Source organism: Crinia signifera, chromosome 8, assembly GCF_055691185.1.
Source record: "Crinia signifera chromosome 8, ASM5569118v1, whole genome shotgun sequence".
In the NCBI taxonomy this organism is placed as follows: Eukaryota; Metazoa; Chordata; class Amphibia; order Anura; family Myobatrachidae; genus Crinia; species Crinia signifera.
Window position 1 is genome coordinate 144,215,704 of NC_139224.1, and position 60,948 is coordinate 144,276,651.

The 60,948-nt window shown below is 43.3% G+C and overlaps 3 protein-coding genes across 7 annotated transcripts; 2 read left to right on the forward strand and 1 right to left on the reverse strand.

Annotated features, from left to right (window-relative positions):
- The first annotated feature begins 1,399 nt into the window (after nt 1–1,399).
- TTC22 (tetratricopeptide repeat domain 22) lies at nt 1,400–28,299 on the forward strand. Its single transcript, XM_083158094.1, has 7 exons — nt 1,400–2,216; nt 10,336–10,391; nt 14,738–14,853; nt 20,510–20,628; nt 22,415–22,576; nt 24,735–24,887; nt 26,823–28,299. Exons 1-7 carry the CDS (start codon nt 1,503–1,505, stop codon nt 27,357–27,359), a joined length of 1,857 nt encoding a protein of 618 aa, XP_083014220.1. The 5' UTR covers nt 1,400–1,502; the 3' UTR covers nt 27,360–28,299.
- An 879-nt stretch (nt 28,300–29,178) lies between these two features.
- Nucleotides 29,179–34,852, reverse strand: PARS2 (prolyl-tRNA synthetase 2, mitochondrial). Of its 2 annotated transcripts, none has more exons than XM_083157311.1 (2): nt 34,700–34,852; nt 29,179–30,887 (listed from the first exon to the last, which is right to left on the reverse strand). In XM_083157311.1, exon 2 carries the CDS (start codon nt 30,873–30,875, stop codon nt 29,487–29,489), a length of 1,389 nt encoding a protein of 462 aa, XP_083013437.1. In that variant the 5' UTR covers nt 30,876–30,887; nt 34,700–34,852; the 3' UTR covers nt 29,179–29,486. The 2 variants fall into 2 exon arrangements, with proteins under 2 accessions (XP_083013437.1, XP_083013438.1); XM_083157312.1 differs by lacking the exon at nt 34,700–34,852 and adding an exon at nt 34,639–34,658.
- Nucleotides 34,403–57,731, forward strand: TTC4 (tetratricopeptide repeat domain 4). Of its 4 annotated transcripts, none has more exons than XM_083157315.1 (11): nt 34,403–34,516; nt 36,700–36,827; nt 38,433–38,550; nt 40,462–40,623; nt 42,102–42,179; nt 45,191–45,315; nt 46,843–46,929; nt 48,013–48,218; nt 48,915–48,999; nt 56,218–56,300; nt 57,210–57,731. In XM_083157315.1, the coding sequence occupies exons 2-11, from the start codon at nt 36,723–36,725 to the stop codon at nt 57,310–57,312; spliced, it is 1,152 nt and encodes a 383-aa protein (XP_083013441.1). In that variant the 5' UTR covers nt 34,403–34,516; nt 36,700–36,722; the 3' UTR covers nt 57,313–57,731. The 4 variants fall into 4 exon arrangements, with proteins under 4 accessions (XP_083013441.1, XP_083013440.1, XP_083013439.1 ...); XM_083157314.1 differs by having other exon boundaries at nt 34,415–34,521; XM_083157313.1 differs by lacking the exon at nt 34,403–34,516 and adding an exon at nt 34,721–34,855.
- Nucleotides 57,732–60,948: the final 3,217 nt, after the last annotated feature.

Here is a 60,948-nt window from a genome sequence, read left to right on the forward strand (position 1 = left end):
GCACAACATCGCGCTGTGGAGCCTGCAGAACAAGCAGGGAGCAGGGTCTCCCTGCCAGCAGCAGTGGCATTCCATCCGCAGGAGGGTGGATGCACGGTGCTGTACTATAACTGCCGCCTCAATTAGACACCAGCCGCCCGCCCATCATTCCCTCACAATGCCGACCACCCTTGCCTCTCAGAGTCAGCGCACAACATTGCGCTGTGGAGCCACGCAGAACAAACAGGGAGCAGCGTCCCTGCCAGCAGCAGTAGCATTCCATCCAGCTGAGCAGTAAGACACGGCCCCCACACCAACAGTAAGCTAACATTTGTTGTAGAGATGTGGTCCTCGCAGTAGTAGCCCTTGGCTGCCTGGGGGAGAGGGTTAAAATCGATGTGTCTATAATGGGTCCCTGAATGGCTGTATATATACATTATATATATATATATATATATATATATATATATATGTGTATATGTATATGCACACACAAGATTTCTAATGCTTCCTGTATGTTTGTTCCATGTTTGTTTGTGGGGGGGGGCGGGGGGGGGGGGGGGGGGGGCGGCTGGCAGAGGTTTTGCCTAGGGTGCCAAAGACCCTTGCACCGGCCCTGTGCTAGCCGCATATGTTAGTACATATGCGCTAGTATCGCGGCAGGGGCGGCGATGTATGTTAATACATCCCGCCCTTAAGCACACCTGCGGTTTCCCTGACAGTTTTGTACAGCATGCCCACCATTTTTGTTGGCACTTCCATGTAACAGCTGAGATCCATTAATCACCATGCGTCCGGCTTGCAAATAGAACTATTTGCAGAAGCCGTTCACAGCCGTGCCTCACTCATGTGCAGTGGCATCAACTCACATACTCAATTTCGATAATCGCCCACCGTAGGAATTCGGAACTGTGCAAGAATCGGCCCCATATTCTGCAGTGCTTTTACAGACAAGAGTCATTCACATCAGTCTCTGTACTCTGAGAATTTGCAATCTATATTTCCTACTACATTTACTTATATACCTAAGCACTAGGGTTCATTTTGAGAGAAGCCAATTAACCTACCTGTATGTTTTTGGACTATGGGAAGGATAAGGAGCTCCCAGAGGAAACCTATGCAAACACATGGAGAACACATAAACTCCACACAGATGGAACCCAGTTGACATTGAACCCAAGACCTCAGTGCTTTCAGGCAGCATGCTAACCATTGCACCATTCTGCTGACTGGTAACATCTTACTTAGCCAATTCCATTTGCCACTGTCACTGACTGTGACTTAATTCCTCATTGAACACATTTGAATTTTTATATTCAAAACTACTGACCATAGAGATTAGCATGTCCTTGTCTGCAGTCTGTACACAAGCTGCAACAATAAAACCATCCACTGACATCCCTGGGGTATAAACTGATGATGTCAGCTTTATGTCTTTAATTACTATATTAATATAATATAATAATCAAGCTATGTGCTACAAAGGAAGAACACAATAGTAATAAGAATTGCAACATCCACACATGAACACTTGGGTGAGGAGGTACAGTAATTCTTTACAGCCAACCGTCCCTCCCAGCCCGAGCTCCTCCCAGGCTACAGGTTACTCAAACCTGATATACAGGTACAAACAGAGAGCAGGAAAGACAAGAGAATCTATTATTCTCCCAGCCATGGATGAGGAACCTGGAGTGGACATTGAAACTCTCATAGATGAGTTTGAATATATCCCTGGCCATTTCCACTTGGAAATGAATCTGAACTTTGAGTCCTGCACCCCTGCGCAGTTTAGGAGGAGAGACATTAAACTCAAGCAAGATGCACTTCAGTCCCAGCTGGAGTTTGACTCTGATCTCCAGCACTCGGAAATCTGGAATCTGCTGGGTGTCTTTTCTTTCTACCTGGACGAGGTGAACGGTGCCAGGGAGATCTTTGAAAACATCACCAAGCAGGATCCCAATAATTTAAATGCCTGGGCTAACTTGGCCTATGTGTATGACAGTCTGAACATGGAGGAAGAGGCTTCGCAGTGCACAGATAAGATATCTCATCTCATGAGTCTGGAGGCCGAGGGTGCGGACAGTAAGGAGCCAAGGCTGGGGGCCGCACGCTGCCTGGCAGAGCAGGGGTACGCTTACGCATTTGATGTGGGACTGCTGAATGAAGATGACAATATGGAGAAACTGATCACTGGCATTAATTTGTACGATAAGGCCCTGGGATACGGAAAACATAAGGTCAGTATAAAAACTTGGTATGTAGATTATACGCACATGTACATGCTGCACACCTGTTATTACAGTACACCTGTACACACATGTGGGTGAGCTGTAGAGACTATGATGTGTCAGGCAGTGATTAGTAGTTATCAGTGAACTGTGTGCAGGAGAACTGCAAGTAACTGGGCAATTGGCATTTTTTTCCCAATCATCACATTACATGGGCAGAACCAATAGTCATGAGAAGAATGCAAATCAGTTGGAAGTAGTGATATCAATGAGTGTGGCTCATGCCTCAGTGACTAGTTCTTAGTGCAGTCACTCAGTGTCTGTAATCAGATGGTGGAGAGGTCTTATTGGTAAGTGACCCATGCTGTGATGCGGTGGAGTCACATGACTATATCCTGGCCACACAAGTGCCAGCTCTGAGCTCATGCTCTCATGTGCTCAGCCAATCATTTTTGCACTTTGGCATAGATGCGCATTTTTAGACGCATTTCAAGTTATGTGATAAAGGCTGAGGTAGAAGCGCTGTAGTAATTGTATATATAGGCAGTTTTCATTTGGTGACGCTTTATTGGAAGTCTAGCTTTTCACTCCTTCAATAAACAAGCTCAAGTCTTACACAAACTTCATTCTTTGAGAAACATATTTAGGGCGTTGGTTACTACAGATAAGCATTTTCGCTGCTTAATAGTTCAGTATTTACTTTATCCTTTCCAGGTCCTGGGGAATAAAATCTCCCCTCCCAACAACATTACTTCGTACATGGACTCCCCCTATCAGTGGAGGGTGAACTAAGAAATGGCATGCCACACAGAGTACAATGGAGTGTTTCAGTTAGCAATTGGGCACACACAGTATTGTGAGTGAGGGCCCTTAGCTAGATCACTGTCTTAAGCTGGATACACAACTAGAGCGATGGCGTTCCGTTCGGACATTGGATTGAATTACCCGGGAACGTAATGTTCACTGTTTCTCCGTTCATTAGCATGCATGGTGTCGCTAGCAGTATCACTTGGTTTGCTGTGCAATACATCAAGGGCCGTATACAGATCTGATCGCAGTACAAATTTGGGTACTTGTGTACTTTCACGGCTCCCATCGCATGCTATCGCATGCCATATGTAGTGGCATGCGATCACATGCGATCTGATGCGATGCGATGTCATTTTTCACAGAAATTATGGACATGAGTTGACATCATGTAAAATGCACCCCAAATGTCATTTTTCACACTGTACCACCCCCACTATCAACGCCAATCCGAAGCGTGGCGAGCGCAGCGAGCCCGCGAGGGGCAGCGGTACGCGTCCTACGACCTTTTCATACCCCCACTATCCACGTCGGCGTGGAGTTGAGAATAGAATAGTGTGGCGAGCTCAGCGAGCCACCGAGCCCGAAGCGTGGCGAGCGGACGCGGATACCTTCACAGGTATCCGTGTCCCCTTGCGGGCTTCACAGGCATCCGTGTCCCCTCGCGGGGATCGCTGCGCTCGCCACGCTTCGGGCTCGGTGGCTCGCTGCGCTCGCCACACTTTCTATTCTCAACTCCACGCCGACGTGGACAGTGGGGGTATGAAAAGGTCGTAGGACGCATACCGCCGCCCCTCGCGGGCTCGCTCCGCTCGCCACGCTTCGGGTTGGCGTTGATAGTGGGGGTGATACAGTGTGAAAAATGACATTTGGGGTGCATTTTACATGATTTCAACTCATGTCCATAATTTCTGTGAAAAATGACATTGCATCAGATCGCATGCGATGCGATGCGATTTTTCCCCGTACGATGCACATCGTGGGAGCCGTGAAAGTACACAAGTACCCAAATTTGTTCTCAAAGTGGGCAAAACCATATGCACTGCAGGTGGGGCAGATGTAACAGGTATAGAGAGAGTTAGATTTGTGTAAGTTATTTTGTTTCTGTGCAGGGTAAATACTGGCTGAATTATATTTATACTGCAATTTAGATTTCAGTTTTAACACGCCCCACCCAAATTTAACTATCTCTGCCCCACCTGCAGTGCACATGGTTTTGCCCATTTTGAGAACAAATTTGTACTGAAATCAGATCTGAATAAGGGCCCAAATCTAGGGTCGCCGCATGCGGCCGAAGGAGCACGTATATTGCCGGTACACACTGAGTGATATAGGTGATATGCCGGTCTGCTCCTTCTTACAGACACAGTGAAATCACTTTACCCCAATTTTGTCAACTCCACCTAGATATCCACCAATTCAAATGGTTTTATGGAGGGAGTTGGTGTCTGCAGAAGACGAGGAGAGGAGATTATAAATCGCTTATTGTCCTTCTTGGCTTGTCAGTGCAGAAGCTTTTCTTATCAGGAGAGCCTAGTCTCTTGCTCCTGAGGGGGCCTGGCTGTTTTGGTCAATGCCAGAAGTGGTTTCTTGTAGTTCGAGGTACCAAAGCCCATGGAAAACAAGGCCTGGGGTGCTTCAAAGTGCATGGTGGGGGCCAGAGGCTGGAACCTGCCCTAGTAGCTAAGTAGGCACAAAAGCACCCACTGCAATTCTGTGTATTTCTGTGTCCCAGCCCTGAGGCTGGACAAGAAACCTTTTTATTCCAGCCAGCCATAAGGTTGTGTCTTGCAGGCACAATTCATTTATGACATAAGGGGCCTTATAGCACTGGAGGATGGGGAAAAATGTGGCACTTCTCTTTGAGGAGATGGTCCATGGAATCAAGACCCCAACACAGTAGGAGCACTGCATTTGGTGACTGATGCTTGGATTGGATGTGGTATGATTCACCCAGAGCCGGCCCTAGCCTAAATGATGCCCTAGGCAAGATTTTGGCTGGTGCCCCCTAGCACCGCCACTAGTTCCGCCTCTGACACTGCTCCCCTTTCCCAGCACCATCAACCCTCATCATAGCAGTCATCATTTTGGTGCTCCTACCTGCAATATTTTAAATAGAAACAGTGCACACATTTGGTGCGCAGCCCAAATAGGGGTGCGTTCTTGCTGGGAAGGGGCATGGCCACACAATTTTACCCCAAATTCAAATTATGCCACACAGTAGTGCAACTTTATTCACATTATATCATGTGAGAGTGTCCCTTATTCATGTTACATCACATTGTAGTACCACTTTACCTTATATACATTACTCATCAAATTATACCCTTAGAAAAAAATCCTGAGAAAATATTGTATTTTAACCACCTCCATGGCCACACTGCAACCCAGCACAAAGCAGTGTGTGCTGGGCAGAGGAGAAGAGCTGCAGCTGCTGCTGTCACTTAAGGGGAGGGGGCCCAGGGCCCCCACTGGGCCCTCCCATCAGGCTTTGGCCTGGGTAATTTGTACCCCCTACCCCTTTCTCTCGGCACCCCTGATAATACCACACAGTAATGCCCCTTACACATGACACACATTATTTATGTCCTTATAACCGTAATGCCCCTTACACATTATGCCAACCTTTATTAATGCCCTTCATACACATGACACACATAATGCCCCTTACACATATGTTTCACATTATTAATGCCCTTATACACATGACACACAAAATGCCCATTACACATGTCGCACATTATTAATGCCCTTATACACATGACACACATAATGCTTGTTACACATATGTCGCACATTATTAATGCATTTATACATGACACACATAATGCCCCTTACACATATGCCGAACACTATTGCACAACCAACCCTCCCGCAGACAGCACTCGCACAGTCGCTAACACTGTGACCTCTGCCTCTGCTTGGATTCAGATGTTTCCTCATACATCTTGTCTCAATAGGCCATGCAGCTCCTGGCCCTTCTGCTAACGTTGGGTGCCTTTTTTGCTGAAAATTCGTCTTATTTGCATTGTTATGACCAGCACACACAAGGAGCTTCCGATGATTAAAATGATATGCGGCACGCCTATATTTTGTGTGCGACTGTGGCTGTACCTGCATACGGAATGCTATGTTACAGTGATTTCCATGTACACTATTTCATATGCAGATACAGCCTCACTCACACAGAATATAGGCATGCTGCATATCATTTTAATCAGCAGAAGCTGCTGATGCCCCTAGGAATTCCAAATGCCCTAGGCAATTGCCTAGTGTGCCTATGCCTAAGGCCGGCCCTGGATTCACCGACAGTCGGGATCCCGACAGTCATTATCCCGACGTCGGGATCCCGACTGCCTGGTCTCAGACAGCGTGGCCAGCGCAACAAATCCCCTTGCGGGCTCGCTGTGCTCGCCACCTATTCTATTCTCCCTCTATGGGGGTCGTGGACCCCCACGAGGGAAAATAGCCGACGGCCGTCGGGAACCCGTCCGTCGGTGTTTTAACAGTCGGAATCCCGATGTCGGGTTAATGACTGTCGGGATCCTGTCCGGCACCCGCTTGGATCTCCAGCTACAAAACAATGAAGGCAATCCTAACAAAGTATGGTGTGTGCTTAGTCTGGAGCATTGCATCTCTCTCTCTCTCTCTTTCTCTCTATCTGTCTATTTATCTATATATCTCTATGTTAAGGCCCCCATACACTATGCGATTTTCAGCCGATTTCATCCGTTTTCGTCCCTTTGGGCCGATAAATCGGGTGAAATCGGCCCAAAATCGCATGTGTTTGACATCTGATCTGATCTGATGCGCGGTCCCGCGCGCATCGGATTGGATCACGGCGTCGGACCTGCAGAACATAAGATATATCGGAATCTGAGCCATCATGGGTGCTTTTTAGCACCCACGATGTCCAGATCCGATATATCTTTATATACAGCCCCCCTGTCTTACTAGCAGCGCCCCCCCCCCCCCCGCATTGACGGCTCCCGGCGGAGGTAGTGCAGGCGTGGACCGCAGGCGTTGCAGAGCAGAGACCGTCAGCGCGGCGGGAGAATAGGAAGAAATACTATTCAAAAGACCGGGCGGACGCTCAGCCAATCAGTCTTTAAGACGTAGCAGAGGGAATGCAGATAATAGGAAATTATAAAAAAATAAAAATGTAATTTAACATTAAGTGGCCCATTTACAGTTTATTGAGGTTTAGGCTGGATAAATAGAATTTCTTTTTGCCGCTATTCCGGCAATAAGAAATGAATTAACGCCAAGAGGCATCGTAAATTTTATTCAGGGACAGGCGCTCTGATAGGAGCCCTTAACCGAAATGTTTAAACTAAAATGATCACATCCGGCATCACTTTACTTTCTGCTTCAGAGCTAATGCACATACAGTAGGTGGTCATTAAACAACAGTGATTGTTACCAGGGAGGGATCCAGACAATCTCTCTCCTGGTAAGATGTGCTATATGTAGCCCATAGATTTCAATAACTAACGACATCACTGCTGCGATCAGAAGTTGGAAAGCGCAGTGAATACTTACATTTTAAGGGTTTCCCAATATTTATGATGACTTAGCACAATGTGTGTATAATAAATATGCCCCAAAAACATAACTGTACCACGTGAGTGACTTAATGTAGACGATGAAGAGACAGGACCCGCTCATAGCTCACGCCATGGCTGAGACTGTGCATGGAAGGTAATGAGACTTTGCAGGGTATATTTTCAGCTGAACCCGATTGGATATGGGGGAAGTCAGTGGGTGCCATGAGGGAAGGAGGTAGGTGGACAAAGGGGAACATGGGAAGAGGCAGATTTTCCACTATGCAACTTAGGCATCTGCCTAGGGCCCAAAAGGTCCGAAGGGGCCCCATAAAGGTATCCTAGCCATCCAAAATATTCATTGATCTACTACCACATGATGTCATGACAACACATAGACCAGCCCACACTCCCAAAGTTTCTTTGATGTTCTTTGATAGGATAAATCCTCTGTATGTGACACAGGTATTGGTCCTACTTCCAGAAGACCTAGAACCTGATTCAGATTTGTATGCAATGCCGATGTTCACGCAGCTGACCAAACTGGTTTCCTGCGTAGGGCCCCATGGGGTCTTAATCTGTCTCTAAAGTTAGAGGGAAGATTCGAGGAACAAATGAAGTGTTGACAGTTAGCAGCTGATTGGGTGGTACTGTATCACTGTTTGGGGAGAGTGATAAACAACCAGCCATTCAGCTCCTACCTGTCATTTTTTCAAACCCATTCTGTAACATGGCAGTTAGGGGCTGATTTTTTTTTTTATCACTCTCCTGTTGAAGTTTGCTACATCTGGCCCTTAATCACTCTCCACATTATGACTTGGTAAGGCTTTGGCCCTGTGTGAGAGGGGGAGGGGCAGAGCACTGTAGGAAAATGCAGTGAGGGCATATTTACTTAGCTGATGAATGCAGCGGTGGCATTAGGGAGCGTAGTCCACTCAGCACATTGTGCAAGAGAGTTAACAAAATCAAACAAAATGGAGGAATATTGAACCCCTGGTAGTCGGCCCTTTTATTTCTGTTTATCGTCGTCTGATATTTATTTTTGATTTAAGAAAATATCTCTTATATAAGTACCTGTCAGACGCCTGTCATTGCCAGTGTGTTCAGAAGGTTAAATAAAGGAGTGTCCTTAGGCAAATAACCCTGTAAGCCAGCTTGTGCGTTATACTGTGCTACACAGGTCCGCATGGAACATGAGCAAAAAGTTTTATTTGTTTATTTCTTAAATAGATTTTTGTTGACGTGTGTTATGGAAACACGGTACAGACATGGGAGCAGCGTTTACCCAATCCTCTGTTTGCAGAGATAACATCGCAGGCAGAGGAACCTGATCGCTGGGCTCCGAAGATTTGAATCAGGACCTAGGTCAGAGGTGGATTTAGACCTCATGGGGCCCTATGCTTGGTTTGGTCCCCCCTCCCTCAAACAATCCATAGCATCATATTTTTTTGCTGATTGCAGATGGCATCGATAAAGTACCTTGGCATGTGCACAGTCTACCGATTAATGCACAGTTGCGTGAACATCGGCATTGCATACAAACCTGAATCAACCTCTAGGTCTTTTAGAAGTGATCCTAATATGTGTCACATTTTTGAAGTAATCTGACTGCCCACATACATTGTTCTGTGCATAAATAGAGGAAACCAATTTGTGTGTCTAAACATTTTTTTATCCAATCAAAGAACAGCAAAGGGACTTTGGGATTTCAGGCAGGTCCCTGTGGTGTCATAATGTCACGCGGTAGTCGTACATTGCTCCTCTGGGAATGTTTTGGATGGCCAGGGTATCTGCATAGGGTCCCTTGGGACCTGATGTGCCTTAGGCAGGCACCTAGGTTGCCTTGTGGAAAATCCATCTTTGGTCTAGGTTAATAGGTCTGGGCATAACCCAGGACCTACTCTGCTGTGCCATAAAAACAGGCTGTTCGAGGCCAGAGCTGACTTCACACACCCTCCCTGAAAACGCCTTGGCATGCGTGCATTTTCCCTGACATTCCCAGAAAATGTGATCCACCTGAGAACATCGGACCATCAGAAAAGATGCTGTATTTTTCTTCATGCGCACTATGATCCATTTGCATGCGCAGTCGATTGATAATCGTCCGTTTTGCAAAATCGCAGGGCTGCGATCAGGTCTGAATTACCCCCAATGTGCTGTATTCCATACCAACCAAGGAGCTATCTGTTTTCAGCAGTTGATGGTAGTCGTTTAGGTGATGACATCACTGCTCATTGCGCTACATCTGTTTATAAGCCCCATGTGCACAAGTTACAGACTAAAATGAATGCGGTTGTTGTGTTTTTAGTATATAAATTGAAATTTTGGGTACTTGTTTCCTAGCATGGCCCCACCGATTTTGATTGTGAGCATCGCGTCGGAAAAAATACACATATTTTACACATATTCAATGTTAAATGGGCCATATTGGCCCATTTAACATTGTCACCTATGTGAAATCGGGTTGATCACATCGCGGGCCATTATAATGGCCCGCAACGGACGCGATCAACCTGATTTTCACTTTAACATTGTTCCCTATGGGGAAATCGTGTTGATCGCGTCGGTCGCATCGCGACCCCTTATTAGAGGCCGCGATGGACGCGATCTTCACTTTTACCGGCAATTGAGCCAGTTAAAGACAGAAAATCGGGTCCATCGCATGCCTTAAGTACCTTAACTTAAGGCATGCGATGTACCACGACGGGCGCCGTGCTAGGAAACAAGTACCAAATTTTGTCTTTACAATGTTTACAATGTTACAATGTTTTTTATAGATCTCAGTGGAAGAGAAAAGAAGCTGGTTTTTCACCATGGCGTCTCTCTGTATGAGGTATGTCATTCCCAACTTTACACTCTCCTACGTTACTAAGGGCCTTATTCTAGTTCACTATTTCTGACAAAATCCTTCTTAGATGGAGAAAACCATGTGCACTGCAGGGGGGCAGATGTAACATGTGCAGAGAGAATTAGATTTGGGTGAGATATTTTGTTTCTGTGCAGGGTAAATACTGACTGCTTTATTTTTACACTGCAATATAGATCTCACTTTGAAGTAAAACCCCACCCAATTCTAATTCTCTGCACAAGTAACATCTGCCCCACCTGCAGTGCACATGTTTTTGTCCATCTAAGAAGGATTTTGTCAGAAAGCGTGAACTAGAATAAGGCCCTAAAACACTCGACATTAATTTTTTGAGCCGACATGCGTCGACGGGCAGTATTTCATACCCTACCATCCACTACGGCGTGGTGGGAGAATACAATAGTGTGACGTGAAAAAGTAATGTCGACCTTTTCACTTTTGACCTTTTGTCGATAAAACTCATATCAATCTTCCCATTGTCGACTTAATGCTTGTGTCGACCTTAGCCATGATGACCTTCAGTGGTCAACCCAATGTATGTCGACCTTCATTGAGTCAACTCTATGACCCATACCCTCCTACTCTACTAAAATATTGCTATGATACCTTCCCTAATAGAGGCCCTTATTCTGATTGATGCGGATATTCCCGAATTCTTACGGTGCGGTCCGCACGCCACGCTGTGCTGCCGCGTGCGGCCATCGTCCGTAGAAACGCCCACGTGTCCTCCGCATTCGGACGGACTCACTCTTTAAGAACAGGGCGTGTTTACGGACGACATACAAACCATGCGTGTGCGGGGGAAACACTCAGATTCTGCACGGTATTACAGAGTATGCACGGGAATACCGCATCCGAACGGATGGCAAGCGGTCCGTCCGCACGGAAGCGGTGTATTTACGCAAAACTACCCACTATTATGTCTATTCTGCAATACATCACATGACCCACTTATTCAATTACCTATCCTCATAAAAAAATGTTTATTTGGAATTGGAATCAATTATATGCCAATATATCCTTACAACCATGCCTAACACATGCATTGCACACATTAACCCTTACAGCAATTGAAGCAGCAATGGTTTCAATTAAAGCACTGACAAGCGTCCTATTAGTGAGTAATGAGTAAAGGAGTCGATTGTATTGGGTTCAGGTGTTAATGCTTGTAGTCATTAGGCGTTCCGTTCGCCTACCGCAAGACCGAGTGGTTTCCGCAAAGCAATACTTGACTTATGGACACCGCACATTTCTATCGGTTTTGTTCGCGTGCATTCGGAGTGCTATCCGAATGCACGCCCCCCAACATAAGTGTACTCCCCCGTGTCCGCCCATGTTTCCTCCCAGTTTTGCCCACTTTGAAACTACGCCCATGTGTCATTCCGCATGACGCCCATAATACGCCCATATTTCCAGACTGATTGCGGTGCACAGTTTTGTACGGGATTTGGCCGAACAGGTACGGAGTCAATGCGTGGCACATGCGCGTTGCGTTCTCCACGCATGCGCAGACGCCGTAAAGACGCTATCCGAAAGTATGCGGAAAAGTACGCATCAATCAGAATAAGGGCCAGAGAGAGAACGAGGATGATTGAGTTAATATAGTATCTTTATTTTGTGTGTTTCCTGGTGTTTGGAAAAGTGGGATAAATTAGGCCATGACATGCCCCTGGTCATACTAAGAAAATCAGAACGGTTTGCAAACAAACTCATGGTATTGATTCTTAGGCCATCAGATGACATGCTGCAATTCACAATGCTAGACAACTGGACATTTAGGGAGACTCCCTAAAATAATAGCAATCTCTCTGACTCCCTGCAAAGTCTAATAATCTCCCTGATTTACCTGATTGTGTAAAGGGCTCTACACATATAGCTAAAGGGCTCTACACATACAGTATAGCTAAAGGGCTCTACACATATAGCTAAAGGGCTCTACACATACAGTATAGCTAAAGGGCTCTACACATATAGCTAAAGGGCTCTACACATACAGTATAGCTAAAGGGCTCTCCACATATAGCTAAAGGGCTCTCCACATATAGCTAAAGGGCTCTCCACATATAGCTAAAGGGCTCTACACATATAGCTAAAGGGCTCTCCACATATAGCTAAAGGGCTCTACACATATAGCTAAAGGGCTCTACACATACAGTATAGCTAAAGGGCTCTACACATATAGCTAAAGGGCTCTACACATATAGCTAAAGGGCTCTACACATATAGCTAAAGGGCTCTACACATACAGTATAGCTAAAGGGCTCTACACATACAGTATAGCTAAAGGGCTCTACATATATAGCTAAAGGGCTCTACACATACAGTATAGCTAAAGGGCTCTACACATACAGTATAGCTAAAGGGCTCTACATATATAGCTAAAGGGCTCTACACATATAGCTAAAGGGCTCTACACATACAGTATAGCTAAAGGGCTCTACACATACAGTATAGCTAAAGGGCTCTACATATATAGCTAAAGGGCTCTACACATACAGTATAGCTAAAGGGCTCTACACATACAGTATAGCTAAAGGGCTCTACACATACAGTATAGCTAAAGGGCTCTACATATATAGCTAAAGGGCTCTACACATACAGTATAGCTAAAGGGCTCTACACATACAGTATAGCTAAAGGGCTCTACATATATAGCTAAAGGGCTCTACACATACAGTATAGCTAAAGGGCTCTACACATACAGTATAGCTAAAGGGCTCTACACATACAGTATAGCTAAAGGGCTCTACACATACAGTATAGCTAAAGGGCTCTACACATATAGCTACCCTGCTGACCATTCTGAGCTATGATAGATCGCTCAGTTGTGTGCTCTGCGATCTGTCAGGGCCAGTGTTCTCCGGTGAGAACACTGGCCCTGAGCCTGGCAGCGATTAATTAGATTTATCCAGAGTGCTATTGCTATGCCCCTACACAGTGTCCAAAAAAACGCAGGCATGCCCAGGCATTTTTAGAGAGGGTGTGTGACGTCAGCTCCGGCCTCAATCAGTTTGTCTCTGCCGCACAGTTGTGTAAGGATCAGAGTTATGCTGGGTACACACCAAAACGATTTGGATTGTATGCAAATCGTATGCAAATCGCATGTAAATCGTGAGATCCGATTTGCATATTATTTGCATACGATTTGCATGGGATTTGCATACGATCCCAATCTGATCCCATCTGTATTCAGATGAATGGATCTTATACAGATCCTACCTGCAGCAGGTAGGATCGGAATCGGATCCAACCAAACGATTTTGACCCAAACTGCATCCAATCGGTCTGAATTGGATCCAGATTGATGGGATTGTGCCCAAATCGTTCAAAGGTGAGTGAGCTGCGAATGGATTAATAGCTGTCCGGCGATCAGCAAACCATTCCCAAACTGGTGGGATTTTCACTCTGTCTGGGTGGTGACTATCTGACCACAGGCCTCTGCAAATTCGGAGCAGTAATGCTAACCATTACACCATCCGCACTGCCTGTTATACAAGGGTGTTTTTACCCAGAAGGGAGCGAGTATGGACAACTCCACCATGTACATAGAAACCGAAACCACTTCTCCAACAAATATCCCAGAGTTTTTATTTAGCCGGAAGGTAAATAAAAAGGTTACAGATATAAAACAGCTTTTAGGTATAATGTCTAATACGAACCCAGAGAGACTATTAATGCCACATTTCCCCTAATATCCTCCCAGTCCTCATTGTCCAGGTTAGACTCCCCGGGTAGTTCGGTCTGGTCTCTCAATTATCAACCCTTTGGCTGGAGACATAGAGCCGTATTCAATGCGGCCAGCGAGGAGGTTAAACGTCGGGGATCTCCAAAAACAAGCAATCCTCGCCGTTTAACACCCCCGCGCCGGCTACTCACCCTATTTTATGTTCCGGGGGAATCTTTGTGCGGCTAATGCAGGGAGCCTGCTGCTTTTAGCCGCGAGTCTCGCTGTTTTAGTGGCCACACACGCGGTTTCGCCCTTGCTACAAAAAACCTAGCGAGGGGGAAACGGCGTGTGCAGGGGGTCAGTTGAATACTGACCCTGCGAGCTGTGACAGCGAGCAGGAAGCAATGCACGCTGTCACAGCTCGCAAAAAATCATTGAATGCACCCCATAGTGATGCATTTCATACCTCTAGATTTAGAAAAACATCTGATCTAAATATAACAGGGCTATCGCTGCCTATTGCCAACATGATCCCAAATACAACAATGGTTATTCCTGGTTTGCCCTGGCATGATGTCATTATGTAGCATGGGTTACATATAACACAATCATACAACAAGAGAAAATTAACTCCGTTTTATTGCAGGTTAGATGAAATATTAATGAAAAAAGAAGGCGTTGAGAAAAACCGGCTGCTATTTTTTAACAAAACGTTGATGCTCCTCCGTGAAACTGTGAAATCCTCCACCAGTCATTACAGAGGTGTGTTCTCTTTGTATTACAATACACGGTGTGTCTGTTATTGCAGTGACTCGTGTTAGCTTACATATACTTTGTTACGTTGCATTATGTTCTTTGAGGTTGTTCGATACTTAATGGCAATGTGCTTGTTATCATTGTGTTGTTATTTCTTTTTGTAAATAGCTTATAAAATAGTTATACACAACCGGCGGTGTCCCACATTGCTTGTGTTATCTGCATGTATGCCAGGTATAGGAAACATGGTCATTGAGCAATGAGGCAGACTAGATGGGCCAGGGGCAGACGAGATGGGCCAAGTGGTTCTTATCTGCCGTCAAATTCTATGTTAACCCCTTTAGAATGAAAGAGTTGTGTCCTTCCTTTAGTATTTAACAAACAACAGCAAACTTAGTTTACCGGTGTTTGTCGCTATGGTGCTTATTCTGGTCCGTTCACAGCGGCTGCTCCCTATATCTCTATATTGAGAGCAATATGGTCCCCATTGGCAACATCAGGGTGCCAGCGCTGCCTTTCTGCCTCAGAGGAGACTTCCAACAAACATTGCCAAGTCCCTGCTGGGTGAATGCATCATGCACATGCTCAGTCTGCCTATCAGGCATACGCATGGTAAAGAAGCCCGCCGCGGGCAGCTTTAGATTAGTGGATGACCATCAACATTGATGGTAGCCATTAATGACGATATTGCAAATGACCATCAATGGTAGCATACTATGTGATGTATGACCATCGATGGTTTTAAATATTGATGGCCATCCCTTTTATTTGAGAGCGCTGCTGAGGAGAGGAACATCACTGGACCATGCTGGAGAGGTAGGTAATGTTAAATATCAAGAAAATATAGAAAGTGTGGGGTGCGCAATTAGCAGCAGCCGGTACTAGGGATTGTCAGTCCCTAATATTTATGGCAAGCAAAGAAAAATGGTTTGTACCGGCGCTGGCTGAAACATACACTTGAGACGGTATATTGTTATAAATTTTACTAGTTAAATCACAATATTTTACAAATAAATAAGGTACTTGTTTCCTAGCACGGCCACAACGATCATAATCGCGGTCATCGGGGGTAAAATCGGGGCCATCGCGGGCATCGCATGCGCAAAAAAATCGGGTGCGATGGGCCAGACGCGATGCCCGCGATTTCCCCATAGAGAACAATGTTAAATGCCTCAATTTACCCGCGATGACCACGATTTCCCATAGGAAACAATGTGAAATGGCTCAATTTACCCAAATTATCATAGGAACAATGGTAAATGGGCCAAAAACACCCCTGAACATTGAAATGTCCCCCCAAAAGTAGTTTACGCCACCACGTGATCAACGTGAACCCGAAGCGTGGCGAGCGGCGGCGGTACGCGTCCTCCGACCTTTTCATACCCCTACTATCCACTAGGGCGTGGAGTTGAGAATAGAATAGTGTGGCGAGCGCAGCGAGCCCCGCGAGGGGACGCGGATACCTGTGAAGCCCGCGAAGGGACGCGTTTACCTGTGAAGGTATCCGCGTGCGCTCGCCACGCTTCGGGCTCGGTGGCTCGCTGCGCTCGCCACACTATTCTATTCTCACTCCACGCCCTAGTGGATAGTGGGGGTATGAAAAGGTCGGAGGACGCGTACCGCCGCCCCTCGCGGACTCGCTGCGCTCGCCACGCTTCGGGTTCACGTTCATCGCGGGGTGGCGTGAACTACTTTTGGGGGGACATTTCACTGGTCAGGGGTTTTTTTTGGCCTTTCTGGCCCATTTACCATTCTTCCCTATGATGATTTGGGTAAATTGACCCATTTAACATTGTTTCCTATGGGAAATCGGGGTCATCGCGGGTAAATTGAGGCATTTAACATTGTTCCCTATGGGGAAATCGCGGCCATCGCGGGTGGACCATTTAAGCATTTTTAGGCGCACACGACGCGACCGACCCGATTTTTCACTGTTTTTAATGGAAAAATCGGGGGCATCGCGTCGCAGGCCACTAAAATTACCCCCGATGGCCAAGATTTGTGGCCGTGCTAGGAAACAAGTACCATAAATAAAAAGATATGCATTATAATAACATTTTAAAAAGATGACTAATTTGTAGGGCTCAGTCTCTTCATACAAATTGGTGGTATATAAGGAATGAGAAAGTTATAACCAGCTGAATAAAGTAAGATATATTACCATCCTTGTAGATATAATTTGTATTCCAAGGGTTAATTTTGACCAATTGTTCCCAGTGCTCTGAATTTCAATGAGCTCAGGATTCCCTTATGGCTCACCTAGGTATCCAATTCAGGGATTATACTGAATCCCACAGCCGCTGCTTGATTCCTGGATCCAAATATGTGGTGTGCTGGTAGCAGGGATGGTTGGTGTAGGTCTCTTTCTCATTCCTTATATACCACCAATTTGTATGAAGAGACTGAGCCCTACAAATTAGTCATCTTTTTACAATTTTATTATAAATGTATATCTTTTTATTTATTTGTAAAATATTGTGATTTAACTAGTAAAATTTATAACAATGGGGGTTATTCTAGTTCACTCTTTCTGACAAAATCCGGTACTTATGTAATATCTGGGCTCACGTTTTTCTTATGAGACCGCCTCCCCTCGCCACGCTTCGGGCACGGTGGCTCGCTGCGCTCGCCACACTATATAAGATCAACTCCATGCGTAATTGGATAGTAGGGGTATGAAAAAATGGGGTGCATTTAACATGGGAGCCCAGATAATACATAAGTACCCAAAATCCTTCTTAGATGGACAAAACCATGTGCACTGCAGGGCGGGGGCAGATGTTACTTGTGCAGAGAGAGTTAGATTTGGGTGGGGTTTTACTTCAAAGTGAGATCTATATGGCAGTGTAAAAATAAAGCAGCCAGTATTTACCCTGCAAAGAAACAAAATAACTCACCAAATCTAATTCTCTCTTCACATTTAAATCTGCCCCCCTGCAGTGCACATGGTTTTGTCCATCTAAGAAGGATTTTGTCAGAAAGAGTGAATCAGAATAAGGCCCAATATACCGTCTCAAGTGTATGTTTCAGCCAGCGCCAGTACAAACCAATGTTAAATATCAACAGCATATTCTGACGTATCACTGCGAAATATGCCGCTGGTAATAAGCACCATTATTAAATGGAGCCCATATTCATTACGTATTCTATGGAACTACACAGATAACATTGTTAATGCTTTTGAAAAAGGAGGTGTTGTCTATAGCAAATAATGAGTCAACCTATCATTTTATGTACTAATAAACTAATTAATCATCGATGGCTGCTGATCGCCAGGTCCAATCCATGTATTGGAGATCAGGGCATCGCGCAGCCTGATGTATGGGCACTTTTACCCTCATTGGAAGGTTTGGGAATTCACAAATCTGACCACTGACACCACAGGGGATTTGATTCCTCAAAGGTTGGACCACTGCTCTCTCCCCACACTGAGAAACAAAATTTCCCCAGGCTTTCCTACTTTTATGGAGTGGGACGTACTGTAAAGGGAAAATGCATCCAAAAGCCTCTTTTTGGAATTTAGCTGCATTTCTCATATGTATTAAGACCGATGATGCCAAGATGCAGAAGATCCGGCCACTCTGTTAGTGCAGAGGACAACAAGAAAAAGGAGTCACCCACAACATTCGATAGAGTGGGCAAGTATGATCTCCCCTCACTAGTTGATGTAAAGCCCCGTACACATGGGGCTATTTCTGCCAATATCGCCAGGAATATGGATGCTGAGTGACCATATACCCGTGTATACGGGACAATGGTCGCTAGGAGCGCGCTCCCGCGATCAGCCCAGTACTGGTCGCTGCACCTCTGACCAGCGGCTTTCTCCTGCAGTGTCTCCATTTTCATCAGTGACCATGGCTGGTCGCTGATGAAAACAGGACACTCAGCGATTTGGTTGCTGAGGATATTAAGTCAAAATCGCTCAGTGACCAAATTGCTCCATGTGTACAGAGCTTACGACTTAGGAGCCCATTTACTACAGGATAGCATATGCCCAGGTTTGCATTGCAATGAGTGATCCTTTCGTCAAGATGTATCTTCCTGCAAGTGCAGGGGCCCCGAAAGGAGCCCGTCTATGTGAGCTGCTCAGCTGGGTGCCGGGGGAGGGTCTGCGCATGTGCATTTAGCGCTGACCCCCGCCTGACCTCACTGCCTTGTCGGCATTGTGGTCTATAGTCCATAGGCTAAGTTGGGCTACCGCCATCTCAGAATGGCGGTAGCTGCAAGACCCGGTGCGATGTTGCCCGATATTGGGACATCAGGCAACATCGCATCCCCCATAGGAACCTACGGGTGATAACGCTGCAAACGGGTCAGGAGGGATCGCAACAGGGATTGGGGATTCCTGCTGTGGTCCCTCCTAGATACATTCCCCCCTACATACATTCGAGAGGTACTTAACATTTGTGGCTAACCCCCAAAAACAAGTGTTTTCAGGGAATTAGCCACAAATATTCAATGTTAAATGGGCCCCTTCGAAAAAGCTAAACGAGGCAGTATTTGGGAAACAAATGTAACCATTTAAAATAAATACATATAAATGAAGCGTAAACTCTGCAATGATGTTTCACTCTTTCCAACGTGGATATTTCCAGGTAGATCCACCACGTGTAAAGCTAAGTGCAGAGTGATTTCCTATGTGTATGTCACATGACCAGGACACAGGTGTGAAATGCGTTAGTGGGCTAAGTAGGCCGTAGTGTAGATTTGATTGTTTTGTGGTTTGCAAATAACCCAGAGCTGAGAATCTAAGTCCTTGCTCTTTAGGAAAGAGAATCCGTGTTTACTCAGCAAGGAATTACATCTCACAGATGACTGGTGCAGGTAAATTAAAGGGATTAACACACTGACTGCACAGAACTCTGTCAACCTGCTTTACAACTTTCTCACACTTACAGGGAAAGTCTTCTCTGTTGTTAATGCTTTATTACTGTATGTCCTCCACTCCCTCAACTAGACATTTTCCTGACATCACTGTGGGGAGAATTGTACAGTTGCTGAGAGCCATACGGACAGATGACTGTGGAGATTTGGGTGGGGTGTGTTCAAACTGAAATCTAAATTGCAGCGTCAAAATAAAGAGGTCTCATTTATGGGCTACATACAAAAGCAGCCCGTATTTATACTGCACAGAAAACTATAACCTACCCAAATGTAAATCTCTCTGCACCTGTCACATCAGCCCCACCTGCAAACCAGTGCTCGATTGCTTGATAATTTGCTTTATTTACAAACAGGAATCCATCCCATTGTGCTGATAAACGTAGAATTAAATGTAAAAAATAAAATTCCTCATTGGAGAGAGATAAAGTCTATATAAATTACCAACCAATCAGCTCCTGTCATTTTACAGGCTGTGGGCCAGATTCTCTAAGCTTCAAAAGTGATAAAATGGAGAGTGATAAACAGCCAGCCAATCAGCTCCTGTCTGACATTTTTCAAACACAGTCTGTGACATGGCAGGTAGGAGCTGATTGGCTGGCTGTTTATCACTCTCCATTTTATCACTTTTGAAGCTTAGAGAATCTGGCCCTATATTTGAAAAATGACAGGAGCTGATTGGTACTTTCTCTCCAAGCTTTATACCGTCTCCCCCGACGAGAAAAAAAAATACTTTAATAATACATTAGTTGTTACTCACACAAATTGATGTATCTTTCAGCTTTGTCCTGGTGTTACCTTGGAATGATGCTGGAGAAACTAAATACATTTTCTACCACACCGATGGGAATCCACGACTATGGATTTTCAGGAACAGACCCACTGGACTGCTTTGGCAAGGTTTGGGCAATGTGGTTACATCCCGTGTATGAAATGTTAATATCATTATTAGATTGCGTGCGGTATGGATTGGCCATGCACATGTACAGCCTCTGCAGTAACAGTCTATACAGAGCAGAGGTAGCAGCATTGTAGGGGGTCAGACAGGGAAGCTGCTGCTACTGCTTCCGTAGCTGTAGGACGATAAAGAGGTAAAACCAAAACTCAATGGCTGTTTCTAGTACACAGTGACACAGGTCCTCATTCCAAATGTGAAATAACGCGCTGAGCCAAGAAATGTGCACTTTAATATGACATATGACAAATGACACAAGAAACCAGCTATACGAGTTTAGATGTGGCTAAAAGAATTCCAGTAATGAATCAGAAGTAGGAATCTTACAACAACAACTATTTTTTAAGCATATTTGTTGCCTACACACTAACGGGGACCACTTTGGTGTCAATGGTGGGTAGAGAACTAATGAGCGTTTACAAATACTGCAGCGGTTGCCAACCCTGGAATCACGGCACCCTAGAGTATCAGCATTTTTTTCATGACACTCCCTAGGATTAAAGTTTTTATGAATAGATTTGGAGCTCCGTATTAGGCGGGGTGTTCTAGACTTGTCCCGTAGGGTATAGGTCATTGGCAATGAGTTCCAGAATTTTACTGCCCTAATGGTGAAGAATCCTCTTAATTCAGTACAGAATTTATTTTCCTCGAGCCTCAGTACATGGCCGCGTGTCCTAAGTATAGGCCTGTTAGTGACCAATCATCTCCCAGTTCCATATGGTTCCCAATCCTGTGTTTGAACATACTAATCATATCACCTCTCAACCTCCGTTTCTCCGGTGAAAACATATTCAGCCTGGGTAACCTATCTTTGTATTCTAGTGATTTGAGACCTTTTACTGGCTTAGTCGCCCTTCTCTCTACCTGTTCCAATTCAGTTATGTCCTTTTTAAGGTGCGGTGCCCAGAACTGAACACAGTATTCCAAGTGTGGTCTCACCAATGCCTTGTAATGAGGCACTATCACATTGGCATCCCTTGAATCCATTCCCCTTTTAATGCATGCCAGTGTCCGGTTTGCTTTTGCGGCTGCACTTGAGCAGTGTGCTGCACTATTACCCAATTATTCATCTATGATGACCCCAAGTCCTTCTCTACAGCAGAATTCCCTATAACTTCATTTAGCCTATAAGTAGCTTGTTCATTTATGTTCCCATGATGAATTACTTTACATTTTTCAATGTTAAACTACATTTGCCACCTTTCCGCCTACCTTTCCAGTTTATTTAAGTCACTTTGTAGTGTTTCCACATCCTCTCCTGAGTTTTTCACTTTTATTTGTCCCAAATGTCAGCACACTATTCTACTCTCTCTCCACGTCCTAGTGGATGGTGGGGCATGAAATACCGCCTGTCAGCACATGTCGGCTGACAAAAAAAAAAAAAAAGAAGTGAATACCCCATGCCGACCTTTTGACTGTCAACCTAATACTTGTGTCGACCTTCCAACCATTTCACCCGATTTTATGTGTCGACCTAAACAATGTCAATGCAATACATGCCGACCTTATATGTGTTGACCTAAAGACTGTATACCGTCCCATGTGGGTAATTTTTGGACCAAAAAAGGGCTTTAATTATAACCCTATAATGACCATAGCCAGATTTGTTGACAATGAATGAGCACAAGTAATTGGATACCCCCCCCGGTTTGAATGTATATACAGTATATAAAGCTAGTACTGTGCAGATGGCTGTGTGAATGATATGTGTCTCTCCTTTGTGACAAACAGGCTTTAGAAATAGGAAAAGGTGACCCCCTGCTACTGAACCGTTTGGCAAAAATATTTCATTTCCTGGGGAAGCAAGAGATGGCCATCGGCATCTGCAACATGGCGCTCGATGTTCTGCAAGACCCAAAACTGAACTGGCAGGCTTACTGCACACGCTCCCAGGTAACTCCAGATCCCCGTATCGTTACGCTGGCCATACACTAGAACAACCTGCATACAACCTGATCGTATGCTGGTCGTTAAGCCCTGCACACACACATCGATTTGCTTTAGATTTGATGTTAGATTCGATTTTCCATTAGATCTTGCATTAGATCTTTCCATTCGATTTGGTATTAGATCTGTACTTTTGCATTAGATATCGAATATGATATACATTCATGGTACATTGTACACATTCGATTTACTAGATCGAATGCAATATTTGCTTGGCTGCACAGTAGATTTTTCTGTTCGATTTTGTGAAAACGGGAGCGCGCATTGAATTGAATGTAGATCGAAAGTGACACAAAAACCATTGGATTTCGTTTAGGATTCGATTCGATTTTGCTTATAGAAGCAAAATCGAATTGAAGATCGTAAAAAAAAAAAAAAATCGCTGCATGTGTACAGGGCTTTAGAATGATCCACATTACAATATATAGGTTACTAGAATTCAGGCTTCCGTCTTTATTGCAGTGCTGATTTCCAAATGTCTCATTATCCCCATAGTTTATTTGTAAGATGCCAGACTCTGCAGCTCTGCTATGCAGGCCAGATCCATATGCTAGCGACAATCCGGAGAAAGAGGATAGTGCTGCTCCTTATCTCTCTGGGGGGAATTCAAGCATTGTGCAAGCTGAAGGCCACTAGATGGTGCAATTCAAGTGTTGTTCTGTTCAGGTGCACAAGCCGCCGGCACGGACAATACTGTCATGTTGTTCTATCACTTTGACGGGCTGGTAATTTGAAGGCGGTAAAGGAATTCAGGACTACAGATTATAGAAGACGCAGAGGGAGTAGTATCAGGAATGCTGCACACATTTGCCTGTCATCTATTTGTTCTAAAAATGTTCTGTTATCCTGTGGCCATACATATGATTGAATGGGAAACCCGGTGTCAAATGCACAAGGGAACAAGTCAGCTATAATAGCATTTCTATGTGATAAAGAAAATAGGTTCTCTTTAACTAGAATATATAGTTACAACAGAATTAAATACATCCATTGTCTGATTATCAAACTGTACTGCCACAGTCCTTACAGTAAGCAAAAAAAAAGATTAAAGGATTCTTGCTTTATTTGGGGGGGGAGGGGGGGGATTTTCGGATTTAACTTCTATTCAATATGAACCACTATCAGACTAGGCTGTCATTTACATATATTCCCTGATTTCCAAGGCAAAATCATTCAGCCGCGAGTCAACCCTCTAATCAACACAAAGTAATAAATAATGTTCTAAAAGAGAATGTAATTCATCCATTTGTCAACATAAAAAAAAAAAAAAAAGTGTAATGGCATTAGGGTCATTGCTTATAGCCATAGTATGGGGGGTGGTGGTGGTGGTGGTGGTGGTGGTGGTGGTGGTGGTGGGGAATTTAATTGATCATGGGAAATTACCATACAAAAAACGGGCATATACCAAGATTTATTGCTAGGTGGTGTTATTGAGCAATTCAATTGCGAAACGTTTTCATGCAAAAAACACATAGAACACGGCAGTAAAAATACATCCTCTATTACCAGTGGTCGGGAATTGAATTAGCCCCCCTGGGATCAATTAGCCTCTGAAATTTACCATGGCAAATTGAAATCCCCTCTATATTTAATCTGAAGTAACCAACCAACCACACAAGTAACAAATAGTTTATTGGAGGCCACCTGTGTACAGATTACGGGGAAGGGGATTCAATTTTGTTTTTCCCGATCTCTCGTCTAAAGTAATGGGATATTGGGGGATAATATTTCTTTATGACGCTAATTGCACCCTACAGTGCCGAGTTTAGCCGTGTAAAACAGCTAAACTTTACTAAAGTTCTGGGTGCGACATGAAAAATGCTGTTTGGGTGCCGAGATTTCAGCTCACCACCTCCAGGGACTACAAGCCGAAATTCTGATGCCGACAGCCATTCATGCCTGAACGGAGCAACAATTTCTCCATCCGGTGCCCAACAAGGACAGCTGCCGGCAAAAACAACTGCATTACCCCCCTATTTGTCACATGATTACAGCAACTATCTCTGTGATGTCACTCTAATTTCCAAGCTAGGACTTTTATATCTATACACAGGGAAATTTTACAAAAGTATTTCACTATGTTCCCATTATTTTTTTTTTTTAGATTTTCATCGGTATGTACATACGAGACCTGGAACGGGCAAAGATGGGGCTAGGAGGTCTGCCGGACAGAGATCACCTTGCCAACGCCAAATCCAACCTAGACAATGTCATAGACGTGCACCCCTGCCTGAGGACATACCTGGATATGGGACAAGTAAGTATTACGGACTATGGGCCTGATTCAGAGTTGATCGCATTTGTACAAATTTGCAAGCCTTTCTATTATCGAATGACTATGCATGGGTCACAGTACGCATGCACAATGCCAAACAGGGACATAAAACACAGATTCATTTATTTGCAATCTTGTCACTACTTAATCTGCCGTTTTTTGGGTGTACCAAAAAAATAAACACAGCTGTGCTGTGCCCGCGTTGGCATTCTAAGAGAGGGTGTGTGACATCAGTGCCTGCCTTGATCAGCCTGTCTCTGTCACAGGGCTGTGGGTCAGACTTACGCACAAATCGTTCGATGGTGAGAATCGATTTGCACATGGCAGACGATCGGCAATCCATTCCTAAACCATTCGTAGATTTGCACATGGCGGGATTTCATCTATATGGGTAGCGGCTATCTGATCAGGCCCTATGTATGCTACATACATGCACCCGTACTGCACTGCGCTCTGCTCTAAGCCCTATATTATTCAGAATCGTATGAATAAACTAAGGGCAAGATACATTTTGTACCGGTGACTATGTTTAATCCAATAATGTGGTAACCTGAAGATCTATTATGGACAAATAACATTGCATGAATTACTATCATTGGGGCAGATATATTAAGCCTGGCGAAGAGATAAACTGGAGATAAAGTGGAAGGAGATAACGCATCAGCCAATCAACTCCCAACTGTCATATTTCAAACACAGCTGATTGGCCGGTGCGTTATCTCCTTCCACTTTATCTCCAGTTTATCTCTTCGCCAGGCTTAATACATCTGCCTCATTGAGCCTGATTCAGAGGTGGACACTATGGACCTAATTCTGGTCCGTTTGCAGTCAGCGTTTGTTTGCACGGGGACCAATGTTTTGCATATTTCTGCGCATGTGTATACGCCGGATGCGTGTGGCCACTGCAAACAGTCTGTTCGCAGGGTGTACACACCCAAGATTGTGGCCGGGGGGGGTGGCGGCGGAAAGTCATTCACATGGGAACGTTGGAAGTTCCCATGGTATTTTGTCCGTGAGGTGGGCACCAGGGTGGGCAGCTGACACCACCGGATGTCAGCTGCCCTCCCACTTCCTTCCGAATGTCCACGCACATCTAAGGTTACCTAAAAGTAACCTTAGGTGTGCGTGGGCCTTCGACATAATTCAATGATTCGCAGCCTTGCAAATCAACCAGAATAAACCCCTATATCAAAGTATGCAATTATTTCTTCAAAACAAGTATAGCTGGAACCGCAGTATGCATTGTCCAGTAATCGTGCTGCAGCACCGTCATAGTGCCCTGGGCGCCACATCATGGAATGACTATGGCCATTTCAGGGCAGGGTGGGGAATGAGATGGGGAGCGGTTTCATAAAACAGGCCCAATTTGTAGCTGTAACGTACCCAGTGTCTATGTCTAATTCAGATTTACTGGCCTCTGCAGTGAAGTTCTGATGGCGATCCAATGCTGCAGATCACAGGCACTGCATACAAAGATGCATCGGCTGTGTGGTTACCGTCCTCTTCTGAATCAGGTCCATTGTTCATTTCTGGCCAATATTTCGGCCAGGTAGAATATTGCCCATCAGTATTGTGGAGATTCAACTTTGTTTGTCGAATCTGCATTGTCGAAAATGGACGCTGGGTTTGTCCTATCAGTGTCGAATACATGCCGGTATTTTGCCTGTCTGCCAATGCTTGTCAAGGTATTTCGACAGTTGGTATTTTGAATTGAGCTGATTGTCTTGGGGTTTTTTTTTTATCTCTCTTGACTTTATCACTCTCCAAGGCCTAGTACATCTCTTCCACTGTGCCTATAAGCAGTGCTCCTTCATGATATTGTATGTTACTATAACACCAGACCAGTTTTATCATGAAGCTTAGATGATGTGCTAATGATCCACCTCTACTAACAATATGATAATCTATTTATTCCAGGTCTACTATTACATGGGTGTGGATTCTGTCCAGGAGTTGCTTCTAACTGACGAAGATGCCCTGAATAATGCCTTAGTGTGCATTGCCAAAGCCATGGAGTTTGACCCTGGCGATGCCCTCCCTGAACTTCAGCTACTGAAAGGAAAATGCCTGAGGGCTAAGGGCGAGGAACTGAACGCTATTGAGTGCTTGAAACGGGCTGTTCAGCTGGACAACAAAGGTTCGCTAGGCACAGAGACCTTCAGGTGCATCATGGAAGTACTACTCAGCCTACACAACCAGAACAAAATGGATACGGAGACTCTTATTCAGGAAGTGGAATTCTGGGTAAAGGATGCTCTGGAAAAATTTGGTTCTGAAAGTGTCAGCCTGGGGCTGCAGATCGTGTGCAGAAACAACACCGCTGATATCGTCAACCTTTCTAAAGCCATGATTGCAGCCGGGAAAATGGACTTGGTGAAGCTTTTATTTCAGTCTATGAATGTCAACGGCCGGAGAGCGGGACTGAAATCGAGCAGCCGGTCATCTTCCTTCTAATCAAAAACAGTACAGGAGAATCCTGAGTTTTTGCTGGTGTGGAGATCTGAGGTGATAAGCTGGAGAACAATCAGCTATTATGGAGAACAGCCTTTCATTTCCCATGTTATTGTATATCTACTACCAAGGAAAGACATGGAATGGCTCAGGCGGTGTAGCTATATTACAGATGGCAGGCTGTGGCTTGCCTATACCCACTGTCATTTATTTTAGAACCTCCTAAAGATCTATTTTATTCTCAATCATAAGTTTGATGGTAATAACATTTAAGGACTATGTGGCAGTGGGCCAGAACCCATTACAAAAAAAGCCATAGAAAATAAGTAGGTTCTCGCTGATGGCAGCCGCTGAAAAAGCCACTATGGATGAAATCTGCCCACTGGGTCACAGTTGGATATCCTTGCTCTAGAGAACACTCCCGCACTGACCCCTTCCTTGTCTCTTACAATGGGATATTATAAGTATTTTTATGTTTGTGTGTCGTGCCAAAGCCAAAGGAGAAAGTAGCAATTTTGTTCCAGTTTGCTCACAATTAATGTGCCATTACATACCACATATCAGCTCTGTGGCTCTTGAGAGTAGATAAATTGGATTTGATCTCAGTCCTCAAGAAAATGGCTGATTCCAATTTATGCAAGTGACATGTCACGTATCAGTTCTAAAAATGAATTGGAACGACTATCTGCTGCTTTGAAATGTTTAGGTCATAGGACTTTCACCTAAATTCTCACATCGAGGAAACCATTAAAATGTCAGCGGTGTCGGGCAGCTGGTCCAGTTGTACACTTTTGGGGGCCTGCCTCGAACGGGACACGGGTCTGATGGAGCAGAACTGGTGCTCTGACATGCATTGTTCTTGCCTTGCTTCTCCACATTGTTGTGTTTGAGTTTTGTGTTGGTTCAATTCTCTTTGCATTTAATGTTCAACCTTTTATGTAAATAAGGGAATAAAATGCTTAATGCAAGTGTCAAATGCATGTGTATCTATTAGAAGTGTTTTTTTTTTTTGTGGCTCACTATGCAACAGTTGTAACAGATACTCCTAGAGCAGTGGTTCCCAACCTTTTTTCTCTCCCGTACCCCTTGATTGGGCTTTTCATTGATGAGTACCCCTCCTCTCAATTTAAAATATAGACAGCACTTATGAGTGGAGTGGAAGTGAGCGGTATGTGTATCCTTATGCATGTCCTTATATTAAGGAGTAGCGGACAGGAATCGTGCCCTTCCCTGTCTGGCCGCTGGTTGTGTATTGTCTCCAGGGTTCCCACTAACACCTGTAGGATTAATGCCGCTGCTTCTTCCACCTGTGTCAGCACTGGGCAGGTGATCGCTGATGTCTGAGGGCAGCGTAGGTAGCTCCCATTGGATTGCTGGTCAGTCAAAAGCACAATGAGACGCTGATGACGCTGAAGACAGAACCATAAGTGACACAACATAGTCTTCTTCTTCTGCCATCAAAAGATTTTTTCATCTTCCGCCATTACCAATATTATATTCAAGTACCCCCAACTGGTCTGCAGAGTACCCCAGGTTGGGAACCACTGTCCTAGAGAAAACAATTTTACAGTCACCTCCAGACAAGTTGGAAATAGAAACCATTTGCACTGTGGATTCTTCCAACAAGGACGTGCAAATTATATTTTTTGGGGTTTGCACGTAGAGATAATATTTCCTGTTTTTAATATAGCAAAGGAATACTGATTGAGTCTTACACAAAAAAACTAAAAAACTTTGTTTAGCACGCAGTATTAGGAAAATATTTAAACCTCCCAAAGAAATACGCAGAAATTACTGTATATATAGATCAATGACTCGAGGGTATAAAAAAAATATGTTTATTAGTATTAACACTTGGGTCCACATTGTATATTTTGTACAATTGTTTTATTTATTTCACCATTTATTTAAAAATGAATATTGGGGGAATGTACAGTAATAGGGGGTGAGGATCAGGAACTGAGAGGTTTTGAGAGAGTTTTCCTATTCTTTAAAGCAGCAATCATTTGCACAACAAATCCATGTTGATGTTGCTGTGTCAATGATAGCTGCTTTAAAAAAAAACAGGAGCTCTGTCACTCCCTGATCCTCACACCCTATTACATTTCCCCCACTATGTGACACATGGTTCTAGATCACCTGAATTTCTTTAGTTAAGTCCAGCACTCCTTCCTTGGAGAGGAACTGGACGTCACCAGTTCTGTGACAGTGCACTTCAAACTGCGGGGGGTCCTCCAGGGCCTTTTTGCCTGCCACAATAACAAATGGGTAGCCCATCATGTGGGCTTCCTTGACCCTTTTACCGATAGTTAAATGGTCCCTGTCATCTAACATGGCCTCATTTCTCATATGATGAACCGCACATATTTCGTCATAAAGTTCTTCTGCGGCTGATAATGCTACCATCTCCTTGCTTCCCTTTTTGGGGGTAATGACACAAATCTGGTAGGGGGCAATAAGACCAGGCCAATGAATTTCATCTTCGGTAGAGAGAACTTCTATAGATGCCGCCAGCAGTCTTGTGATGCCAATGCCATAGCATCCCATTTCCGCTACAGACGGTCTGTTCTGAGCATCGTAACAGATGGCATTAAACACATGGGAGTACTTTGTACCCAGGTAGAACGTGTGCGCTATCTCAATGCCTTTGCTCTCCACCAGCTCACCTTCACACATGGGACAGTTCTTCTTGCCTTCCTCCAAGACCTCCACGTTTCCTGCAAAGTCACATCTCCCGCACACCAATAACTTATCCTCCCCAATATTTGCAGGGAGGTGGAATTCATGCGACATTTTGCCACCAATAGTTCCCGTATCTGCCTGAACTTTAACGTACTTCAGATCCAAGTCGCTGAAGAGTTTACAGTAGGCCTCACACACATTACTGTACGTTTGATAGGCTGCCTCCTCTGTTATGTCAAAGGTATACATGTCTTTCATGTAAAACTCCCTGCCACGCAGGAGGCCAAAACAGGGCCTCTTCTCATCCCTGAACTTCCGCGTAGTCTGGTAGAGCAGCAGAGGGAGCCGTTTGTAACTAATCCCTCCTTCTGTGGCAACCAGGTGAGAAACAGACTCCTCGTGGGTAGGCCCTAAGCAGTATTCCTGATTGTGCCTGTCCTTTAAACACAGCAGTTCTTTCCCAACAAGATCCCATCGCCCGCTCTGCCTCCACAGTTCTGCTGAGCAAAGAGATGCCATGTTGATCTTCTGTCCTCCGATCTCCTGCATTGCTTTATCTATTAGTCGAATGAGTTTCTCTATGGACCTCACAGTGTAGGGAAGGTAGTGAAAGCAACCTGGACTTGAAGGCAGTATTAGGCCTGCTTTAAACATGAGTCTTTGGCTTTTGCTGGACGGTTCATTTGTTTTATGTGGAAGTTCAGCAGAATTTTCCTTCCATAGGCTCCCTGGTTGGTAAACCCTGGACAGCAACTGGCGTCTTCCTCTGGTTGAGTCATTGTGATGTGCTCTGCTGACCACTAGGTGGCTTAGAGGTATTCTCAACAGTCTTACCATCACGAGCCCTCACTGTTAAGACAAGCAAAACATATGGATACGTTAATGGTTTCAGCTCTTCGTATCCTAAAGTAGAAGATGCTTTGCTTACAGGACAAGCAACAACAGAAAAAAAATGAAGCCTTCACAATAATAATGACAAAAGTAAATAAAATAATAACAGTCCTAAAATGTATAATGGGAATGACAGGAGTTACTTACCCCCATTAGCACCTTTCCATCAATACATTTTAAATTGAGCATAAACAAAGAAAATAATGGAGCTACAGAAAAGAGAACGGGGAACAACGAGGGAGGAGAAGCAAAAACACAAAGGGTTCAAGGGAGATCGCTCACCAACAGGCATCAAACAAGCATCAAATACACATTGTTTAAATTAAGCATCTGAATCTAACATTGGGGTTTCATTTAAATTGAATGGGGGAGGGGAGGGCCTTCATGGAGTATGGTGAGCAGGGGGCACCCTCACCCTCTGTGATTAATGTGCCATGGAAGCTGTAGCCAGAAGAGAGGGCCGTAGAATAGGGAACCTCTCTAGTCTCCATCTCAAAATTAAATTGGATTTTGGAAATAACTTTTGCAAATGGAAAAAAGAGAGGTAAATTCCCAGTGCTGGGCTATAGTCGCAGATATAAACATGTGCCGAAAGACAGAATGGGCAGATTTAGGAACAATAGCAGGATTCCAATGTTAAAGGGGTAAAGAAGGGTCTGGAGTTAAGGTGAGATTTAAAACATCCTGTATAAGGGCAAAAACATTCATTCAAAAGGTGCGTAAAATGAGGCAGTCCCCAAAAAACCTGGAAAATGGTACCATCAGAATGGCAGAGACTGTTTAAGGATGAAGGTACCAAGGACTGCTGTAGGGGACAATTGAAGTTAGCGCCGTAGCTGTAATGGTAACCAACGGAGGTCAGGAAGAGGGAATTCTAGAAGGAGGGCACATTCTAGATCCATCCAAAAATTATAATGGGGAGGGGGACACCAGTCACATAACTTGGTGAGAGCAGCCTCGTGGTACTTATTCAGATCAACCCACCCCCTTGCAGTTTGGAGCGGATCATACAGTTATAAGCCATTCATCGAGGACTTATACACACACCTCTGATGTAATAGTTTACAGGGCAGAGCACAAGGGCTAGCACCAAATAAATACATCAATTTTGGCAACCACAACATCTTGAATGCTGAGAGGTGGCTCAACCAGGAGACCTCGAGATTCAGTGGCCAAGGACGTCGGCTGAATCCGTAAGGGGATGTTATTATCATTGTAAAAATTATTAACATTAGAAGGAATGGGAGTCCCAGATATGAAGAGTCCTTCCAAGTAAACAGAAAGTGTTTTTTCACAGGTAGAAGAATCAAAGGGGCTCATTAGCACTAATTACCAGAAGATATTTGTAATTTAACAACATTTTTGGAAAGCTGTGGGACCAGAGACTAGTTAGTGTTACAGGAATTTATATATTTTGGGTGGAGTTTTCTGTAGCAACTTTTATGAGGTTAAATTACACATTTTTCAAATATACAGAAATTACATGAAAATTGATAATGTGATAAATGCAGAACAAGTATAAACAAAAACAAATCAAAAAAAAAAAAATATAGCAGTTATGTTCCATACATCTTTCTTCATCTTGACAACTGCAAAAGTAAAATGTATCCTTAATTACATTTCCATGATTAAAACAGTATTTGTGGCTGCTGCATGTCTCCTCCACCAGCGAATGGGGTAAAAAGTGGGAAAACAGATCTGTGACTATCACCATGGACAACATTAAGAACTGTGGTGTGGGAGTAGGGCAGGCATGTCCAAACTATGGTCCTGCAGCTGTTGTGAAACTACAAGTCTCATCATTCATTGCCACAGTTTTGCTATTATAGAATGTTAAAAACTATGGCAAGGCATGCTGGGATGTGTAGTTTCACAACAGCTGGAGGGCCATAGTTTGGACATGCCTGGAGTAGGGGGTGTGAGGCTAGAGCTGCCTGCCTCCTTGGTTTTGTCACAGGAATATGGGTTGGAGTCCAAGCTGGCAATGCGATAGGCAGCACCCATGCCTGCTGAGGCTACAGCTTGGGGGTATTCAACATAAGGTCCTGCCCTGTTTTTGCATGCCCTAATGTAGTGATGGCTAACCTTGACACTCCAGCTGTTGTTGAACTACACATCCCAGCATGCCCTGCTACTACTTTGCCATTTGGCCATGCTAGGATGTTTAGTTCAACAATAGCTGGAGGGCCAAAGGTTCCTCATCCCTGGTCTAAAGTAACTGCATGCTAGAATTTAAAGATAATTTCTGAAACATGACGTGGCAATATACGTACAGTTCCACATGTACAGTTCTTTACAGTGTCTAATGTCAAAACTGATGGTACTGCAATATGGAAGGTATTCAAGTGCAATAAACTTCAACTAAAACAATGTAGCTCTTATCCCAGCACCACAAGAAAAAATGCAGTACACATGATCCCTGACAGCAGGGCTGAAAGCCAATGCAAAAGAGTATGTGACCAATGCTACAGACATATTTTAATATCTAAGTAACTACATACCTGCATACCCTAACGGAAGCTGAGAGAAAAACCTGATTTTTGGGGTAGTCCCCCACAGTACAGAAGAGTAGGTGGTTCTACCGCATCCTGCCCACGTCCTAGTAAAGAGTAGTGATGGCCATTGATGGTGATACTGTAACCAGTTATCGATAGTAGCAAACAATGTGATGGAGAACTATAGATAGTTTTAGCTATTGATCTTGATCGTCATACATTTTATTTGACTGACTGGCCCATGGGCCAATCAGAAAATGGGGTGGGGATTCAGGGTTGTTGGAGGAGGAGCTATGCAACTTGGGATAAAAAACAACATAGTTTCTGCTGTGCCATCGATGTAGTGGAAACCATCTGGATCTCCCACATCGATGGCAAAAGTATTCACATCGGCCATAAACCATAGATTATTTAAAATAGTTGATGGCCATCCCTAGTAAAGAGGGCAGGATATTGTAATATTTACAGGCAATTGCGGGGGGCTACGGGAAGGGGGCAATACTAAACGACAAATCATCTCAATTGCTACCCTGCACCTTGTAAATCTTGCAATTCCTCTTTCCTGCCTGCATACCTCCCAACATGACCCATGCCAGGAGGGACAAACTACTCTGCTACTGGACTTTCCTCTTAATGTATGATAGCCATCACCAGTTTTTGAACAGGTTAACTAATAAGAAAGGTGTTTCTCCACAGGTGATGGCAATCAAAATTAAGAGGGAAGTGCAGGAGCAAAGCAATGTGTCCCTCCTGGAAAGGGTCATGTTGGGAAGTATGTGCCTGGGGTGGTGCTTGTACCAGAGTCTGGTTTGTATCTCAGCACTGAGATACAAACTAGACTGTGCTAGAAGTGCCACAGCAGAGAGTGACACGCACCCTAGGCAGGAAGGAAGACTTACAAGAATTTTGAAAAGGTGCAGGGTGCTCGAATTAACATAAGTTATAAAGGGTGGTCTGCCTCCTCTCTGAGCATTGATCATGTGATGAGTACCACTACAGCGAAACATCCATCACCACACCTAATAGCTCCCACTGCAGCAACATGACAGACCACCAACAGAGAGGAGGACCACTGTACCGTAACTGCAACCGGTAATGTGAGCGGAATATTATATTATTATTCCATTGGTGGACGGCCCATGTTAGCTAGGTACCCATGTATCTAGCAGCTAGTGAATGATGATAATGCGAGTGGTACACATCATTACACTTACATACGATACTATCATACACCAGCGACCAGCCACCCCTCTTTCCCAGCCCGCTTACACTTACCACGGACTGTCATATACAGTTCAGTCACAAAAATCTCAAGGGTAATAGAACCAGGAAGTGTGGCCGGAAGCCTGCCGGGGGGAGAAAGAGCGAGGTGCACATTGGGACACGTGTGACACAGGGCCCTACCCACAGCAGGAAACGTGTCGGGTTGGGGTAAGTAGTTGACAGGAGGGCAGTAGACTGAATATACTACCATATACTATACTATACTATACTACTCTACTACAATATAAGCACCAGAGGCAGGAGGTTATTACATGTACATCCTGCACAAAACAGGCTTGCTGTGGCTGTCGAAATCAGGCAGGGCAGGACATGCTGATATTTGGAATTCCACAACAATTGGTGTCCTACAGCTGTTTAGCTATCTCTCTTGATGTCAGATTACTAGTCCCTATGCTTAACCCGACCTTAATTCTATATCACACTTTATTCCATTTATATAGGCTCTTTTTATTTGTACACATTTCACAGCTATCAAAGCAGTTTCCCCATTCATAATAACCCCCCTGTAAGATACAGACAGTCCTCATCAATCTTCCACATGTAGAGACAGATGTCTCACTGCTGCTTTCTCACATCACGAGATGAACAATTCTGCGCTACTTTATGTAACACCAAAATAAGTCTCATTGATAATCTATAGTCGGATCATTTACACCAGTGTCCAAGAAGTTCTGGGTATGGGTTCTGTTACTGTTCACCTCATTTTTGTATAGTCTTGAGCCCTTCATTACACCATTCACTTTGTACTAATGTTTATGCATATCAGGACTTTGGCTGCCTAAAGTACTGGCACATTTTGTGTTTTTGTTTTCTTTATATATATATATATATATATATATATATATATATATATATATATATATATATATATATATATATATATATATATATATATATATATATATATATATATATATATATATATATATATATATATATATATATATATATATATATATATAGAAATGTTTCCATGTAGATTTTAGAGGGATGTCAACCAAATGAAGATTATTACTAGGATCACAATGTCCTCACTTGACTCAATCGGCATGTGTGTAGGCCCTATAATGCTCCTCGGATACACTCAGATTGATTTATTGGCTGCAGTGTTACTGGGATAGGCTACCAGTGTGTTTTCTCATGATTTATTCTCAAAATGGGCAAAACCATGTTGCACTGCAGGTGAGGCAGATGCAACATGTGCAGAGAGATTTAGATTTGTTTCTGTGCAGGGAAAATTTTGACTGCTTTATTTTCACACTGCAATTTAGATTTCAGTTTGAACACACCCCTGCCCAAATCTAAAGGTCGCCCAAATTGCATGTGAATGACAGCAGGTTCAATGCGGTGCGCGGTCACATGTGCATCGCATTGGAGCCTCCAAGTTGCATCGGCTGCAAAAGCAATCTCTTGGTATTAATTCCGGTTTGGCTGGGATCACTGGCAAAACAACTGCATGCGATCCTGGGACCTTAACGGATGGCTCAAGGGGTGATTGCAGGCAACTTCTCCGAGGGAAGATATTGCCCTAATATATGCCCACCTGAACACACTCTGCACATGTTACACCTGCCCCCCCCTGCAGTGCACATGGTTATGCTGGGCACACACCTAATGATTCATCTATCCAATCTGTCTGGTGGGAACAAAAATCTGGTAATGTATGGGAGCCAATGACAAGCAATCATTTGATCGCAAACACTGGGAAATTGGCAAAAACTATTATTTGGACTAATCTGTTAGATCAAATGGATTTACATAATTTGTCTAAATGACTATTATCTGATCTCCAGCGTTTGGGAGCAAATGGTCCAATCATTTTCTCCAGTGCATTACCAGATTTTTGTTCCCACCAGACAGATAAATCTTTAGGTGTGTACCTAGCTTTGCATTATATATGGATATAAGATGACTTCCATAATACAGCACATGCTGCAGCTCAGTGGGTATCAGTGCTTTTGTAGATCTGTTCTCACTCTAGTTCTCTACAGATTCAGGGACTATAACTGCTGTCATGGATCCAAACACCCCAGAGGATGATGAGGTCATGGACCAGTTTATGGACAAATTCCAAAGCCAGAAGTACACAGGAGCATTAAGTGAGGACAGATGGGAGGAGGTAAGTCATCTGTGTATTAAATGTCATGAATATAATTGCCAATGTGTCACAGAATTTACATTAGTTATCAACATGCTACTTCTATATAATACAGTATAGGGCTATTCAGAAAATAAAGTGGAATACTGCATTGTGAAGTATAATGGAATATAACTTCCCACTCCCATGACACATCCTACAGATGTTTTGCTATGAACAAGAACAATCATATGGGGTTACATTACATAAAACGCAGATAATAGAATATCAGGGATGCTGACTGAGACATCATCGGCCATGACCTTTGGTGTGAATCCAAAAATCTGCAAACTGCATAGATCATTTCTATTACCTAGAACACCTGGTAAGCCAACTCCTTGCACCTCCCTGCCTATTCCAGATCAATGAGCAACATCTGTCTGGGATTAATGTGTGTCTGTACAAGTTATAGCTGGCATGGGGTTATGTTTGTGTGGGTTGGGTAGTTGCTTGAATTCAGGTGCCATCCTTCAGTAACAGCAGTGTGTCCGACAACCTGCCAGCTATCTATAAGTTGTAGTACACAGAGGAGTAATACTATAGGACCCACTGCCCCTGAAATGCATTGGGCAGTATAGCCCTTATTCTGGTTCACTCACAAAGGCAAATTTCTTCTCAAATGGACAAAACCATGTGCACTGCACGTGGGGCAGATGTAACTTGTAACAGAGAGCGTTAGATTTGGTGGGGTTTTACTTCAAAGTGAGATCTATATTGCAGTGTAAAAAGAAAGCAGTCACATACCCTCCAACATGACCCATTGCTTTCGGTACACAATGCTCTGCTCCTGGACGTCCCTGGTAATGTATGATTGCCATCACCTGTGTGGAACTAGGTAATTGACGAGAAGGGTGTTTCAACTCAGGTGATGGCACTCCTACATTAATAGGGAAGTCCAGGAAGAGAGCATTGTGTACTGAATGCAGTGGGTCATGTTGGAGGGTATGCAGTCAGTAATTTCCCTGCACAGAAACAAAATCACTAGCCCAAATGTAACTCTCTCTGCACATGTTACATCTGCCCCACCTGCAGTGCACATGGATTTGTCCATCTGAGAAGGGGTTGGGATCATTTGGTCGACAGCATGAAGGTCAACATGGTTATAGGTCAAAAGGTCATTAGTTCCAATGTCTAGGTCGACAGTCAAAAGGTCGACATGGGGTTTTTCACAGTTTTTTTTACCTGAATGTCAACACAGTCAACATGGACACAGTTTAAAGTGCACCGCATCGCTCACAATGCGTCAGGCACAGTGCCTCCCTACGCTCGGCACACTTTTATTCTCCCACCACGCCCTAGTAAATGGTAGGGCATGAAATACCACCTGTCGGCTCAAAAAACAGTGAAAAACCCCATGTCGACCTTTTGACTGTTGACCTAGACACTGTCGAACTAATGACCTTTCGCACTAATGACCTATTCTTATGTCGACCTTTTCCCATGTCGACCTAATGACTATCGACCATCATGCTTTAGACCAAAGGACCGCATCCCCTGAGAAGGAACTTACCTTTGCGAGTGAACCAGAATAAGGGCCTCTGTGTTTTCCTGTGAGATTATAAAATACATTTTTCCCATACATTACAGGAGTTTGACAAGATTCCAATGTTCATGAAGAAAGCGCCTGAGGAAATTGACCCGGAGAAAGCACCGGAGCTGGCCTGCATTCAGTCTATGCTGTTTGACAGTGATCGCTCCCCTAAAGGTATTCTAGCCATTTACATATGACGGGGGCGGAGTTAAGGTGCAGAAACGGGGAAAGCAGATGATTCATTACCATGCTGAGCATGTGCCGCTTCCCTGCGTACACCAATGTCTTACTCCACGCATGAGGTGGAGGTCAGCCCTGTGCCAGGTTTACAGCATAGCTGCTTTGTATGTCATAACCAAATATTCCATATGGCATCTCTGTATTCCCAACACATCGCTTCATGCTATGATGTGCGATAGTGTTTATATAAGTCACCACATAGTAATGGAAAAACCAGTGTAGCTAAATTTTAGGCCTGCCCTAACTTTCCATTATAAGTATATTCTACAACAACATGTGGACAAATTGCCGATCTGGGTCCTACAAATGTAATTATATTTAAGCTTTTTATCCAACCCGTTTTTATTGCATGTTGGTGCTGAGCCCCGTACCCACGGGGTGACCTGCCCTCCGTGCTGAGAGAAGCACATTGCAGTACACCCACGATGCACACCGCGATGTGTGTATCACGGGGCTTTGCCTGTTGTTTATAGGCAAAGCCCCGCGAGCTAGCAGGGTAGCCAGTGCAAGCACTGTCTTTCCCTGCAGGCGATGGCGTCGCTCGGGGCTGTACACACGGAGCGATCAGTGCTCCATTTTTTTGCGATCTAGTCGGATCACTTAGAAATGGGGTGAAAATTGCCCCATGTGTATCAACCTTGAGTTTTGTCTCTGTTAAAGTGACATAGGCTTGCCCACAACATGCACAGTATTACCCATAAATCAATAAAGAACAATGGTGTTGTATAGAGGTACATAAGCATGTATGGGGCGTAGGGAGTCATTTAGGGTGTATTTGATTGCAGCATTCAAGTCACTGCTTAAAGCCCTCTTCCATCAAGCCAACCGCGCTAAGAACACTGGTATTTAATAGAAAAGAAAAACAGGACCAACAGAAACAATATGTCATTATACCAGGTCTGATTCAGACCTGGTAGCAAGGCTGCAATTTTTGCTGATGGATAATAAAACCATGCTGCACTGCAGGTGGGGCAGATGTAACATGTGCTTAGAGTTAGATGTGGGTGGGGTGTGTTTAAACTGAAATCTAAATTGCATTGTAATAATAATAAAGCAGCCAGTATTTACCCTGCACAGAAACAAGATAACTCACCCAAATCTAACTCTCCTGCACCTGTTACATCTGCCCTCCCCCTGCAGTGCAGCATGGTTTTATCCATCTGGCTGCCTTGCGAAGAGGTCTGAATTCGTCCCATGGGCCATGTGTAATTATTATCTGGTTACTACTGGAAGGTGAATGGTTGCATTTGTTCAACACTAGAGGGCGCTAGACATTTAGTTCAGGTATGTCCATCGCTTGTGGTATCATCGTATTAAGGTGCTGATTGAAGTGACTCAGGCTGAATAATTATTAAGTCAGTCAAGTAACAAAGTAATTAAGGTTGGAAAAAAAAAAAAGATGTCAGTCCATCGAGTTCAACCTAGGTCACTGGTTCCCAATATTATTACTGGGAACCAGTAACCTCTCTGGGATGGCACAAGTCTCATCCCATGGTGTAATGAGATGGGACTTGTGCCTCCACATGACTACCTGTATGTGAAGCATCTGCGATATACAACATTCTAACTAATGCACAGATAATTGTACTGTAACATACACCAACCAATCAGAGGTTTCCTTTCATTTACTAAACTACTAGTTTAAATCTGATTGGCCACTGTGTGTTACATCACTTTTTGGCATGTTTCCATATAACTGTTCCCCATTGCCATAAAATAATCTGAGGCACTTGCACAATTATTGATTGTTCATAAGAATAGAGCTCGTTACTACTAATCAGAGTTGTGGTGTTTGGGAGTGACCTGTTCTTCCCTGTCTGCCTATTGCCCGTGGTTCACCAACAGAACAAGCCACGTCCTATAAAGAAGAGGGGAATGAGTACTTTAAAGAAAAGAATTACAAGAAAGCCATCATCGCCTATACAGAGGGCATCAAGAAGAACTGCGAGGACCCGGAGCTGAACGCTGTGCTGTACACCAACAGAGCCGCTGCACAGTTTTATTTAGGTAGGTGTACCTACAGTAATATATAGCACTAGTTACCAGACTGAGCTGCTGGGAGCCATCTAGTGGCTACTGGTGCACCACAGAGGTGAGGAGCAGCGTTAGGCTTTCATTATATAGGATAATATTCTGACGTCGCTTAAATTACACTGCAGTTCTTGTACATTGTCCCTGTTTTGTTTTTTTCCTGCATATTTTAGCGGTGTTATATGTTTAAAGAAAACCATCCAATCAGAGACCAGACTGATGTAAACACAAAGTCCAAATAACCTCCGTCCTTGCATGGGTTATATAAGGACAACGGTGGGAGGAATACTGGGGAGTGAGATCTGTAGAGAGAGGACTGAGAATGTTGCACAAAGAGGCAAGGGCTTAACTACCATAGGTGCAGCTGCTATGGGGACCACAGCTGAAAGGTGCCCACCTTCCCTTTCAAAGTAACATGTGCTATATACATTTTTCACCATTGGTTGGTACATAGGGGCCCATGCAAACTTTTGTTATAGGGCCTACAAAGATATAGTTACACCACTACAAAAAGGCTAAAGACCCATACACACAAGTTTGAGCTGCTTTCAGCTCAAAGCCGCCCAGTGTGTATGCCCCAGCGATGAGCGCTGCTGCGCGCTCCCGCATCATTGCCTGGAAAGCCGCTCATCTGCTTGTATTACAAGCAGATGAGCGGCTATGAGGACGGCTTTGCATAGCGCTGCACTATGCAAAGCCATCCACCCCCGCCCGGCAGGAGAAAGCAGCTCGGTGTGTATGCACTGAGTGGCTTTCCGCCACAGCGATGACAGCGGCCATCGATGTCCATACACGCTGGGCAAAATCGCTCATGTGTATGGACAAGTCCAGCTTGGTAATGTTTTTGGTATGTGCTAGCAGGTGTTTTTGTAACCTGACAATTCAAATTGAATTCAGATAACTTTAAACAATTTGGGCAAAGTAGTTAATGGCCTAGTGAGGTCATGAGGGCCCTTGTATTCTCTGGCTCCACTTTTATACCAGAGATGTCCTTATGGGTCAGCATTGTCTCTACCAGACCCTCTATTATGGGCCAATATGATAGGAGACCAGTGACATTGCAGATGACACAAAGCTACGAACAGGAACTGTGACTGATGGGTAATACTGCACAGTAGATACAGCTTCAATAAGTTTGCCATCAAAGTCCTTCTAGCCCATGGAGGGAATTGTAGCTTGATTATTCAGCGCAAGGCTCCCAATCCATTGTGTTAGTGTATTGTTAAACCTTCTTGTACTTTGAGTCAGTGTCATGGAGGAGGATTGATCTCTCATTAGATTTGGAGCAGAAGATCCTTACCAATTTATTTCCGGTCCCCTAGGTTACTTTAGGTGGACGAAACAACATTATTGGCTTTTTGCACCAAAGAGGTCTTTACAGTAAAATAAAAGTAAATTGATAAAAAAAAATTCCAGGTATTAAAAATGCAAAAACTAACGTTGTATTCTCACAGGTAACTATCGCTCGTCTCTAAACGATGCAATGGCCGCAAGAAAGCACAAACCAGACCACTTAAAGGCAGTGATACGAGGTAATTCTGTCATTTGTTAGCAATAGTGGAACATTAGACTGATACAATATGTTGTATCAGCTAAAGGGGGAAAGGGAAATGAGTGAATGCTCACTCAGTAGCGCTGGCTGATTTGTAATAGAGGAGTTAACACCGTGAATCCTTCTATATTCCTTTGCATAAATAATAACAACAATGTGGTTTGTACTATGTATTATAATTCTTTTGAGTGTGTCTGCTGCCACCTTAACAGAGAGTACGTGTTTTCTCTGGATAGTGGACAAAAAAGAGGATGGTGTGGAAATACTAAGTTCCCACCAGATGGCGCTGTCACACTCAAACAAATTTTTCTCCCTAATAAAACACTTAAAATTGTTTTTGTGCTTGTGATTTTTTAATAATCATACACCATGGTATACATAATAAAATAGAAAATGCGCATTTTACATTTAAATTTTACACTCAAATATAACAAACAAGACAAACAACATTTAACATATAATGGGCTAGACACAGGCTGGCTATGAGGCTTTAGGCTGCATATTGCTTTATGAGACAATAAATGCTGTGAGCAAATAGTTACCAGTCCACAAAGAATGGTCCCACTTGTGTCTCAGGGAAAAAGTTCCAGGTCCTATATCCGAGCAAGAACTGCCAAGTGTATTGCAGTGGATGTCCACTCCCTTTGTTGGAGGGGTTCTGCTCCAGGTACTGGTACCGTCCCTTTATAGACTGTCCAATCCCAATTGGGATATTTGTAATCCGCAGTGGTATCGACTGGCAATGGTCTGGGCAGAGCAGGCTCCAGAACGCGTTTCTCCGCCTCTATTTTGTATCAGCGGCTTCCTCAGCCAGCCGCTGATACAAAATAGAGGCGGAGAAACGCGTTCTGGAGCCTGCTCTGCCCAGACCATTGCCAGTCGATACCACTGCGGATTACAAATATCCCAATTGGGATTGGACAGTCTATAAAGGGACGGTACCAGTACCTGGAGCAGAACCCCTCCAACAAAGGGAGTGGACATCCACTGCAATACACTTGGCAGTTCTTGCTCGGATATAGGACCTGGAACTTTTTCCCTGAGACACAAGTGGGACCATTCTTTGTGGACTGGTAACTATTTGCTCACAGCATTTATTGTCTCATAAAGCAATATGCAGCCTAAAGCCTCATAGCCAGCCTGTGTCTAGCCCATTATATGTTAAATGTTGTTTGTCTTGTTTGTTATATTTGAGTGTAAAATTTAAATGTAAAATGCGCATTTTCTATTTTATTATGTATACCATGGTGTATGATTATTAAAAAATCACAAGCACAAAAACAATTTTAAGTGTTTTATTAGGGAGAAAAATTTGTTTGAGTGTGACAGCGCCATCTGGTGGGAACTTAGTATTTCCACACCATCCTCTTTTTTTGTATCAGCTAAAGGTTACAAAAGGTTTGTCAGCGCTCCGGACAATGATTCCAGATTATTGTTGGCGCTGTTCTATAAAAGGGGAGGACCAGATATTGGGCCTGATTCAAGCCAGTTTGCTAGGCTGCATATACTCACAGCTTAGGGAACAGGTAAGCCTGCCCAGCTCCGCCACTGCCCGATTTCCCTCATTAGCATGCGATGTGATGTGTACGAGAACACATCCCCTCAAATGCGGCCGCCCGGACCAAAAAATCATTTGATGGTTGATGACCATCGAATGATTTTTTTGTTTTGTTTTGTTTCTCCATCCATGGATAAAAGTAATTCTATATTTAAAAGGGGGCAGGAGTTTGCGTCATGTGATGTCAGCCGCTCGCCACATGCAGGCAGCAATGCACCTGTGCTCCCAGGGGAATAGCCATAAAACGCTGGGCGTTCTCCTGCCCGCCCCCGGACCTCCCTGTCCGGAGCGACAGTGTGAAACTCGCCGAAACAGTTCACTCCCGTGGTTTGCCTGTGTGCGTAATCGCGCATGCTTATTCACAGACCCCATTGGGGAAGAGGCCAAATTCTGACCCAAACGAATTGGTCTGAATCACCCCATTATGCCTTCATTAAAAATGTAGGATTATCCTAGCTTTATGCTCTATGAATTACTGTTCATATTTTATTCATTAAAAACCATAATTTTTGCTGTACGCTCATATGTATGTTCCAACATAACTCCGGAATGACTGCAGCAATTTACAACAAACTTGGTGCATATATGACTTACAATCTGGGAACAAACACTGTGGGGGGTAAGACACCCCTAGCACTCCTAGGGGTGGGACAGCAGCACTCCTAGGGGTGGGACAGCAGCACAGAGTATATCAGGAGACAGCATAATTCTTGAATGGCTGGAGCAATTTACACCAAACTTGGTACACATACAATATGAAAACAAACACTGTGCTGGTAAAACACCCCTAGCGTTGATGAAGCAGCACAGAGTATTTTAGCAGACAGCATAACTGCAGAACGGCAGGAGCTATTTAAGCAAAACTTGGTACACATATGGCTTACAATCTGTGAACAAACACTGTAGGGGGTAACACACCACTAGCATCCCTAGGGATGAGGCGGCAGCACAGAGTATTTAAGCAGACAGAATAACTCTGGAATGGCAGGAGCAATTTTACAGCGGTGGGGGGGTGGGGGGGTGGAGCAGCAGCACAGACTATATCAAGACATGTATGATCTGACATTGATGACAGGGCTACATGTGACAGGGACAGTGGCATGATGTGAGGAGGGGAATGGAGATAGCATGAACCCACACACTGAGAGTTATATAGTGGCAGTAGCAGGGTCCCCCAGCAGCACAGAGTATATTAGGAGATGCATAATGTGCTGCGCTCCAACATAAATTAAGGAACAACTATAATTCTAATATACAATCCTCATCCCGTGGCGAAGCACTGGTATTCAGCTAGTATGAAAAAAAAATAAACGGTTCTAGCTCTAACAGTGGTGGTGATCACTGTGGATATCGCCTTTTCAAATCACATCTATCATTTTTGTGCAGCAAGTGGCATTCTGTGAATAGTAAGGGCTGTCTTTGTCTTGTTGCAGGGGCTCTATGCTACATGGAAGTAAAGAAATACGCAGAAGCTTTGGCTTGGTGCGATGAAGGTTTACGGATCAGCCCAAGTGAGAAGAAACTATTGGAAACCAGGACAAAAGCAGATAAGCTCCATGTAAGGAAGGAATGTGGGTCATTTAATCGATGGGTTCTCCTAGTTGTGTTCTGGTTATACACAGAAATGTGGTTTGTATTAGCTGATATTGTGCAGACTAATCATTACTGTGATAACCGATAACCTATCCTCCTGCATTTATCTCCAACACTTCTCTAGAGCTGCACCATCCGCCTCCCCTGATTTCTATCTTTTTCACCTAATCTCTATAACCTTTTTCATCCTGTCTTTTCTAATTATTTCCCCCGTGCCCCAAAGTGATGGCACATTGTGTCTTTTTAATTTTGCTTTAAAAGTAGATGCTATGGCTTTTGTTGCATCGGGACACGGGAGCAGTGGGTATAGATTGCTTCTTCGGTGTCGGACTGTAAGTATCATTTGATCTCTGTACCTCAAGTCCTAACTCCTGGCACACTACTCTCTATCCTGTCTGCAGTAATGTCCTGAGCAGGTGGATATAAGGTTGCTTTACTTCTGGTTTTATTATTTTAGCTAGCATTTATGTTGCCCTGTTTATTGTGCACCATTCTTTACCTTGCTTTGGCTTTTTATAGTACTATGTATGGTGCCAGAAGACTCCTAGAAAGCAGTGGAGGCTGTCAGACCGCGCTCTGTTCTTGCAGTCTCTCCTATCTCCTATCCACACTTCGGGCTCGCCACACTATATAAAATCAACTCCACACCGACGTGGATAGTGGGGGTATGAAAAGGTCTGAGGATGCGTTCTGCCGCCCCTCGCGGGGCTCGCCACACTTCGGGGTGATGTGGAGAGTGGTGCTGTTTTAGGTGTTTTACCATATGAACTACTGAGATCTCATCTCATCTCACATCTCATCTCACATCTCACGCCACAAAAAAGGGCCATGAGATGCGATTTCACTCAGGGTGCAGTGAATAAATTAACTACTGAGCGTACTTAGGAAATCTGGGCGCCCTGCTAGGAAACAAGTACCCAAAAAAGTTTGAGAACATCTGGTCTAGTGTGGACCCAGCTTTAGTGCCAGATGTATCAAGCTTCAAAAAGAGATAAAATGGAGAGTGATAAACAGCCAGCCAATCAGCTCCTACCTGCCATGTCTCAGGCTGAGTTTGAAAAATGACAGGTAGCAGCTAATTGGCTGGTTGTTTATCACTCTCCACTTTTTCACTTTTTGAAGCTTGATGCACCTGGCCCTCAGTTATGTTGCTAGTGACAACCTCTGCTCCCCAGAAGAATTGTACAGAGGGCGATGTTTTACTTCTCATCTGGATTACAGTACTGGAAGTTTTTGCACAATATGATAATATGACCGAATGTAAACAGGGTTTAAAATTTGTTTAAAATAAGGTATTGGAGGTGGGGCCATGTTCATGATTGTGATATTGCAGGGTATCGGTGTCCAATGTGAACAATGCATTTCCCATGTCACAGTCTGCACTGGCCACTGCCGTGTGTGAGAAATACCAGTCGCCAGCTGCTGTTAGGCTCAATGTGTTACTTCATTAGTACACGGAGTATAAGAAATAAAATGCTTGTTCCACTTACAGAGAGCTGCAGAGCGAGATGCCAGGAAGATGAGACAGGCTGAAAAGAAGAAGCAGGCAGAAAAGGAATCTCTCCTCCGTGCAATTAAGGTGAGTGTCTGAGACGTTTGTTAAAGAATAAAGGGGTGGAATTCGTCCCCATCCCCGGTGGTTGGGGTTTGCGCATATGCGAATATGTGCATGTGCAAAACCAGAGGAGCAAACGGCTTCAGAGAGTTTCATACTCGTTCATTCCAAATGGGGTGGCAGGAGCAAGGGAATGGCCAGCGTTTTATGGGCGTGTCCAAAAAACCGCTGCAGGCATGTCGATGTCTGCTTGGGGCGGGTTGCTGACATCACATGACATCAGTGCCCACCCCGAATTTGACCATCTACGGCCAAGATAATAGTCCGTCTGGACTGACTTTTTTTCTGTGAACAGGAAAAAAAATCATTTGATGGTCAGTGACCATCAAATGATTTTTTGCCCATAAGGACGCATGCTAGGGGATGTGTAAGTGCATGAAATGTATTCTTCCCAGCTAAAATGTACTAAAATAGTTTTTAATGATTTTCTGTACAGTTATAATTTACTGCAGCGCAGTCTGTTATCCTTTTATAATAGGCTCATGCAGTTATCTGCCAGGTAAAGCCATGTGTTCCTTTCTGTCAGATAGGAACCTATAGATTGTAATTCCACCCATAACTGGAAAGTCAGTACATCCAGATCCTATAAGGTGGGTAGCTCGGGGTTCTGGGGATCAGGATGTATTCTTCTGCGACATTCCGTCCACCCGCTGCTTGTTGGATCTCCTTTGACCGTGGAAAGCAAACATGGAAGACATTACCACCTAAATGTGGGAGCATTAACACCACCAGCCATGGCTGTGTAAGACAGAGCTGCATCTAGATCACACTAAATCAGATAGCCAGGGATTGGGTGACATATGGCAGTGCCCTATTTCCTATGCCAGTCATTACAATAACAACTTTCAGATAATCTGCGGATCTGAAGCTTGCACTTATATGCACAAGCTTCGCTCTATGCTCCATTTCCACCTCCCCAATGCCAAATTATTCCTGGTACCTGGTTCCACCCCACTGTCACCTGCCTGGCCAGCAGCTGTTTTATTCTGTTGGCCTCTACTTACCTAAACACTATGGATATTGAATCCATAGTATTCTGTATTGTAGGAACGGGGGATAAAATTGCTTGATGAGCAGAATGAGGAAGAAGAGGAGACATCTGGGGTGTTACAGGACGGCCTCTCCTGCTCAGAGAACCTCACTGGGGCACAAGTACATTTGGATGAGGGTGGCCGCCTTAATTGGCCAGTGTTGTTCTTGTATCCGGAGCACAGTCAGACAGACTTCATCTCTTCCTTTCCAGAGGACTCTAGGTAGGTACCATCCCGCTAATCTTTAGTAGTAACTATGCCAGTTTCTCTCCCATGCTGTTCAGTATCACTAGTGTGCGGACCATATGCCCTCTGGTTTTATTAATCCAGGTAGATCACAAATTTTAGATGTAGCTAATAAATTGTTCTGAATGGTCGGATAATCCCATTCTGGTCCTTCATATGACTTTCCTGCCAGCTGGCCTCTTCTGTGTGCCCACCGCCACTCTACTGCTCATTCTTAGTGGTAGGATGAATCTTATGCAGCAGTTGGTCGCAGAGGGTGCCGGACGTCTCACCAACAGTCGGGATTCTGACAGTTATTACTGCGACATCGGAATCCCAACTGCTCCCTCGTGGGGGTCCACGACCCCATAGAGGGAGAATACTCGCCACCGTGCCCGCAGCGTGGCGAGCGCAGCGAGCCCACAAGGGGCTTCATTGCGCTCCCCCGATGTGCAGTCGGTATTCCGACTTCACGCTAATGACTGTCGGAATCCCGACTGTCGGTGTGTTATACCACACCCCCTAGTGACTTCCCATACTGAATACCTTACACCGGATGGTACAGAATATGCTAATATTGGATCATCTAAAGAGCAGAGGGCTATTGTATTGTCTAGGAAAGCATTACATGAAACTGTTTGTCACTATTTGTGTGTGCTTAGTCTGCTTCACATAGTGTCTGTGCGTTTGTAGGTTTACTGATCATCTGCACGAAATGTTTGCCCAAGAATTTCCCCCATGGGATACGGGGAGAAAATACCTTGCAGAGAACCTGGAGGTCAGTAACAAACGTTTATGTGTCACTTATAAGCAGCTCAGAGCCCCATGCATTTCACCTGTGTGTGACGTTACCTGTGTGCGTACCCTCCTGCAGCCTCAGCAGTGACACATGGACTACACTTGTGTGTATGACGTTCTGTGTGCGTACCCTCCTGCAGCCTCAGCAGTGACACATGCACTACACCTGTGTGTATGACGTTCTGTGTGCGTACCCTCCTGCAGCCTCAGCAGTGACACATGGACTACACCTGTGTGTGTATGACGTTCTGTGTACGTACCCTCCTGCAGTGACACATGCACTACACCTGTGTGTGACATTACTTATGTACGTACCCTCCTGCCGCCCCAGCAGTGACGCATGCACTACATGTGTGTGACATTATCTGTGTGCGTACCTTCCTGCAGCCACAGCAGTGACACATGCACTACACCTGTGTATGACGTTATCTGTGTGCGTACCCTTCTGCAACTTTTTTTTAAATTATTATAATTTCTTGTGCTGTGCTTTTCAGTCATGCATTTATTTAATACCATTATTTATTATAAAAAAAGTTAGTGACCCTGGGGCCACTCTGTAGCGCTAGTCGTGCTAGATCTGTATTTATAGAGAAAATTGAAGGGCAATATTCACCACAATACTATCTGCAGTGAAACAATATATACAATTATATCATTCAGTTAACGGTGCAGGGATGTCGCTGCTTCTTACACAGGGAGTGCTGATCCCCTTTAAAGAAACAATGTAGAAATTAAGTGGCAGACACCAGAGGTATCTGTCGCTTTAAGAAGCGCGGTCCTGCTCAGTAATTAAATGTTCATACATTTGTAGTAGAAAGTATAAATCAATTTATTAAAACAATATACAATAATAATTTCCCCCAAATAGCAATTCATGAATTGTATATATACAAAAGACAGACAAACAGAACATAGAACAAACAACATATAATAAAAGCTAGGATATTAGCTGGGATTGGCCGATTGGTTCAGTCACTATATAAATGAGGCTTTGTGCAGAATATAGCTAGAGGCAATTTAGAACTTGAATATAGTTACCAGTCCTGTACATTAGGTTCCAAGATAATGCGCTGATAATGGTGGTAATTAACCCTCAGGTCAGTCTCTCCATAAGATTTTTACCAGAGATGTACTCCGGAGTTGCTGCGATGGGGACCTTTCCTGCTGGACCAGCCAGCTGGGAGGTTAATGATTTGTAATCCACGTATACTTGCGCTGAACAGGAACACTGCACAATAGGACCAGCGGTGGGTATGGGCTTAAAAACGCGTTTCTCCGCCTGTCACTGGGGTCGGCGGCTTCCTCAGTCTGAGCCCACAATCATAAATCAAGCCATTATATAGCGGCGACTCTCGCGCCCTTCATTACACCCGCACTTCCGGGTTGCACTCCAAGCCTCGTTTTCGTTTCCATGTATTTATAGGCTCCCGCAGCCATCTTGTTTAATGCGTGTCAAGCCTCAATCTAGCTCTGGGAGCATAGTGATATTATCTTGCATGTACAAGCCTCATTTGCATATCCCGAATAAACGGGTTTTTTCCTTTTTTAGCACGATTGATAGTCCATATGCCCATAGATACTCCACCATGCCTCTATTTCTGCTGATATTTTGCCTCTTAGAAATGTACACCAAAACGGACCTATCATTGTCATATATTCGTTAGCAATCCTTAAAGGGACATACACACACATAACAAGGACATAACACAGAAAGATTCTAATAACAAAAATTCACAATCAATTAATGGTATTCATCTTTTTGCATGAATTATTAAATGAAAAAATTATTATAATAAAGAAAATATATATGGACATAGTAAAATAATAATAATAATAATGAATAAATAAAAAAATAATAATAATAATAAAATAGTAAAATAAAAAGTAATAATCTCAGGACATCAGTGTTGGTCATTTCATCCAGAGGACTCGATTTGTCCGTGGGGTCATATATTCGATAGCATGCATGGAATCAGATTACAACTAAAAGACTACAAATAATGTGTCACCCGCTCAAAAAATTTATAAATCATACTAATCGTTATAAAATAATAATAATTATAGAAAATTCTATTTAAAAATTATATATTATAATTCTCCAATAATAGTACTAATAACCAATCACTCCCTTCAGTGACATAACCACCCTCCCAATAACATAACCCACCCTCACCCTACCCTCAATAATTGACAATACAAATACCTAATTAAAACTAATAATAATAATTAACCCTTCGGACTACATATCTATCCCCCCACTATTGGGTCCAACAGATAAACACCCACATAAATTTACCAGATTAGTTACACATTCTATCTTGCATGATTATAAAGGCTATTGCCCGATTTTTAACTCCTACCCCTACAGGTCCCCCATCCCGGCAGTAAATACTCGATAACATTCAAAGAGAGAATACTAAATACCGTTCAATTCTATTGTATCATTTAGTCCAAGTGGACTTAAGGTTTTCAAGCAGAAAATCCAGTAGGCCTCCCTCCTACACAATCGAACATATCTATCTCCGCCTCTAGGCGTACTTACGATATGTTCGATCCCTATCATGCGAAACCCCTTCACATCACCCTTTTGACAAAGGGCCATGTGCCTATAAAGACTATTATTCCTATTTATTTTCATAATATTTCTCTTATGTTCCATATACCTGATATGGAGATTTCTGATTGTGCGGCCTACATACTGCAGGCCGCACCCACAGGTTAAGAGGTAGACTATGTATTTGGTTTTACAATTAATGAAGGTTTTGATTGGAAAAATTTCACCGGAGACATAGGATGAAAAATTAGTGCACTTCTTTTCAGAGGTTATACAAGACCCACATGAACCCCCCCCCCCCCACACCTATGGTAACCTTCAGGTTTGGGTGGGAGCCACGTTGTTAAACTTGCGCCCTGATTTTCCTTTTTCTTGAAAAAACTCGGCGCCAGCTTTTCTTTTAAATTACGTGCTCTTCTAAATACTATTGTATTATCAAAATTAATTTCATTATTGAGAATTTCGTCTGATTTTAACAGGTACATGTTCTTTTTTATGATCTTTTTAATCTCCATTGCTTTAGTATTATACTGTGTAACAAACACAGCCTTCTTATTTTTAACACACTTCTTTTTCTTTTCTCCAGTCTCCTGTGTTCCCAGGTCGGAGCCTAGCAGTATTTCTCTATCTATTTTTTCCACTGCTTCCATGGACTCCTGCAGTAGTTTGGGGGGGGGGGGTAGCCCTGCTCAAGGAACGACTGACGAATATTTTCACTCTGTCTTTTGAATGCTACATTAGTTGAGCAATTACGCTTTATCCGCATGAACTGGCTCTTGGGGATGTTTGATTTCCACTTTTTGTAGCGATTGCTCTGAAAGTTCAGGTACCTATTTTGGTCCACACTTTTGATATAAGTTTCAGTTTGTACTTTACCTCCTTCTATCTTGAGGGCGATATCCAGGAAATTAACATTACTTTTATGAAAATTACCAGTAATTTTTATAAAAGTAATGTTAATTTCCTGGATATCGCCCTCAAGATAGAAGGAGGTAAAGTACAAACTGAAACTTATATCAAAAGTGTGGACCAAAATAGGTACCTGAACTTTCAGAGCAATCACTACAAAAAGTGGAAATCAAACATCCCCAAGAGCCAGTTCATGCGGATAAAGCGTAATTGCTCAACTAATGTAGCATTCAAAAGACAGAGTGAAAATATTCGTCAGTCGTTCCTTGAGCAGGGCTACCCCCCCCCCCCCCCAAACTACTGCAGGAGTCCATGGAAGCAGTGGAAAAAATAGATAGAGAAATACTGCTAGGCTCCGACCTGGGAACACAGGAGACTGGAGAAAAGAAAAAGAAGTGTGTTAAAAATAAGAAGGCTGTGTTTGTTACACAGTATAATACTAAAGCAATGGAGATTAAAAAGATCATAAAAAAGAACATGTACCTGTTAAAATCAGACGAAATTCTCAATAATGAAATTAATTTTGATAATACAATAGTATTTAGAAGAGCACGTAATTTAAAAGAAAAGCTGGCGCCGAGTTTTTTCAAGAAAAAGGAAAATCAGGGCGCAAGTTTAACAACGTGGCTCCCACCCAAACCTGAAGGTTACCATAGGTGTGGGGGGGGGGGGTTCATGTGGGTCTTGTATAACCTCTGAAAAGAAGTGCACTAATTTTTCATCCTATGTCTCCGGTGAAATTTTTCCAATCAAAACCTTCATTAATTGTAAAACCAAATACATAGTCTACCTCTTAACCTGCGGGTGCGGCCTGCAGTATGTAGGCCGCACAATCAGAAATCTCCATATCAGGTATATGGAACATAAGAGAAATATTATGAAAATAAATAGGAATAATAGTCTTTATAGGCACATGGCCCTTTGTCAAAAGGGTGATGTGAAGGGGTTTCGCATGATAGGGATCGAACATATCGTAAGTACGCCTAGAGGCGGAGATAGATATGTTCGATTGTGTAGGAGGGAGGCCTACTGGATTTTCTGCTTGAAAACCTTAAGTCCACTTGGACTAAATGATACAATAGAATTGAACGGTATTTAGTATTCTCTCTTTGAATGTTATCGAGTATTTACTGCCGGGATGGGGGACCTGTTGGGGTAGGAGTTAAAAATCGGGCAATAGCCTTTATAATCATGCAAGATAGAATGTGTAACTAATCTGGTAAATTTATGTGGGTGTTTATCTGTTGGACCCAATAGTGGGGGGTGGGGGGATAGATATGTAGTCCGAAGGGTTAATTATTATTATTAGTTTTAATTAGGTATTTGTATTGTCAATTATTGAGGGTAGGGTGAGGGTGGGTTATGTTATTGGGAGGGTGGTTATGTCACTGAAGGGAGTGATTGGTTATTAGTACTATTATTGGAGAATTATAATATATAATTTTTAAATAGAATTTTCTATAATTATTATTATTTTATAACGATTAGTATGATTTATAAATTTTTTGAGCGGGTGACACATTATTTGTAGTCTTTTAGTTGTAATCTGATTCCATGCATGCTATCGAATATATGACCCCACGGACAAATCGAGTCCTCTGGATGAAATGACCAACACTGATGTTGTAACTAAAGATGTCCTGAGATTATTACTTTTTATTTTACTATTTTATTATTATTATTATTTTTTTATTTATTCATTATTATTATTATTATTATTATTATTTTACTATGTCCATATATATTTTCTTTATTATAATAATTTTTTCATTTAATAATTCATGCAAAAAGATGAATACCATTAATTGATTGTGAATTTTTGTTATTAGTATCTTTCTGTGTTATGTCCTTGTTATGTGTGTGTATGTCCCTTTAAGGATTGCTAACGAATATATGACAATGATAGGTCCGTTTTGGTGTACATTTCTAAGAGGCAAAATATCAGCAGAAATAGAGGCATGGTGGAGTATCTATGGGCATATGGACTATCAATCGTGCTAAAAAAGGAAAAAACCCGTTTATTCGGGATATGCAAATGAGGCTTGTACATGCAAGATAATATCACTATGCTCCCAGAGCTAGATTGAGGCTTGACACGCATTAAACAAGATGGCTGCGGGAGCCTATAAATACATGGAAACGAAAACGAGGCTTGGAGTGCAACCCGGAAGTGTGGGTGTAATGAAGGGCGCGAGAGTCGCCGCTATATAATGGCTTGATTTATGATTGTGGGCTCAGACTGAGGAAGCCGCCGACCCCAGTGACAGGCGGAGAAACGCGTTTTTGAGCCCATACCCACCGCTGGTCCTATTGTGCAGTGTTCCTGTTCAGCGCAAGTACACGTGGATTACAAATCATTAACCTCCCAGCTGGCTGGTCCAGCAGGAAAGGTCCCCATCGCAGCAACTCCGGAGTACATCTCTGGTAAAAATCTTATGGAGAGACTGACCTGAGGGTTAATTACCACCATTATCAGCGCATTATCTTGGAACCTAATGTACAGGACTGGTAACTATATTCAAGTTCTAAATTGCCTCTAGCTATATTCTGCACAAAGCCTCATTTATATAGTGACTGAACCAATCGGCCAATCCCAGCTAATATCCTAGCTTTTATTATATGTTGTTTGTTCTATGTTCTGTTTGTCTGTCTGTTGTATATATACAATTCATGAATTGCTATTTGGGGGAAATTATTATTGTATATTGTTTTAATAAATTGATTTATACTTTCTACTACAAATGTATGGACATTTAATTACTGAGCAGGACCGCGCTTCTTAAAGCGACAGATACCTCTGGTGTCTGCCACTTAATTTCTACATTATTTATTATGTATTTTTTATGTGTTATGGCACATCAGTAATTTGTTTATGTAATATGCAGTGACCATGCAGAAAATTTGCAATACACAGGGACCATGCAGACAATGGCCCTTATTCTGGTTCACTTGCAAAGGCAAATTCCTTCTCAAATGAACAAAGCCATGTGCACTGCAGGTGGGGCAGATGTAACATGTGCAGAGATATTTAGATTTGGGCGGGTTATTTTGTTTCTGTGCAGGGTAAATACTGGCTGCATTATGTTTACACTGCAATTTAGATAGCACTTTGAAGTAAAACCCCACCCAAATCTAATTCTCTCTGCACCTGTTACATCTGCCCCCCCTGCAGTGCACATGGTTTTGTCCATTTGAGAAGGAATTTGCCTTTGTGGGTGAACCAGAATAAGGGCCAATGTGTTATATACAGGGACCATGCAGATAATGTGCAATATATGGGGATAATGCAGCCATAACACATAAAGACCTGGCTGAAAACAAAGGAAAGCACGAGATAGAAGCAGGTTACTTTTATGTTCAAGAAAATAAATGAGTGTTATTCAAAGGATGAAATCCAATCTAACGGTAGCCTGTACGGAGTGACGTGTTTTCAGTGTTCCTGAACAGTATATACCTAGAGCCCAAGCATTTTCCACTGCTGTAGTTTCCTAACTCGAATGAGAAACTTGGTGAGTGAATAAAGTTGCTCGGTCTATAACTGCAGCCTCCATAAGGCAGACACACATTGTGCCTGCTAATGCTATCTATCCAAGGTAAAATGAAAGGGTTACATGAATGCACTCTACAGATTCTAATAAGCATCCCTTATGTGTAGATTTGTGACATCCTGTTTGATGACATCACTAGGTAATATAGCCATTGTCTCAATGAATGTCTCTGTGTGTTACTCTGCAGGTGTACTTTGAGGATGAAGGATCTCTGGCCTTTCACCAGGTGGATCCAGACAGCACCCTACTCCAGACATTACAGCACAGCAGGTGAGACTTCTATCCTGTTTTGGGGCCTACACACGGCTGTGCTGAGCGCTCATTGCTCAGCACACAGCGCTGTGCGATCTGTCAGAGCCAGTGTTTTCCAGTGAGAACACTGGCCCTGACTGGCAATCCAACTAGAGTTAGTCTGCACGCAGGGCCGCGCATCGCTATCGCCCCCTACACACAGATAGATGTAGGGTCATTTTCTAAGCGATGAAAAATGGGCTGAAATATCCCCATGTGTAGGCCTCATTAATCAATGTCTTTGGATCTAGGACGTGGATTGTGGTCCAGGATTCTAAAGTCCAAATGCACACACACTATGCAAATATCTGCACACTGTGCTTGTACTATAGAAGGAAAAGGCAGACCGCATGAGAGCTGCGCCCTGCGTACCATGCATACAAACAGGCGGTTCCTCAAATGAGCTGCAGGGAAGCAGGCTGCCGAGGTTGGACAGAGAGTGTCCATCTCAGTCAAACCCTGTGTGTTCTATTATCCACAAGATTGCTACCCTGTTTTGCAGGCTTACTGCTGGCTTTAAGCAGTAACATAGCGCTCAGGAGCCGCCTAGTGATGTGTAAGAACCAGCCAGGAAAGATATTAATAGACAATCACAAACCTACTGTAATAATTAGATGCAGCAGCCATTTCTTTAGGGGCATAAGCTGTCACAGCGAAGATAGAACAGGTTGTAGTTTAATATGGTGTGATTTGTAAATGTGTTAATAGTTATTTTATATATATATATATATATATATATATATATATATATATATATATATATATATATATATATATATATATATATATATATATATATACGCTTTATAATCTGTTTTAATAACTGCCATTATCACCTGTATTCGGATAACACTGAATTGTAACTTGTATTTATTTGTATGCCCACAGATTCCGCGTGAAAGCTGGAACACCTTCGTTTGTAATTTTGGTGAAGCAAAGTCCATTCAGTATGAAGTATCTTTCAGACAAAAAAGTGTATAGGATACGCTGATGACTAACGACGTATGAACTACGAACTTCTTTGTTCCGTTAAAAGAAAGAGAGATCATTATAGGTGTCACTATATATTCAGGCATCCACTGGCACTACATTGCAATACAAGTTTTATAGTAAAAGTTTTAGTTTAAAGTCTTCTGTTGCCTGCACCATCCCGGCCACAAAACTCCATCCTCTGGTTAAGCCGCGATGGCTACAGACATTGCTGTTAGATTATCGGTTACCTTGTTGCACAGACTTCTGGGAATTCTGCTTGCTGGGACTGGACAGAATCTGTAGGAAAAAAAAATATTTTTTTGAGTTTCTACATTTTTGGGTGCCCTTCAGTCCTGTCTTCATAACATTGCAAGAATTACAGTGGGAGCATCACCGTTGTGTGTATGTATGTAATAATAATAAATATTATTTTATTTACATAGCGCTCTTTCTCCAATAGGACTCAAGGTGCTTAACAGATAGCGTAAATGTAATACAGTACAGGAACTATGAAGTACATAAAAGATTTTCATAAACAATACTTAAGGGAATTGCGGAAATGCTCAACTAAACAGGAAAGTATTGAGTCTGGAACTGTGCGGGGACAGGAGTTCCATAGAGTTGGAGCCACATGGCTAAAATCTTGACCCCCGGATGAATTGTGGGAGATTGTAGGTGCTGCTGAAAGTCCTTCATCAGCAGTAATTGGGTGGGACAGTATGGAATCAGAAGCTGCTTCCGGTACGTACTTACCTTAGTGCTGCTACATAATGCCGGAATTGTAGTAGTCTATAAACTATTAGTAATAAATGACAAAGCAATATACAGTATACGCAAAAATTAAAGGTCTGATTGCCATGGAGGGCACCTTAAAGCTAAAGAATAGCATAGGCCAGAGTTTCCCAAAATATGTCCTCACGGCACCAAACAGTCCAGGGTTTTTATTTTTATCACCAATAGTTATTATTGAAGTTTAGTAAACAAATATGGTGAAAGGCATACAGAGTAAAGAATACATTGTATGTTATATTTAACACAAGACACTTTAAAGTTCACTTAAAAATAGTAAACACCAGAAAATAAACAGTGTCATAATGGTGACAAAACCCATACAGAACATTGAACTTAAATTTTAATGATGTCCTTTCATGAGCACAGGTGACTAAATTATCTTCTTATTCTCCATTGCTTAAAACCTTGCCTGTTAGGTGCTTAGATGCCAGCCATGTCTCCATGAGGTTACATGATACCAAGAGTTGGCGTATTGTAAGGCTATGAAGTGATAGTAATGTACTGTTCCACTCACACTATTACAGTCACCCACAACACCCAAGCCATCCAAGTTGTAAGGGTGTTCACGCTTGAGCACAAGATACACAGGGGTAGATTTATTAAGCTTGGTGAAGTGATAAAGTGTCTGGTTTTTATCACCGGCCAATCAGCTCTTACCTGTCATTTTTCAAATCAAGCCTGTAACTTCACAGTTATGAGCTGATTGGCCGGTGATAAAAACCAGACACTTTATCACTTCACCTAGCTTAATAAATCTGCCCCTTAGTTAGTACACTACCATAGCAGCCATGTCTGGGAAAATCTGGGACTTATTGTTGCGATGCACTGCCTTTTTGTTTTGCTGCAGCCATTTGCCAAATTCTGTTGACAACCATTTGGAAGGTGGGAGTGTCAAGATGCTTCCAGTTAGAGGCTATCCGGTATCTGATGGATTCTTAGCGGTTAGGGCGATTGTTACTATTCTTTTTTTTTAATCATTAGATTTTTATTTTTATTTCTTCAATAAAATAACAGGGGGGTACAGAAGGGAAAGTTGGGGGGGGGACGACAAAAAAAACAGTGAGTAATAAGTTGTACATGTCTCACACATAGCATCAAATCAAGATAATACTTTGATAGTTCAGTCTGTATCCATATGTTCAAGGAAACATTGCTAATCAATTACATTTCAATTTCAATGCAATTCAATTCAATTAGCCCCCATCTACTGTGAGCACAGTATATTCAGATCAGGAGGACTGATGTGTACCGTTGTGTGACCGGAATTTTCCATATACATGGACCAGCCAAGCCATTTAATAACTATTGAGTTAGAGAAGGAGGAGTACTTGGCGTCGGCAGTCTCGTATACATAGTGGCTATGTACTTTATTCCGGATAGACATTATGGACAGAAGTATATCAGATTTCCATAATTTAGCGATGCTGGCCTTGGTAGCTATAAGGACATGACCCAGAATATACCTATCTGCCGCTGATAGTTGGATTGGAAAAACATGGAGTAATGCCATAGCTGGGTCAGGGGAAACGGGGTGGTTTAATATTGAGCTTATCAGTTGAAAGACTTCTCCCCAGAGAGGCCGCAGGCGTGGGCACGCCCAGAAAATGTGGAATATGTCTCCGGTATTACCGCAATTTCTCCAGCAGAAGTTAGGGGATGAAGGCCAGATCTTATGTAGCCTGGCTGGGGTGAAGTAGGCCCTATGAAGCAGCTTGAAGAACATCTCAGAGTGGTTTATACACCGAGATATCCTGAAGCAAGATTTATAGATACTCTCCCATTCCTCCTCGTTGAAGGATACATTCAAGTCCCTTTCCCATAAGGATTGAGATTTCAGTTTAGACCTTTCAAGAGTGGAAAGCAAGTGGGAGTACCACCACGAAATCCCACCTTTATGTGAATAATCACTCACCCTAGTTTTAAGAAAGACAGGGAAAGTTGGTTTTTTAGAAGGCGTTTTTAGGTGAGTTTGTAGCCAGCTCCTAATTTGCAAATAGACGAAGAAGTCCTGTTTGGGAATATTAAAGTTATCTTGTAAATATTTAAAGGATACAAAATTCTCCCCAACATATAGGTCTCCCACTGTGTTTATACCCTGGTCGATCCACCTTTTTATCGGCAAATTGGGGATTAAAGATTTAAGAGCATTAAATGATAGGAAGGGAGCCGGTAGGTCTATCTTTTCTAGAGAGGCTGTCATTTTATACCAGGCATCTAGGGTTGCTTTAATGGATTTGCAGGAGGATGAGATTTTCCTCGTTTCATCTGGAGGGAGCCATAACAGGTCTGCGATAGGTGTGGGGTGGGAGTATGTACTCTCCAGCAGGACCCATGGTTTGGGGTCCTTAAGATCGAACCAATCCCTGGCCTGGTTTAACGCACAGGAGGAGTAGTATAATTCAATATCAGGATAGGCTATGCCTCCTTCTGTTTTAGATCGACTCAATATCTTCTTTGCAATTTTAGGTTTAGCCCCTCTCCAAATATATTTAGTCAAGAGTTGATTAAATTTGTTGAACAGTTTTTTGGTGGGGGGTCTTGGAATGGAACGAAATAAATACATCAGCTTCGGGAGGAGGATCATTTTTGCTGCCGCAACTCTCCCCAGCCATGAAACGTCGTGCATCATCCAGTCCCCAGTCAGCTCCGCAAAGGCCCTCAACAAGGGGTCATAATTACATTCAAAAAGGGAGTGTTCAGGCGCTAGATTAATTCCCAAATAACACAGTGATCGGGTTTGCCACGAATAGCCGTATTTTGCTTTTAATCTAGTGACAGTCTCTGGGGGGAGTCCTAGAGGAAGAGCCTCTGTCTTACTAGTGTTTAATTTATAGAATGAAACTTCAGAGTATTCTTGTAACAC

Excerpts from the sequence above, each read along its gene's own strand:
- TTC22 (XM_083158094.1), top strand. The coding sequence starts at position 1,503 with ATGAACACTTGGGTGAGGAGGTACAGTAATTCTTTACAGCCAACCGTC. Across the intron at positions 14,854-20,509 it reads CTCCACCAGTCATTACAGAG|CTTTGTCCTGGTGTTACCTT; the intron begins GTGTGTTCTCTT and ends TGTATCTTTCAG. Across the intron at positions 24,888-26,822 it reads CATACCTGGATATGGGACAA|GTCTACTATTACATGGGTGT; the intron begins GTAAGTATTACG and ends TATTTATTCCAG.
- PARS2 (XM_083157311.1), bottom strand. The coding sequence starts at position 30,875 with ATGGTAAGACTGTTGAGAATACCTCTAAGCCACCTAGTGGTCAGCAGA.
- TTC4 (XM_083157315.1), top strand. The coding sequence starts at position 36,723 with ATGGATCCAAACACCCCAGAGGATGATGAGGTCATGGACCAGTTTATG. Across the intron at positions 40,624-42,101 it reads CGCTGCACAGTTTTATTTAG|GTAACTATCGCTCGTCTCTA; the intron begins GTAGGTGTACCT and ends GTATTCTCACAG. Across the intron at positions 46,930-48,012 it reads CTCTCCTCCGTGCAATTAAG|GAACGGGGGATAAAATTGCT; the intron begins GTGAGTGTCTGA and ends TCTGTATTGTAG.